Here is a 72,089-nt window from a genome sequence, read left to right as displayed (position 1 = left end):
CTCCATTTGTACTTTTGACCAGAGCCCTATGGACTCTGGTCAAGAGTAGTGGACTATATAGGAAATAGGGTGTCATTTGGGATGCAGACAATTTGATAATGCAGAGAGACTTCTGTTGGAGGCAGTTTATTGTTAAATTGTTACACAGTTAAGGGCTAGCATGCAGCAGCACACTGGTAGAATTCCATGTGGACATTAGCTTCAGGTCTTCCCTCAGAACCTGGGTACATTTCCATAGCTTTTATTTCCCCTGCATTGCTAGCTGGGCTGTGTTTGAGCTAGCAGTGACCTCCCCGTCCTCTGGGAACTTTGATTATTCCAAAGTTACGCCTCTTCCAGGACCTGAATGCGGATTGAGTTTCATTTGATTGAGAGACAGCAGCACAGAACTGAACTGAGGAGGAGGAGGAGAGAGGGGGATGAGAGGGAAAAAGGAGAGGCAAGGCCAGGAGTTTTCAAGGTCTTTTTGGAAGACAATGATGTGCTGCTATAACCCCTCTTCCTCTTGTCCCTCCTTCCCCTTCCCCCAGCTGCCCATCCGTTACATCAGTACCAGATTGAAGTCCTTTTGAAAGCCAGAACTGATAACAGAAAGACAGAAATATCAATCAAGACATTCATATAATGGGGTTGGAATGGGATTTTTCATATTGCAAAGAGAGTAATTCCCTTATACAGAAAACTTTTCAGACTGTGTTATTTATATTGTGTAGGAGGTGTTGTGATGTGCACAGACTGCAGTATTATACATTTATTGTGAACATATCCTCTGAACTTATGACTGTGTTCTCGCAACGCAGTGTTGACATAATTCAGGAACAAGGAGGAGAAGGGACAACACTGAATTGCAGTTGACATATTCAGACAAAACTGTTAATGTTTGCAAAAACAAACAAAGATTTCACAAAGACCTCCTGGCTATTTTGACAAATATAAAAACCGTGTGTAGCCATTTGGATATGGTTGAAGCAACAAAGGTGGGTGGAGAAATATTTAGCATTCTAATTTAGATTGCTGCCCCCTATTAGTACTGAAGAAAAATGTTGTGAGGCAACTTTTTATTTATGCCATTATTTTCTGTGTTACAAAGATACCGTCTCATTAAACACATATTAACACTATTCCTATCTCACTAGCTATAACCTGTCCGTAACCCTAACCATAAGGCCTAGATGAAAAACGTTTTCTGGAAGAGCCGCGCTATAGCGTGATTGAAATGAAGAGGCATTGTTACCGTGTTTGTGAAGATGGTAAACACAGTAAACTCTGCATATCTCGGCTCAATCGGAAATTTGCTGTCATTTTCAATTTTGCTATAACGTGGACATTCCTCGATGCTGACTGAGTCTAGCCCTAAGTGACACATAACTAACATGTCGCCTTCACTGACTGCTAATATTTTGGCTTTTGCTGATATAAACGTTAATTGTTAAATGTCACTATGAAAAAATAGGAAAGGAAGAAAATACAGACAAAAAACACACACAAAAAAGACAAAAACACTAACCAGGCCAGAAAACACATCTTGGCACACTGGGACTGTCTGCAGGTTTTCCTGTCTGTGATTGAAAGTCAGCATCATCCCCAGAGTGATCTGGCATTACACAGCAGACTAATTATAGTGATGTTGGAGTGGGGTTAGCAGGCTTCCAGCGGAGCCATTGAAGAGGACAAGCATCTGGATGGCATCTCACATCCGTCTGATAATGAGCGAATGAAAAGACAACAGCAGTTGAGATGGAGAGGCAAGACATCAGGGTGCTTCTTTTTGGTTTACTGTTTATTATGCTGTGCCGACCTCATGTTATTACAATACAGATACAAAGACACATGTTGGTTAGTGAGGTTTGTGTTCAAGAGGTTTTCCAGAAATCCTGTTGGATGATTTACTGAATCATTAGGGAATAAGCAAGAAATTCGGAATACACTAAACAGGAGTTTTGGAAAACTTGGGAATTTAGGAAAAGTAAACTGTGCAACCATAATGCCATGGTAGCACAGTTAAAAGAAAACTGGGAACTCTGGTAAAGTAACACGGTAGACTAATTATAGTGTTGTTGGAGCATCTGGATGGGACCCCACATCCTTCTGATAATGAGAGACTAGAAAGACAACAGAATTTGAGAAGATGAAGCAGCAAGTCTGCGTGTTTAGTTTACTGTTCAGTTTAGTGCTGGGTCGACTGCCTCCACATGTTGCTCTTAACAGGCACAAAGGTAATGATAATACACTTCACCAAAGAGAAGCAAGCCAACTAACAAAGGCAAATGTTTGTTAGACAGGTTTGTGTTCAGGTGGGGGTAGCAATGGATGGCATAGACCCACATGATGTAAAAGGGTTCATTTACATTATGGCAATAGATAATAATTACACTATAATGAAGGTGAGACAAATTAAATGACAGATCATAAATCTTGCTCTGTTTGCACTGAATCCAAGGTAAGATGAATTCTAAGATCTCTTACTGATGTCTGTCTGTCTTTGATTCTTTGAATTCTGACACAATTTGTCAATACATTTAACTCCTTTGATGCTTTAATGATTTTGATCTGAAAGTAATCAAAAGATGTAAGCCTCCCTGGCTGTATGTCCTTATCGCCACTGCAAATGTAGGATCTTAATTTGAACCAGTTTGCTACAGCTGGAAAATAATCCTACAGCAACAGGAAATGTGAATTATTATGTGGACTATAATTAACTTACATTTTTGTAGGGGTTGATACATATTTCATAATGGAAAATTAAAGTCTGACATTTTTACCTATTTAAACCACAAATACATTACAAGTTTGCATTTCCTGCTGTACAGGAAAATTCTCAGCAACAAAATTAAGATCAAATTAAGATCCTACATCTGTAGGGTGCCATTTGGGACACAGTCACTGACTATTTCTGGTGGTAAAACAACACTACGCTGTGCTTTTTGGAGTGTTGAGTAGAGAGCTCTTCTCTTAATTTGTTAGTTGCGCTTGATTGCAATGGTGTTTGTTAAATAGAGGAATTTTAATTATAAAAAAATGCATAGAGAAAGAGAAAGAGACTAATAATTAGATTCACAATTAACTTTAGTCAGTCCCTGTGTTCTTGTCAAGCGTGTCCTTTAACTAAACCCAGATACATAGCTAAGAAACAACATTCAGCTCAGGGATACAATCTGAACTAATTATTCAACTGGAATTCTTTCAACATTCATAAAATGCTTTGGTATGATTTCCCTTACCTTAAATCACATTTTACAAGGCAACAGGTTCTAAGAGCAGATTTGAATGCTTCATGACTTTAAACAAACAAACAAAATAAGTTTTATAGCTCGTTAACTGCCAGATGAAAATGTTGGAGGCAAATGTGACTCGTTTCAGGAAACTAGGCCTATGTCACGAGTCACTACTTCACAGGAGTGCCATTTGAACTTAAACTTGAAAAAAAATCTATTGGCTGAGATAATGAGTTGCCTGGCCATGCCGAGAGATGAGTAGCATGCTTATGTCTATAATATGAGCTGGTCAGTATGTGTAGGGAATCCTTTCTAGTGCAGCCTTTTTGAAAGATTTCACGTTGTAGAACTGCGTAAGTGTTGCTCTCCACTTTCTGGAGGACCGAGTTTTGAAATAGGTGGAATTAGAGTATGAGAGCTAAGGAGACGGAGAAAATTCTGGCATTTGATTGCAAATATGCAGATGGAGTTGAAAAGAGAACACACAGAAGGCTGTTGTATAAAACACCTGTCTCCGGATTACATCTTCAAACCAAGGTCAACTATGGCATCTGTGACAGAGAGGGAGAAGTGTCCATCCACGTATACGGTTAAGAGAGTCTACCTAACTACGTTTTCAGATAATACACGTTTCAAATGGTCATATCTCGGAGCCATTTGCATTGCTATTTATGTGTGTAGTTAGCTAACATTGAAACTGGTTGGTTAGCTACCTGCAGATTCATGCAGGGTAGTAACGTTATGAGTTGGGATTATGGTTAATTATTTAGCTAGCTAGCTAGCTAGCTACAAAGACTTCACTATGCAAGTAACTATTTCAATAGAATGTTTATGATGCCACTGCGACAACTGACGATAGACGTAGCTGTTAAATTCGCTCTGGCTATCTACTCCAATTTCAGAGCGCTCTCGTCTGAGTTTGCCAGAGTGCAGAATAACCGCAAAAAAGCGTAATTAACATTTTGCCAGCAGCACAGTTACAGTCACCAACGCTCTGGATATCATAAAAACAGTCTAACCATCTCTGCTAGGGCGAGTAAAATGGTCAGAGTGAGCTGTTCTCTCATTTGTGTCTGAAAGTAGCATGCAAGCTAGCCAACGTTAGCCAGTTAGCTTGGTTGCTTGACTGCTGTTGTTAGGTCAGAACGCTCAGATCAACCGTACTCCTTGGCCAGAGCGTCCAGTGTGCACTCCGAACGTGCCAAGAGCAAAACCTCTGAATTTACGAACAGACAATCTGACAACGCTCTTAGTTTACGAATGGCCAAAGTGCACTCTGAGCACTTTAATTTTTACAAACAAACCCATTGTATTGTTTAGTACATGGCCTCAAATGTGAATCCTTAAAGAGATGGGTGGGGCTAAGGCTTCAGAGGGTGTGAACAATGCTGAATGTGTGTAGACAAAGAAGAGTTCTCCAGTAGGTGTACCAAAACATTCAAGGGCCATTTTCTCAAAAGGGAGGATACAAATGTATCAACTTTCAAAGCAGAATAACTTTCCCATTGTTCCTCAACTGTACTGTATGATATATAATTTTGTAGATCTGAGTCTCTACTTTTATCCAATTTAAAATACACTTTCAAATTTTGCTACATAAGACTGAATCGAGCCAGTCTGTCACAAATGTGATACAGTATTTTAAGATTAGTTACAGACACATATAACAATTAAAGGTTAATCATTTTGAAACTAGTGACTGCTATTTATAACATAGTAACATATTCCACCAGGCTATATATCATGCATAAGGTATCCACCTACACCTTCAATCAAGTCACATATTTTCACCTTACAGCTAAAGTGTACATACTTTTTGTAGTAAGTGGTATGTAAGTATACCAGAAATACCAAAGGCTTTTTGTAGTAAGTGGTATGTAAGTATACCAGAAATACCAAAGGCTTTTTGTAGTAAGTGGTATGTAAGTATACCAGAAATACCAAAGGTTTCAAAGGAATGCTCCAACAGTGCAGTAGAATGTCTCGCAAATACAAGACAATACACAAATAATCTAAACAAGAAATCAAGAAATAGCAATCCAAACAGATAGATATATTAGAGTGAGCATGTGTGAGAATCTAGAATATAAATATGTGGTGTGCATTGACAGTATATCATTTGGAAATGAAGATGGCATGTACAGTAGTAGGTATATTAGGATGAGCTATACATGCACAGTTAGTAACAACAGTATATAGACAGAATATGAGGTGAGCAGTGTTCAATGACTCTATATACATGGGGCATTAGTCTCAAGGTGCAGGGCTGAGTACCGGGCAGGTAGCCGGCTACTGATGGCTGTTCAACAGGCATATTTGAGTATCGTCATTGTACATCCTTGGCATTATAAAAAACGAAAGGTGATAACATCTCCCAAAAATAACTGCCACAACAAGGTTTTGTACTCAGTGTTGGTGTCGTTAGTGGTAATAAACTAGTAGGCATAACCTGAACAAAGTGAGGTTTTAGACAGAAACTTCAGAACTAAGGTCATTTTGATGAAGCTGGGAGGGAGGGATGTGGTACTGGACGTTTAATACGGCAATTCAGTGTCACCTAGATGGATGTGGTTAATTTACTATTCAGTCAGACACATTTAAAATGTGCTATATCATGGCGCACACCTTTCCTTTCATATTAGAATTAAAAGACATGGCCTGAGACAGGGTTAACCTTAAGATGACGTGAGTAGAGAACCATAGTATTAAAATACACCCATGCTCTTCAATGTTAATAAAGTGTTAAAATACCAGACAGTGACATATAAGTAATATGTCATCATAAATAACATGCAACTAATATGTCAGTTTAGTTGACATACTATATGAATAACATGGTTCGATGTCACTATTTCAACGTATTCTACAGAGACCAAGTTAAACATAAGTATTAATATACACATTCATACAGAATACTTTGACAAACATTTACTGTAAAAATTACAGCAATGTACTGTATAATCTCTGTCTCATGGTGACCACAGAGTGAGTTATACAGTAATATTGTGAATTAATTTGAACGAGTACAATACTTAAGCATACTGCATATGATTAATTACCGCTTTGGACATACATATTGATGAAATGACCATAACACTATTTTATAGAGCGTGGAAACAATGGTGTCAAATATAGACCAATGACTCAGAAGTAATGCAATCTGCTGGTGTTGCATTATGTGTTCTCATTGACACCCACACAAATGACTTTAACAGAGTTACTTTTGTTTGTTTAATCCCAGAAACAAACTAAAGTGAAGCATGAACTGTTCCTACATTACGCCTTGTCTCGCAGTCTCTGGATGTTTTTATAGAAATCCATGGTTAAGATTTATAGAGGCAAAGGGTTAGGATGTTCTCTCTCTCTCTCTCTCTCTCTCTCTCTCTCTCTCCCTCTCTCTGCTGCCCTGCAATATTAAACAGTATTCATCTTTTGGGTGACAGAAACCATATATGACCTCTCTATGTCTGCACAATCTCAGGAGAAGAAACTATTTACTGAGTAATGACCAATGGCCCCTTGAGGGAGATTGCACTTTATCACAATATACAGTAGTGTAATAGTAAAGAGATGTAGAGCGATCTACATCATCATACATCTGTGAAAGCATGGTAGGCTACAGCATCCATCCATGTGCTGCATTAAAACACTTCATACATTGCAATCGAAAGGATTCAGACCCCTTGACTTTTTCCACATTTTGCTACGTTACAGTTTTATTATAAAATGGATTAAATACATGTTTTTACAAATTCATCTACACACAATACCCCATAATGACAATAATGACAATACCCCATAATCTACAACTTGAATGGAGTCCACCTGTGGAAAATTCAATTGATTGGACATGATTTGGAAAAGCACACACCTGTCTATATAAGGTCCCACAGTTGTCAGTGCATGTCAGAGCAAAAACAAAAGCTATGAGGTCGAAGGAATTGTCCATAGAGCTCCGAGACAGAAATGTGCTAGGCACAGATCTGGGGAAGGGTACCAAAACATTTCTGCAGCATTGAAGGTCCCCAAGAACACAGTGGCCTCCATCATTCTTAAATGGAAGAAATTTGGAACTACCAAGGCTTTTCCTAGAGCTGGCTGCCCTGCCAAACTGAGCAATCGGGGGCAAAGGGCCTTGTTCAGGGAGGGGATCAAGAAGCCAATGGTCACTCTGACAGAGCTCCCGAGTTCCTCTGTGGAGATGGGAGAACCGTCCAGAAGGACATGACCCTAAGCACACAGCCAAGACAATGCAGGAGTGGCTTCGGAACATGTCTCTGAATGTCCTTGAGTGGCCAAGCCAGAGCCCAGATTTGAACCCGAGTGAACATCTCTAGAGAGACCTGAAAATAGCTGTGCAGCGACGCTTCCCATCCTACCTGACAGAGCTTGAGAGGATCTGCAGAGAAGAATAGGAGAAACTCCCCAAGTACAGGTTTGCCAAGCATGTAGCATTATACCCAAGAAGACTCAAGGCTGTAATTACTGCCAAAGGTGCTTCAACAAAGTACTGAGTAAAGGGTCTGAATACTTATGTAAATGTGATATTTCAGCTTTTTATTTGAATACATTTGCAAAAAATTCTAAAAACCCGTGTTTCTTTGTCATTATGGGATATTGTGTGTAGATTGATGAGGGGAAAAAAAACAATTTAATCCATTTTAGAATAAGCCTAACGTAACTATATGTGGAAAAAGTCAAGGGGTCTGATTACTTTCTAAATGCACTGTATATGCATTGGGTATATTCATTAACCTTAAAGGTTATTTAGTCTCAAGCATCTCGCCATACGGCAGTGTTTCCCAACTCCAGTCCTCTACGACCCCCAACAGCAAACATTTTCGTTGTAGCCCCGGACAAAAATACCTGATTCAACTTGTCAAGGGCTTTTTGATTAGTTGACAAGTACAATCAGGTGTGCTTGTCCGAGGCCACAATGAAAATATGTACTGTTGGGGTTACTCGAGGAACAGAGTTGGGAAAACCTGCCATATAGAACAATTAATACAACGAAATACACTGAAAAGATTAAGCGGATATGGCTTGAGCATATTTATCTACTATGTTATGTATGGCATCACAGTGGGTGATCACATGATGCTGTGGGAAGAGAAAGTGGAGACATAGAGAGCTAGAGAGCAAGTATTTGATCTCCCCTATTTTCCTTCTCCTTGTTGTTTTCTATTAGCTCGCCAAGCAGACACCCTATAAAACAAGTTGCCTCTCCTGGCTGCCTGGCTGGCTGCTTCAATAAGTTATGTTGCCCTGTGTGTGTTTGTGTGTATGTGTGTCTGTCTGATTCACTAAGTTATGTTGCCCTGCGCTCTACAAAGATAGCTTTAGGAAGTATTAAAGGAAGATAGATCAGTCAGACTGGAGAGGAGGACTACTTTATGGAAGACTTTGGGTTGGACTATGGTATGGGAGAGAAAAGAGGAAGAATAGAAACAGAGAGTTGTGGAGGGCAGGTGAGAGTCAGAAAGATGAGGAGAGAATATAATCAGAATCAGAAACAGAGATGGGCCTTGCCATGGGGAGACAATAGAATCAGAAACAGAGTTGGGCCTTGACATGGGGAGAGAATAGAATCAGAAACAAAGATAGGGGCTTGACATGGGGAGAGAATAGAATCAGAAACAGAGATGGGCCTTGCCATGGGCAGAGAATAGAATCAGAAACAGAGATAGGGACTTGACATGGGGAGAGAATAGAATCAGAAACAGAGATAGGGGCTTGACATGGGGAGAGAATAGAATCAGAAACAGAGATAGGGACTTGACATGGGGAGAGAATAGAATCAGAAACAGAGATGGGCCTTGACATGGGCAGAGAATAGAATCAGAAACAGAGATAGGGACTTGACATGGGGAGAGAATAGAATCAGAAACAGAGATAGGGGCTTGACATGGGGAGAGAATAGAATCAGAAACAGAGATAGGGACTTGACATGGGGATTGGATAGAATCAAAAACAGAAATAGGGACTTGACATGGGCAGAGAATAGAATCAAAAACAGAGATAGGGACTTGACATGGGGAGAGAATAGAATCAGAAACAGAGATAGGGGCTTGACATGGGGATTGGATAGAATCAAAAACAGAAATAGGGACTTGACATGGGCAGTGAATAGAATCAAAAACAGAGATAGGGACTTGACATGGGCAGAGAATAGAATCAAAAACAGAGATAGGGACTTGACATGGGCAGAGAATAGAATCAGAAACAGAGATGGGTCTTGACATCGGGATTGGATAGAATCAAAAACAGAGATAGGGACTTGACATGGGCAGAGAATAGAATCAAAAACAGAGATAGGGACTTGACATGGGCAGAAAATTAGAGATGGGGCTTGGCACATGAATGTCTCTCTGATGGGCAATAGGTCTGTAATCAATCCACTGACTTCCTGTGTCATCCCCATATGCCAGGGGAAGAGGGAGCCAATACGTGTTGATGTGATGGCAGTAGTAATGGTAGTAGAAGTAGGAGCTAGTATTAGGTGGTGCTAGCATTGTAGTAACATAGTAAAATATAGTACAATTCTAGGCATGCTTTCTTATCACTTTTTTGCTCCCCTTCTTTGTTATTTACCCTGGTACAGACAGAGATAGTGGCTGTGAACTAGGTGATCTTACAGAGGCTGGTTGGGAGCTGAGTTGTGGTGAGAAAGGCATCACTGCTGCTGCTGTTCCCAGACTCCTGCAGGCAGGCTGAGGCGACAGGCTGCCTTCCAGTTGATAAAGTGAGCCATTTTGCACACCGGCAAGATTACTCTCAAGGACAGAGATTAAAGCAGCTTCGCTGTGAGTTGGAATGAGGCTACTTTTGATGAAACACACACACACACACACACACACACACACACAGACACACACACACACACACACGTATATACAAGGTCTGAAAGAATTTTAAATGTGAAAATAAAGGACAGTTTGTTTAGATCAAGGTCTAATTTACTGTGTCTTACATGCACAGAAGTTCCCACTCTCATGATCGTTACACATTTACATTGACATTACCTTGCTTACTTATGTGTCCCTTATGAAATCCATATATCCCTGGCCTGTTCTTGGCACTGGTTATCATTACTCCGTAGACATCGTTTCTTTTCAGCTCTCGAAGGATATTGTTTTGGAGAAATTTTGAGGATATTTAATTATTTTATGTTTGCATGTGCGTGTGTGCGCCTGCATGCATGTGGGTATGTGTGTATGTGTGTGTGTGTGTGTGGGTGTGTGTGTGGGTGTGTGGGTGGGTGTGCGTGCATGTGGTACATGTGGTTTTGTGTGTGTGTGTGTGGGTGTGCGTGCATGTGGTACATGTGGTTTTGTGTGTGTATGTGTGGGTGTGCGTGCGTGCGTGCATGTGGTACATGTGGTTTTGTGTGTGTGTGTGTGTGTGCATGTGCTAATGCAAATCTGTATCACAGCGCCTTCAAGCGATGAATAACCCTGTACATCTTAGAATAGGCACTGGGAAGCTGAATAAAATTACAGATAGGGATGAGAATTATAAACTGTTCATTACTACTGAATAAATTGGGCTAATTAATAATCATCAGGGGCTGAAGGAGTAAATAAATGTATGGAAATTAGAATACCCTGGAAGTGAAGACAACACGTTGAAGACAACACGACGTTGAAGACAACACGTTGAAGACAACACGTTAAAGACAACACATTGAAGACAACACGTTGAAGACAACCCGTTGAAGACAACACGTTGAAGACAACACGACGTTGAAGACAACACGTTGAAGACAACACGTTAAAGACAACACGTTGAAGACAACACGTTGAAGACAACCCGTTGAAGACAACACGTTGAAGACAACACGACGTTGAAGACAACACGTTGAAGACAACACGTTGAAGACAACCCGTTGAAGACAACATGTTGAAGACAACACGACGTTGAAGACAACACGTTGAAGACAACACGTTGAAGACAACACGTTAAAGACAACATGTTGAAGACAACACGACGTTGAAGACAACACGTTGAAGACAACACGTTGAAGACAACACGTTAAAGACAACATGTTGAAGACAACACGACGTTGAAGACAACACGTTGAAGACAACACGTTGAAGACAACCCGTTGAAGACAACACGTTGAAGACAACACGACGTTGAAGACAACACGTTGAAGACAACACGTTGAAGACAACACGTTGAAGACAACACGTTGAAGACAACACGTTGAAGACAACATGTTGAAGACAACACGACGTTGAAGACAACACGTTGAAGACAACATGTTGAAGACAACACGTTAAAGACAACACGTTGAAGACAACACGTTAAAGACAACATGTTGAAGACAACACGTTAAAGACAACACGTTGAAGACAACACGTTGAAGACAACCCGTTAAAGACAACACGTTGAAGACAACACGAACACGTTGAAGACAACACGACGTTGAAGACAACACGACGTTGAAGACAACACGACGTTGAAGACAACACGTTAAAGACAACATGTTGAAGACAACACGACGTTGAAGACAACACGTTGAAGACAACACGACGTTGAAGACAACACGTTGAAGACAACACGTTGAAGACAACACGTTGAACACGCTCTCCCACAGTTGTACAGAGAGCTGCCAACCTAATGTCCTTCTTGGCTACTTTGCATTCTACATACAGCTACATTACAACTTGCTATTGTCTGTTCTTCACGCCTCAACACGTAGCTTCACTACCTGTGAGGTTATGTTTTCACATTACTGATATATAAGTGTACCTCATGCACACAAAAGTAGTATGTTGTTGTGTAGTGTCCACCAGTTGACTGTGCTTGGCTTGCAGTGGTATTCTAAAATAGACGGAGTGAAATTACATACACAAAGCAGACAAAACGTCAACAACATCTGCTCTATCCATGACACAGACTGACCAGGTGAATCCAGGTCAAACCTATGATCCACTTCAATCAGTGTAGTTGAAGGGAGGAGACAGGTTAAGGAAGAATTTCTATGCCTTGACACAGTTGAGACATGGATTGTGTATGTGTGCCATTCAGAGTGGAATGGGCAAGACAAAATATTGAAGTGCCTTTTAGCGGGGTATGGTCGTAGGTGTCGTGGAATTATTGTAATCAAAGGAAAGACTTTCAGATTTCTTCAAAACAATCAAACTTTATTCGTAATTACTGCAGTAATGGCACGTTAACAATCACCCAATGGTGTAGAGTTAAAGCCCAAAAAACAGGATTCGGTTACAACTCTTTATAGTCTTCCTGAGTCCTTGTGACGAAGAACAGAACGAAGAACGTTGAAATTATACAAAAGGTACATTGTGCTCTCATGCAACAGACATCGAGTTTTACATAGTGCCAAATATCTGTCTCTAGTTCATTTACTGCTTGTTTATACAGAAATACTAATGTATCCTAGAATACTACATCCTTTCCTTAAATAAACTGGTGGTTGTTTCTCCCTGTTAACGACAGACAGGCACACAGACACTAATCATGGATTGGAATGCAATGCAGTCTTCAGGTTATCACCAAGCCATCGTAAATCTACTTGTCAGCGTTAAATCTCAGGCTTCTCTCTCTTCACACAGACACAGGAAAGTTCTAACAATCCTATTGTGTTGCCTCTAAGAAAAACAGACAGTGTGAGTACTAAAATAGGATTATGTTCTAATATAAGAGTCATGTGATTAACATAATGTTGTAATTCTATGACATCCCCCCATCTTGAAACTTAGTCTCAGTTTAAAATAGGATTACAACTTAAAAAAACAAACAGTAGTATGAATAAAACAAACAGTAGTATGAATAAAACAAACAGTAGTATGAATAAAACAAACAGTAGTATGAATAAAACAAACAGTAGCATGAATAAAACCAACAACTTCCAACTCAAACGTATAGGAAGAAAACAACTTCCAACTCAAACATATAGGAAGAAAACAACTTCCAACTCAAACGTATAGGAAGAAAACAACTTCCAACTCAAACGTATAGGAAGAAAACAACTAGTATATTATCATTGTAAATAACCACTGGTTGGTTCATTGAGGTTTTACTTCCACATACATTCTTCATAAAACAAGAAACATAAAAACAATAAATTATTGCATTGGTTCCTGCATGTGAGTGTCAGGTGCAACTGTTTGAGTTTGTCAAGAACTGCAACGCTGCTGGGTTTTTCCACACTCAACAATTTCCCGTGTATGTCAAGAAGTTGGCCATCTAGCCAACTTGACACAACTGTGGGAAGCATTCGAGTCAACATGGGCCAGCATCCCTGTAGAACTTTCAACAACTTGTCGAGTCTATTCCCCGATGAATTGAGGCTGTTCTGAGGGCAAAATGGAGGGGGGCACTCAGTGTAGTATTATGTTGGTATGAGTTGACTGTGCTTGCCTTGCAGTATTATTGTGGAGACCACCTCAATGAGTGAAATTCTCTTCAGGAGAAAGTCAACAATTAAACCCCCTGGTAAGACTCGTCACACTAATGTCTCCTCATGGTGGGGACCTATCAGAGCAGAGAACAGTAATTAATTTATAGCTGGCTGACTGCTGTTCTACCACCAAACAGACACACCGAGTCCCTAAAGTGTCTGTGTGTGTGTGTGTGTGTGTCTTTGCTGAATATGCAAACAGCTGCCTAACTGTGTTGTTGTTTCATATGCACACACAGGGAATAAACAAAATCCAACACCCACTGGACGGGCTGGTGGTTGAGAAATGAAACTAAATATGCAACATTTACATACGTTCTTATCCAGAGCGATTAGGGTTAGGGTTGAGTGCCTTGCTCAAGGGCACATCGACATATTGTCCACCTAGTCAGCTCAGGGATTCGAACCAGCAAACTTTTGGTTACTGGTCCAACGCTGTTAACCGCTAGGTTACCTGCCTCCCATTTGAAGTGAAAAGGTTATAACTGAAATGTAAATAGGGTATGGTGTGATATTAACACCGAATTGTGTTGACGTTGTGTTATTATGCACAGGGTCCATGAGAGAGAGAGAGAGAGAGAGAGCGAGAGAGAGATGTGGGAATTGTGAAAGAGATGGGAAGTTAGGGAGAGAAATGGAGGGAGAGAGCGAGAGAGAGATACACAGAGAGTGAGCTAGAAAGAGAGAAAGAAATTTGAGAGAGAGATAAAGAGAGTGGGCTAGAGAGTGCAAAATATATTTGAGAGTCAGACAGAGATAGATAAAGAAACTGAGAGAGAGAGAGAACTTTGTAATGTTTACTGTTTACTGTATTTTTTATTGTTTATTTCACTTTTGCTTATTATCTTGTTCACTTGCTGTGGCAATGTTAACGTGTTTTCCATGCCAATAAAATCCTTGAATTGAAAGCGAGCGAGAGAGAGAGAGAAAGAGAGAGAGAGAGAGAGAGAGAGAGAGCGAGCGAGCGAGCAAGAGAGAGAGATTCTTCTCTCACCAGGGTGGAAGATGGAAAATTCAAGATTAAGAAGTTCCAGCATGTCCTTAGTAACTGGGGTGAATGACCTGCTGCTGAACAAACCTGGTTTCAGATTCTACTCAAAATCTTTCAAATACTTTGAGCGTTTGCTCCAGCCTGCAAGCTTAATCAAGCACAGATAAAGTATTTGAAATACTTTCAAATAGTATTTGAACCCAGGTCTGCTACTGAATGGATGCGATGTTGGCAATGGGTTTCATCACAATCAATAACCACAATTTGGGAGATAGAAGCCGCAGTAACACAATTTATAGTTGGTGGGATGAAAAGAGAGGTATTAGTATATCACTTCAATTTAAAGTTGAATGCAAAGGTATGGATCAGCACCTCACAGAGACAGAACACAGAATACAATCTGCCTGTGAATTGATTTGGATGCAAAAGAAAGAAAGAAATACGCCCAAACATTTTATGTTATGGATCTGAATTTCTCATCGTATCACAACAGCATACAATCTGTCTGCTTGTATGCACATTGATTTGGATAAGAAATAAAATATAGATTTCATGAATCTGAATGAGAATAAAAGCATCATTGTATGTCTGTGCCACTGCATGTACGGTCTGAATTATTGTGCTCCATGCTTGCATTGCCTGCGTGTGTGTTGCCCGGAGCTCGGGCTAACTCATTAGCCTCCTCCGTGCCTTACACTGTTAGGCTAAATTGGGTTAAAGAAAACACACATAACCAGGTTGGAAAACAGTTGAGGGCACCACTTAAATCAGGTCATCTTCTCCAAGGCAGAGCAGATCAGGGTGTTTGTGTGGGTGAGAGAAATATTGAGATTTGTGCTGTGTGTGTGTGTGTGTGTGTGTGTGTGTGTGTGTGTGTGTGTGTGTGTGTGTGTGTGTGTGTGTGTGTGTGTGTGAGAAAGAGAAAGAGAAAGAGAAAGAGAAAGAGAAAGAGAAAGAAAAAGAGAAAAATATTTTATTCAATACTATTATTATCATTTAATGCTCTTATTATTATTCAATACTATTATTATTATTTAGCTGCTAGCTGCTGTGTACTGTTGGTTGGGCTGTACAAGGAAGCAAGGTTAGCTGTTGTTGTCTTACCCGTTGTTGTCTTGGCTAGCTCTCCCAATCAACACCTGTGATTGCTTTACGCCTCGCTTTATGTCTCTCTCAAATGTCAATATGCCTTGAATATTGTTGTTTAGGATACTTTCATTGTTTTAGTTTACTGCGGAGCCCCAAGTCCCATTCAACATGCCTCAGATACCTCCTTTGTCCCTTCTCCCACACATGCGGGGACCTCACCCAGCATAACTAGTACGTCCAGAGATGCAACCTCTCTTATCATCACAAAATGCCTGGGTTTACCTCCACTGTACCCGCACCTCATCATCTGTACATTACGCCCGGAAATATTCTCCTTTTATTCTCTGTCCCCAACGCACTAGATGACCAGTTTTGATAGCCTTTAGCCGTACCCTCATCCTACTCCTCCTCTGTTCCTCGGGTGATGTGGAGGTTAACCCAGGCCCTGCGTTTCCCCGGGCACTTTCATTTGTTGACTTCTGTAACCGAAAAAGCCTTGGTTTCATGTATGTTAACATCAGAAGCCTACTCCCTAAGTTTGCTTTACTCACTGCTTTAGCACACTCCGCCAACCCTGATGTCCTTGCCGTGTCTGAATCCTGGCTTAGGAAGGCCACCAAAAATTCAGAGATTTCCATCCCCAACTACAATATTTTCTGTCAAGATAGAACTGCCAAAGGGGGAGGAGTTGCAATCTACTGCAGAGATAGCTTTCAAAGTTCTGGCATACTTTCCAGGTCTATGCCAAAACAGTTCAAGCTTCCAATTTTAAAAATGAATCTCTCCAGAAATAAGTCTCTCACTGTTGCCGCCTGTTATAGACCCCAATCACCTCCCAGCTGTGCCCTGGACACCATATGTGAATTGATTGCCCCTCATCTATCTTCAGAGTTTGTTCTGTTATGTGACCTAAACTGGGATTTGCTTAACACCCCAGCAGTCCTACAATCTAAGATAGATGCCCTCAATCTCACACAAATTATCAAGGAACTCACCAGGTACGACCCAAAATCTGTAAACATGGGCACCCTCATAGATATTATTCTGACCAACTTGCCCTCCAAATACACCTCCCCTGTTTTCAATCAGGATCTCAGCAATCACTGCCTCATTGCCTGCGTCCGCTACGGGACCGCGGTCAAAAGACCACCCCTAATCACTGTCAAAAGCTCCCTAAGACACTTCTGCGACAAGGCCTTTCTAATCGACCTGGCCCGGGTATCCTGGAAGGATATTGACCTCATCCCGTCAGTCGAGGATGCCCTGTCATTCTTTAAAAGTAATTTCCTCACCATCTTAAATAAGCATGCCCGTTTCAAAAAATGTTGAACTAAGAACAGATATAGCCCTTGATTCACTCCAGACCTGACTGCCCTCGACCAGCACAAAACCATCCTGTGGCGGACTGCAATAGCAACGAATAGTCCCCGCGATATGCAACTGTTCAGGGAAGTCAGGAACCAATACACACAATCAGTCAGGAATGCAAAGGCATAAATGTGCATCCTGTAGCTCTAACTCCAAAAAGTTTTGGGACACTGTAAAGTCCATGGAGAACAAGAGCACCTCCTCCCAGCTGCCCACTGCACTGAGGCTAGGAAACACTGTCACCACTGATAAATCCACGATAATCAAGAATTTCAATAAGCATTTCTCAACGGCTGGCCATGCTTTCCTCCTGGCTAACCCAAACCCGGTCAACAGCTCTGCACCCTCCGCAGCTACTTGCCCAAGCCTCCCCAGCTTCTCCTTCACCCAAATCCAGATAGCAGATGTTCTGAAAGAACTGCAAAACCTGGACCCGTACAAATCAGCTGGGCTAGACAATCTGGACTCTCTCTTTCTAAAATTAACCATTGTTGCAACCCCTATTACCAGTCTGTTCAACCTCTCTTTCTTATCGTATGAGATCCCTAAATATTGGAAAGCTGCCGTGGTCATCCCCCTCTTCAAAGGGGGTGAAACTCTAGACCCAAACTGTTATAGACATAAATCCATCCTGCCCTGCATTTCTAAAGTCTTCGAAAGCCAAGTTACAGTTTTTTCCAATTGCTAACACACTAAAATGACATGCACAGCACAATTATTTAAACTGACACACAGAGAGCAAAACCTCTTCTCAAGTCTCCAAAAGTCTAAACACATTTTCTGCTTTACACACATTTTGCAATTCAAAATGGCACTTTTTAAATGCACTGCACACGGTTCTCTGCATAAGACACAACAATCTGACATAAAGTCACATGTTTGCCATTTCAAAACACTGCCATTCAAAAGGAAGTGTCATCCGGACATTTAGACTGGAGTACAGGTATGTAACCAAAATTTCTTTCACACTATGTAGTACACCCCATGTCATAGTTTATCAGTTGGGTGACACCTGTTTACTTCATGAATGGCTGATGTCATACACTAACTGCACACATTTCCTGTAGAATTTACTCTACTGTGGGGGAAATATCTTTAGGCTGCATTGTCCAGCCCTATATTTTTGTTTTTTTTGTTTTTCTAAAGGACTGAGATACGCGACCATGGTAGAGGAAGGGGCCAAATGTTCACCGGGCTACAGGAAGCTAACATTGTAATACTTGGTTTTGGAAAATAATGAAATCAGATTACGAGAAATTCAAAGCCACATCATCCAAGACAACACCATATTCAACAACATTCAACGAGTCAGTCTGTCCACATTGGCTCGCATTCTCACGCCAAACCAAATCAGAATGAAACAACTTTATAAGGTGCCGTTTGAGAGAAACTCTCAAAGAAACAAAGAGGTCAGACGAGCATATGTGGATGTAAGTACAATATTGACTGCAGTACACTACACGCAACATTGTTTCCCAGTGTACTGGATAACACCATATTGACTGCAGTACACTACACACAACATTGTTTCCCAGTGTACTGGATAACACCATATTGACTGCAGTACACTACACACAACATTGTTTCCCAGTGTACTGGATAACACCATATTGACTGCTTTTGTTCTTTGTTTTCAGGGAGTACTGGAAATGGATGCTCATGCAATCCCACATGAGTTCATCTTTATAGATGAGGCTGGGTTCTACCTAGCAAAGACGGGAAGAAGGCGGAGAAACGTCATTGGCCACAGAGCCGTTATAGATGTTCCTGGCCAACGTGGTGGGAACATCACAATGTGCGCTGCCATCTCCAGTACGCATGGTGTCCTCCACCGTCATGCCAACCTTGGACCATACAACACAGCCCATATTCTCACATTTCTGGACAGACTCCACAACATTCTCATACCACCAGAGCGTATGAATGATGCAGATCATCAAAGAACCCAGTACGTTGTAGTATGGGACAACATGAGCTTTCATCATGCAGCCCCAGTCCAAAACTGGTTTGCTGACCACCCACCATTTCTCGTGCAATACCTCCCACCATACTCACCATTTCTGAACCCTATAGAAGAGTTGTTTTCGGCATGGCGGTGGAAGGTATACGACCGGCAGCCCTTTGTTCTCATTTCTCTTGTGCAGGCTATGGAAGAGGCATGTGATGAGATTGATGTGGGTGAAATTCAGGAATGGATAAGGCACTCAAGGCCCTTCTTCCCTCGATGTCTGGCAAGGGAAGATATTGCCTGTGATGTGGATGAGGCGTTGTGGCCAGACCCAGCTGTGCGGCAAGATGCTGCCTATTTATTTTTCTTGCCTCTTTTTTTCTATATATTTTTTTCTGCACATTTTTTCTGCAATTTTCTTTTTCAGTTTACTGTTTTTTTTGTGAGCATATTTTTGTTCAGTCCAATGTAAATATATATCTGCTGTGCATATGTTGCACTGACTTGTTTATTAAAATAAATAAATTAACCGTTTCAAAAGCATGTGTGTGTATCTGCAAATATTTCTGTGCATCTGAAGATTTTCTACAATTTGAACTATTTTAGTATTATGGCAAAGCATACTAAAGATGAGAGTGCTTTTCAATATGCCCAACAGTGTGTAGTTGGTTAGACAAAAATCTGGTAATATGAATGAAGTGTGTGCCATTTCGTACAAACGTTTGATTTTGATAATGCTATATGTAGTTTTGGTTGCAGTGCTTCATTTTGCAGGATATATGAGGTATTTTTTAGTTTGGGTGTGTGGTTTTGTGAATTGTGTTAAGTATTTTGACAAAACCAGCCTAGTTTGCAAAATTGTGTTTTAGCAAATGGGAAAAACTGTAATAAACAGATCATTGACCATTTCGAATCCCACCGTACTTTCTCCCCTGTGCAATTCGGTTTCCGAGCTGGTCATGGGTGCACCTCAGCCACGCTCAAGGTACTAAACGATATCATAACCGCAATCAATAAAAGATTGTACTGCGCCGCCGTCTTCATTGACCTGGCCAAGGCTTTCAACTCTGTCAATCACCGTATTCTTATCGACAGACTCAACAGCCTTGGTTTCTCAAATGACTGCCTCGCCTGGTTCATCAACTACTTCTCAGACAGAGTTCAGTGTCTCAAATAGGAGGGCCTGTTATCCTGACCACTGGCAGTCTCTATGGGGTTGCCACAGGGCTCAATTCTCGGCCCGACTCTCTTCTCTGTATATATCAACGATGTCGCTCTTGGTGATTCCCTGATCCACCTCTACACAGACAACACCATTCTGTATACATCTGGCCCTTCTTTCGACACTGTGTTATTAACAAACCTCCAAACGAGCTTCGATGCCATACAACACTCCTTCCGTGGCCTCTAACGGCTCTTAAAACGCTAGTAAAACTAAATGCATGCTTTTGAACCGTTCGCTGCCCGCACCCGCCCACCTGACTAACATCACTACTCTGGACGGTTCTGACTTGTGTGGACAACTACAAATAACTAGGTCTGGCTAGACTGTAAACTCTCCTTCCAGACTCATATTAAACATCTCCAATCCAAAATTAAATCTAGAATCAGCTTTCTATTCTTCAACAAAGCCTCCTTCACTTACGCAGCCAAACATGCCCTCGTAAAACTGACTATCCTACCGATCCTCGACTTCGGCGATGTCATTTACAAAATAGCCTCCAACACTCTACTCAGCAAACTGGATGCAGTCTGTCACAGTGCCATCTGTTTTGTCACCAAAGCTCCATTTATTTTTGTTTTATTTCACCTTTATTTAACCAGGTAGGCTAGTTGAGAACAAGTTCTCATTTGCAACTGCGACCTGGCCAAGATAAAGCAAAGCAGTTTGACACAAACAACAACACAGAGTTACACATTGAATAAACAAACATACAATCAATAATACAGTAGAAAAATCTATATACGACATGTGCAAATGAGGTAGGATAAGAGAGGTAAGGCAATAAATAGGCCATGGTGGCAAAGTAATTACAATATAGCAATTAAACACTGGAACGGTAGGATGTGCAGAAGATGAATGTGCAAGTTGAGATATTGGAGTGCAAAGGAGCAAGATGAATAAATAAATAAATTCAATATGGTGATGAGGTAGATTGGATGGGCTATTTACAGATGAGCTGTGTACAGGTGCAGTGATATGTGAGCTGCTCTGACAGCTGGTTCTTAAAGCTAGTGAGGCAGGGAAGAGTATCCAGCTCCAGAGATTTTTGCAGTTCGTACCAGTCATTGGCAGCAGAGAAATGGAAGGAGAGGAAGAATTGGCTTTGAGGGTGACCAGTGACCAGTGACCAGTGAGATATACCTGCTGGAGCGCGTGCTACGGGTGGGTGCTGCTATGGTGACCAGTGAGCTAAGATAAGGCGGGGCTTTACCTAGCAGAGACTTGTAGATGACCTGGAGCCAGTGGGTTTGGCAACGAGTATGAAGCGAGGGCCAGCCAACGAGATCATACAGGTCGCAGTGGTGGGTAGTATATGGGGCTTTGGGGACTAAACGGATGGCACTGTGAAGTCAAATCTGGATTTGAGTGAAGGAGAAGTGGGGGAGGTTTGGGCGAGTTGCTGTGGGGAGCGCAGGGGTAGGGGTAGCCAGGTGGAAGCATGGCCAGCTGTAGGAAAATGCTTATTGAAATTCTCAATTATTGTGGATTTATCGGTAGTGACAGTGTTTCCTAGCCTCAGAGCAGTGGGCAGCTGAGAGGAGGTGCTCTTATTCTCCATGGACTTTACAGTGTCCTAGAGCTGTTTTTAGTTTGTACTACAGGTTGCAAATTTTTTTTTGAAAAAGCTAGCCTTAGCTTTCCTAACTGCCTGTGTATATTGGTTCTTAACTACCCTAAAAAGTTGCATATCACGGGGGCTATTCGATGCTAATGCAGAACGCCACAGGATGTTTTGTGCTGGTCAACTGCAGACAGGTCTGGAGTGAACCAAGGGCTATATCTATTCATAGTTCTACATTTTTTTAATTGAGCATGCTTATTTAAGATGGTGAGGAAGGCACTTTTAAAGAATAACCAGGCATCCTCTACTGACGGGATGAGGTCAATGTCATTCCAGGATACCCCGGCCAGGTCAATTAGAAAGGCCTGTTCGTATAAATGTTTTAGGGAGCGTTTGACAATGATGAGGGGTGGTCGTTTGACCGCAGACCCATTACCGATGCAGGCAATGAGGCAGTGATCGATGAGATCTTGGTTGAAAACAGCAGAGGTTTATTTGGAGGGCGAGTTAGTTAGGGTGATATCTATGAGGGTGGCCGTGTTTACAGATTTGGGGATGTACCTGATAGGTTCATTGATAATTTGTGTGAGATTGAAGTCAAGTTTAAATTGTAGGATGGCCGGTGTGTTAAGCATGTCCCAGTTTAGGTCACCTAGCAGCACGAGCTCAGAAGATAGATGGGGGACAATCAATTCACATATGGTGTCCAGGGCAGAGGGTATACCACCCATCACTGCGACCTGTATGCTCTAATCGGCTGGCCCTCGCTACATATTCGTCGCCAGACCCAGGTTCCAGGTCATCTAGAAGTCTTTGCTAGGTAAAGCTCCGCCTTATCTCAGCTCACTGGTCACGATAACAACACCCACTTATAGCATGCGCTCCAGCAGGTATATCTCACTGGTCCTCCCCAAAGCCAACACCTCCCTTGGCCGCCTTTCCTTCCAGTTCTCTGCTGCCAATGACTGGAACGAATTGCAAAAATCGCTTAAACTGGAGACTTATATTTCCCTCACTAACTTTAAACATCAGCTATCCGAACAGCTAACCGATCGCTGCAGCTGCACATAGCCCCTCTGTAAACAGCCCATCCAATCTGTGTACCTCATCCCCATATTGTTTTTATTTTATTTTATGCTCTTTTGCACACCAGTATTTATACTTGTACATCATCATCTGCACATCTATCAACCCAGTGTTAATTTGCTATATTGTAGTTACTTGCTACAATGGCCTTTTTATTGCCTTACCTCATCAAGCCATTTGCACACACTGTATATAGACTTTCTTTTTTTCTATTGTATTATTGACTGTACATTTGTTTATCCCATGTGTAACTCTGTGTTGTTGTTTTTGTCACACTGCTTTGCTTTATCTTGGCCAGGTCGCAGTTGTAAATGAGAACTTGTTCTCAACTAGCTTACCTGGTTAAATAAAGGTGAAATAAAACATTTATAAAAAAGGTATTTGTGTGTGTGTGTGTGTGTGAGAGAGATATATCTGTGTGTGTGTGTGTGTGTGTGTGTGTGTGTGTGTGTGTGTGTGTGTGTGTGTGTGAGAGAGAGAGATATCTGTGTGTGTGTGTGTGTGTGTGTGTGTGTGTGTGTGTGTGTGTGTGTGTGTGTGTGTGTGTGTGTGTGTGTGTGTGTGTGTGTGTGTGTGTGAGAGAGAGAGAGAGATATCTGTGTGTGTGTGTGTGTGTGTGTGTGTGTGTGTGTGTGTGTGTGTGTGTGTGTGTGTGTGTGTGTGTGTGCACAAGAGAGAATGTGTGTAATATCTACCATGTCTTCGGTTCAGATCTCTTGGCTGGTATCCCTCTACAACACTCTTCCAAAGGTAGCAGTCAGGCGCCCAGCATGACAGCCTCTACGCTCAGCCTTCTTGTCCCGTTTTGAGGTTAAAGCATAGTTTGATCAATGGATAGGGCCTCCCTACGGTCACCCTCTGATCAAGCATCACCACGTATGAAATACGTGTGTGAGATGTGTATATGTGGGGGGAGGGGTGGGTGGCTTGTGTTTTTGTCAGACAGAGGTGTTTGAGTGTGCGTGTGTGTGTCTTCTCTTCTTTGTGTCTGGGACTCCCAAGGGGTTTCTTTTGAAGATTTAGACCCCAATTATGGACCATCTGAGCGGCACAGATAGGAGCAGATAAGACGGCTCTACACATAAGACCCTGGGCTGAGTGTGTGTGTGTGTGTATATGTGTGTGTATGTGTTTCTGTCCGTGTGTGCGTGTGTGTATGTGTGTGTGTATGTGCTCCACAGTGTGGAGGCTCGGTCACCAAATGGCACACAATTTCCTACGCATTGCACTTCCCTATGGGCCCTGGTCAAAAGTAATGCACTATATAGGGACTAGGATGCCATTTGGGACACACTTTAGCCTCGTTTAACCCCTCACAGTGAATCTGAATGGGTCTCAATAATCTCTGTTTAACCCCTCACAGTGAATCTGAATGGGTCTCAATAATCTCTGTTTAACCCCTCACAGTGAATCTGAATGGGTCTCAATAATCTCTGTTTAACCCCTCACAGTGAATCTGAATGGGTCTCAATAATCTCTGTTTAACCCCTCACAGTGAATCTGAATGGGTCTCAATAATCTCTGTTTAACCCCTCACAGTGAATCTGAATGGGTCTCAATAATCTCTGTTTAACCCCTCACAGTGAATCTGAATGGGTCTCAATCATCTCTGTTTAACCCCTCACAGTGAATCTGAATGGGTGTCAATAATCTCTGTTTAACCCCTCACAGTGAATCTGAATCGGTCTCAATAATCTCTGTTTAACCCCTCACAGTGAATCTGAATGGGTCTCAATAATCTCTGTTTAACCCCTCACAGTGAATCTGAATGGGTCTCAATGATCTCCATTTAACCCCTTACAAACGTAAAATGTCAAAGTGTTTAAGGTTAAGTTTAGGCATTACCTCAGAATTTTTAAAGATAGGGTTAAATTTAGGCATGAACTCGGAATGGTTAAGGTAAGGGTTTGGTATAGGCTTAAAACAAAAATCTCAAAAAACATTTTCTATCACTGGATTCGAACATTCAACCTTTGGCACCAGAGGCAGATGCTTACGTGAAAAGTAGCAGCGCTCACTGTAGCCCCTAGTGGCCGGTTTCCATTTTAACTCCCGACGCCCTCAAACATGGATGGATGTCAAATACTAGCTTATATCACAGGTGTCCTGGCTGTATGGATTACATGTCACTGCACATATTAATGCCATGTGCAGTACTGGAGGAATTCTTGTAAGCCACAAATTCATTAATATTCATGGAAGTGAAGAATTTAGTATATATTGCAAAGGATACAGGTCGATCTTCTGCTGCTCCTAACCAGACAATATGACAAAAAAAAAACTGTGAAAGAATGAGGAGTTTTACACAACATTAAAGGCACATATCTGTAATTTGTTTTTCAGCCAAAGGCAGCCCCTTGCAAGGCATTTCTAAGTTATATTCTTCCAAAAATCAATGGGTATATATCATAACATTTTTACAGCATTAAAGATTGTACCTACAATAGCATATCGATAATTAGTTTACATCTTTAGGTACATTTAGGTACATTTACACAACAATAAACAATATTTTACTGTATAATACACCAAAATGTAATAAGCAGCTAATCAAATAAAGCAGCTCAAAATGCCAAGGGAGCCAATCAGGTATTCTCTCAGATGGTGTTTACTTAGTTGTTGTGTATTTGTGTGTTTTTAAAGAAGCCGTGGATGTTCCCCTTCAGGGGGGCAGATGGGTGGAACAACCAGGGGAGCATGGGAGGCCTGAAGAACAGCTGGCTGAAACAAAACAAAGTCACATTCACGAGTCAGACGAAAAACTTTATTTGAAGACATGCAATCTCCCCAATGGTTACCAAGTCTTCTGAGGGTTTGCATTGTTGTTAATGCTTGTTTTGCTAGTGTCTACAGTACGGTACTGCAAATGACCAAATATATCCATTTTGGTGTGAATGAATTCTTCCAGGACCACACTATTGGTTTACCTTGACCACGTATCAAATTAAGTCTCTTGAGGGTGTCCTAAAATGTGCACCATACTCCTGATAACTGGGCCAGCTGATATCCTGGACCAGCTAAAAGATCCTCCCTGTACCAGACAAAATTTCATTTGAAATTGTATTTACATTTACATTTAAGTCATTTAGCAGACGCTCTTATCCAGAGCATTTATTTAGCAAGCAAGAGGAGGAAACTTAAAATTCAACACACTCACCCCTGATGACCGACTGATATGCAACTGCCGCCAACTCCAAGCCAAGGTGACTGTGCTCCTCACCACCACGCAGTCAGAGGGACATGGCATCAGAACCACAGATGGCACCTTTATTTTAGCACAAAAGGGTACACACACATGCACGCACACACACACACTTGAAAACAGAGAAAGGGAAAGGATAACAAAGAGAAGAAAGTGGTAGCAGAAGAAAAAGTAGTATGAGAGAGAGAGACATAGAAATCAATAGACATAACAGGGAGACTATCACAAGTGTTTTCAGTAAAGCCTGGGGCTGTGCAGCCGAGTGGTGAGAGAAAAAGCAGGCATTGCAGACGACCTGGAACACTCGAGGGTCTCAGAGTCACTGTGTGTGTGCTCTATTTCCTTTCTCTTTCACTTCAATTACTTCCTTCTAAGCTGATATGGAATTGATTTAAGAAGGTCATAGCATGGATCATTTAGCTATTTGATTTGCAATTTTAAGACCGCTTTAGGTATCAAACAAATATATTTAAAAAATATTAATCAAATATTGAATTTGGCCTTTACAGCTACAGCCCATAGGAACATGTTGAATAGCACATTCATAAATGGTTAAAAAAAAGACAGGAATAAGGTTTTGAAGTGTTTGTCCTATATCTAGGAGATATAAGAAAGCTCAGGAAATATATATATATATATATATATATATATATATATATATATATATATATATATATATATATCTACAATGTAGAAAACTTTGACTGTTACTGTATATTGGTAGTATATATATATATATATATAATGATATATATATATATATATATATATATGTATATATATATATATACAGTACATTACAGTACAAGTCAAAGGTTTAGACACACCTACTCCTCAAGGGTTTTTCTTTATTTTTACTATTTTCTACATTGAGGAATACTACTAGTGAAGGCATCACAACTCTAACACATATGGAATCATGTAGTAACCAAAAAAGTGTAAAACACATCAAAATTAATTTTAGATTTTGAATTCTTCAAAGAAGCCACCATTTGCCTTGATGACAGCTTTGCACACTCTTGGCATTCTCTCACCAGCTTCATGAGGTAGTCACCTGGAATGTTTCCAATTAATGTGCCTTGTTAAAAGTTAGTTTGTGGAATTTCCTTCCTTCTTAATGCGTTTGAGCCAATCAGTTGTGTTGTGACAAGGTAGGGATGGAATACAGAAGATAGCCCTACTTGGTAAATACCAAGTTCATATTATAGCAAGAACAAATATAACAAATAAGCAAAGAGAAACGACAGTCCATTATTACTTCAAGACATGAAGATCAGTCAATGCGGAAAATTTCAAGAACTTTGAAAATTTCTTCAAGTGCAGTTGCAAAATCCATCAAGCGTTATAATGAAAATGTTTCTCATGAGGACTGCCACAGAAAAGGAGAAACCAGAGTTACCTCTCCTGCAGAGGATATGTTCATTAGAGTTACCAGCCTCAGATTGCAGCCCAAAGTAACAGACACATCTCAACATTAACTGTGAGACTGCGTGAATCAGGCCTTCATGGTCGAATTGCTGCAAAGAAACCACTACTAAAGGACATCATTGTGAAGAAGAGACTTGCTTGGGCCAAGAAACACGAGCAATGGACAATAAAGCAGTGGAAATCTGTCCTTTGGTCTGATGAGTCCAAATGTGAGATTTTTTGTTCCAACCGCTGTGTCTTTGTGAGACAGAGAGTAGGTGAACAGATGATCTCTGCATGTGTGGTTCCCACTATGAAGAATGGAGGAAGAGGTGTGATGGTGTTGGGGTGCTTTGCTGTTGACACGGTCAATGATTTAATTAGAATTCAAGGCATATTTAACCAGCTTGGCTACCACAGCATTCTGCAGCGTTAAGCCATCCCATCTGGTTTGGGCTTAGTGGGGCTATCATTTGTTTTTCAACAGGACAATTACCCCAAACACACCTCCAGGCTGTGTAAAAGCTATTTGACCAGAAGAGTGCTGCATCAGATGACCTGGCCTCCACATTTAGCGACATCAACCCAACTGAGATGGTTTGGGATGATTTTGGCAACAGAGTGAAGGAAAAGCATTCCTCATGAAGCTGGATGAGAGAATGCCAAGAGTGTGCAAAGCTGTCATCAAGGCAAATGGTGGCTACTTTTAAGATTCAAATTATAAATTATTTTGTGATTTGTTTAACACTTTTTTGTTTACTACATAAATCCATATCTGTTATTTCATAGTTTTGATGTCTTCACTATTATTCTACAATGTAGAAAATAGTACAAATAAAGAACAACCCTTGAATGAGTAGGTTTTTCAAACGTTTGACTGGTACTGTATATATAAACTCAGCAATAAAAGACCCTGTCTTTCAAAGATAATTCGTAAAAATCCAAATAACTTCACAGATCTTCATTGTAAAGGGTTTAAACAATGTTTCCCATGCTTGTTCAATGAACCATAAACAATTAATGAACATGCACCTGTGGAATGGTCATTAAAACTTCTTATGGCTGGAGGCAGTATTGAGTAGCTTTGATGAATAAGGTGCCCAGAGTAAACTGCCTGCTACTCAGGCCCAGTTACTAATATATGCATAGCATTCGTAGATTTGGATAGAAAACACTCTGCATTTCTAAAACTGTTTGAATGATGTCTGTGAGTATAGCATAACTCATATGGCAGGCAAAAACCTGAGATAAAATCCAACCAGGAAGTGAGGTTGGTAGTTTTTCAAGTCATTGCCTATTGAATATACAGTGTCTATGGGGTCATATTGCACTTCCTAAGGCTTCCACTAGATGTCACCAGTCTTTAGAGCCTTGTTTGATGCTTCTACTGTGAAGGAGGGGGGAATGAGAGCTGAATGAGTCAGAGGTCTGCCAGAGTGCCATGAGCTGATCACGAGTGCTCACATGATAGTTAGCTCTGTTTCATTGCATTTCTACAGACAAAGGAATTCTCCACTTGAAACATTATTGATTTATGATAAAAACATTCTAAAGATTGATTTTGTACTTTGTTTGACATGTTTCTACGAACTGTAATGGGACTTTTTGTCTGAACTTTCACTTGGACTTGCCCGCGCGTTGTGAGTTTGGAATGTGTACTAAATGCGCGAACAAAAAGGAGGTATTTGGTGATGGACTTTATCGAACAAATAAAACATTTATTGTGGATCCGTGATTCCCGGGAGTGCATTCGGATGAAGATCATCAAAGGAAAGTGAATATTTATAAGGCTATTTCTGACTTATTTTGACTCCACAACGTGGCGGGTATCTGTATGGCTTGTTTTGGTCTCTGAGCGCTGTACTCAGATTATTGCATGGTGTGCTTTTTTGGTTAAGCTTTTTTGAGATCTGACACAGAGGTTGCATTGAGGAGAAGTTTATCTAAAGTTCTATGCATAACACTTGTATTTTCATCAACCTATATGATGAGTATTTCTGTAAATTGATGTGGCTCTCTGCAAAATCACTGGATGTTTTGGAAGCAAAACATTACTGAACATAACGCGCCAATGTAAACTGAGATTTTTGGATATAAATATGAACTTTATCGAACAAAACATACATGTATTGTGCAATTTGTAAGTCGCTCTGGATAAGAGCGTCTGCTAAATGACTTAAATGTAAATGTAAATGTAACATGGTCCTATGAGTGTCATCTGATGAAGATCATCAAATGTTAGTGATTCATTCTCTCTCTATTTCTGCTTTTTGTGACTCCTATCTTTGGCTGGAAAAATGGCTGTGTTTTTCTGTAACTAGGTGCAGACCTAACATAATAGTTTGGTGTGCTTTTGTCGTAAAGCCTTTTAGAAATCGGACACTGTGGTGGGATTAACAACAAGTGTATCTTTAAAATGGTGTGAAAATACTTGTATGTTTGAGGAATTTTAATTAAGAGATTTCTGTTGTTTTGAATTTGGCGCCCTGCACTTTCACTGGCTGTTGTCATATCGATCCCGTTAGCGGGATCTAAACCATAAGAATTAAGACACTAACAGCTTACAGAGGGTAGGCAATTAAGGTCACAGTTATGAAAACTTAGTACACTAAAGAAGCCTTTCTACAGACTCTGAAAAACACCAATAGAAAGATGCCCAGGGTCCCTGCTCATCTACGTGAACGTGCCTTAGAAATGCTGCGAGGAGGCATGAAGACAGCAGATGTGGCCAGGGCAATAAATTGCAATGTCCGTACTGTGAGATGCCTAAGACAGCGCTACAGGTAGACAGGACGGACAGCTGATCGTCCCCGCAGTGGCAGACCACATGTAACATCACCTGCATAGGATCGGTACATCCAAACATCACACCTGTGGGACAGGTACAGGATGGAAATAACAACTGCCCGAGTTACACCAGGAACGCACAATCCCTCCATCAGTGCTCAGACTGTCCACAATAGGCTGAGAGAGGCTGGACTTAGGGTTTGTAGGCCTGTTACATTTACATTACATTTAAGTCATTTAGCAGACGCTCTTATCCAGAGCGACTTACAAATTGGTGCGTTCACCTTAAGACATCCAGTGGAACAGCCACTTTACAATAGTGCATCTAAATCTTTTAAGGGGGGGGAGAAGGATTACTTTATCCTATCCTAGGTATTCCTGAAAGAGGTGGGGTTTCAGGTGTCTCCGGAAGGTGGTGATTGACTCCGCTGTCCTGGCATCGTGAGGGAGTTTGTTCCACCATTGGGGGGCCAGAGCAGCGAACAGTTTTGACTGGGCTGCGCGGGAACTGTACTTCCTCAGTGGTAGGGAGGCGAGCAGGCCAGAGGTGGATGAACGCAGTGCCCTTGTTTGGGTGTAGGGCCTGATCAGAGCCTGGAGGTACTGAGGTGCCGTTCCCCTCACAGCTCCGTAGGCAAGCACCATGGTCTTGTAGCGGATGCGAGCTTCAACTGGAAGCCAGTGGAGAGAGCGGAGGAGCGGGGTGACGTGAGAGAACTTGGGAAGGTTGAACACCAGACGGGCTGCGGCGTTCTGGATGAGTTGTAGGGGTTTAATGGCACAGGCAGGGAGCCCAGCCAACAGCGAGTTGCAGTAATCCAGACGGGAGATGACAAGTGCCTGGATTAGGACCTGCGCTGCTTCCTGTGTGAGGCAGGGTCGTACTCTGCGGATGTTGTAGAGCATGAACCTACAAGAACGGGCCACCGCCTTGATGTTAGTTGAGAATGACAGGGTATTGTCCAGGATCACGCCAAGGTTCTTAGCGCTCTGGGAGGAGGACACAATGGAGTTGTCAACCGTGATGGCGAGATCATGGAATGGGCAGTCCTTCCCCGGGAGGAAGAGCAGCTCCGTCTTGCCGAGGTTCAGCTTGAGGTGGTGATCCGTCATCCACACTGATATGTCTGCCAGACATGCAGAGATGCGTTTCGCCACCTGGTCATCAGAAGGGGGAAAGGAGAAGATTAATTGTGTGTCGTCTGCATAGCAATGATAGGAGAGACCATGTGAGGTTATGACAGAGCCAAGTGACTTGGTGTATAGCGAGAATAGGAGAGGACAGTAGGCAGGTCCTCAACAGACATCACCAGCAACAACGTAGCCTATGGGCACAAACCTACCGTCGCTGGACCAGACAGGACTGGCAAAAAGTGCTCTTCACTGATGAGTCCTGACATGACCCTCCAGCATGACATTGCCACCAGTCATACTGCTCATTCTGTGTGTGATTTCCTGCAACATGGCAGCGATGAGCCCGGATCTCAATCCCATTGAGCACGTCTGGGACCTGTTGGTTCAGAGGGTGAGGGCTAGGGCCATTCCCCCCAGAAATGTCCGGGAACTTGCAGGTGCCTTGGTGGAAGAGTGGGGTAACATCTCACAGAAAGAACTGGCAAATCTGGTGCAGTCCATGAGGAGGAGATGCACTGCAGTACTTAATGCAGCTGGTGGCCACACCATATACTGACTGTTACTTTTGATTTTGACCCTTTGCTCAGGGACACATTATTCAATTTCTATAAGTCACATGTCTGTGGAACTGGTTCAGTTTATGTCTCAGTTGTTGATTCTTTGTTTTGTTCATACAAATATTTACACGTTTAAATTTGCTGAAAACAAACACACACCGGCTTTCCGATGCTATAGAATCTTGACAAATGTCTTACTATATGTCATATGAAAACGTGAAAATGACCATATCTAGGTGCTCGCTTGTCAGAAAAAAGGTGTCATATTCTTCCTGGGGGTGTATATGAACAGATTTGATTAAGATTTCATGTTGCTAAAACACTATCAATTCCACTTGAATAATAAAGTTTTTTGTCCAATGCACAGTTTATAATTGTTCTACCTCCGAATTAACGAAAATAACAAGCATGAATATATATGAATTGTTTCAAGCATGAATTACCACAAGTATGTGATTCAACGACACTGATGTCATTACCGATGAAGCGCCTACATTTTTCGAGAGGATCCACATCATGAGAGACAGCAGAAAGGTGTCAGACATTCTAGCCCTGTTTATACCTGGTGTAAACATGGGTCTTTTTTCCTGATCTTTTCCACATTCTGATTGTGCCCACATTTTCAGAAATGGTATTAAAATGTTTCTCTTATCTGTCCACTGTGTCTGCATTGTGACCAGATTACCTTGTCTCTTCCTTTATGCAAATTAGTTCACAGCTATTCTTCTCTATTATAAGACACACATTGATGTAATCAGTCAATGGTGCCACCTGTTGATGATTTTAGAGGGCATAATAATAACAATTTCAATGGTTTCTCTGTCCAGATCTGTCATCACTTGTAAGATAGCCGGACACAATGCGTCTGACTACACTCCGTAGTTGGGCAGGATGATCTGATCACAATGTGTCTTTTGATTGTCTACACCTTTCAAAAAATGTGGGCACAATCAACATTTGGACAGGATCAGGACAAAAGATGCATGTTAGAACCAGGTATAAACAGGGCTTAAGTGTGAGAGGGTGAGCGAGAAGCGATGCAGATCACCTCCTCCTCCTTCTCCTCCTATATCACCTCCTCCACTGTCTTTTCCACCACCACCTCCTCCTCCACCTCTCCTCATCCCCTCCTCCACCCTACCTACCTCTGCTCATCCTCTCATCCACTTCTACCTCTTCCTTCTCCTCTCTTCCACCCACTTCACATTCTCCTCCTCCTCATCCAACTCTGCGTCCTCCCCTACTCCTCCACATTCCACCACCCCCCAGCACCACCACCTCTTCCTCCCACCTCCCCTCCTCCCTCCTTTTCCTAGAACCGCAGGGGGAAGCGATCATTAGTGGAGCAGGAGAGAAGAGTGTGAGCCTCCTTTCTTCCTTCTTATCCTCACCCTTCTTTTTTCCTCCACCTGCATCTCTTTAAAAAAAATCCATCCTGGTACCTCAGGGGAAGGCTATCATTAGGAGGCAGGATGAGAGTGCGTGAGCCTCCTTTCTTCCTTCTTATCCTCACCCTTCTTTTTTCTTCCACCTGATTCTTTTTAAAAAACAATGTCCCTCCTGGTACCTCAGGGGAAGGCTATCATTAGGAGGCAGGGGGAGAGTGGGTGCTGGACAGGTCGCTGCTTGGCTGGCTGGCTGAGAGATATACAACTCCGTTAGGCATGGCAGACAGGACAGAGCTGCAGTGACGCGCGTGTGTGTGCGTGCGTGCGTGCGTGCGTGTGCGTGTGTGTGTGTGTGTGTGTGTGTGTGTGTGTGTGTGTGTGTGTGTGTGTGTGTGTGTGTGTGTGTGTGTGTGTGTGTGTGTGTGTAACACAGCAGTAAACACATCTGACTTGAGGCACCGTACCTCTTCTCCTCCTTCACCACCTACCACATCCTCCTCCTCCACCTTCCTCCTCCTCCTCTCCTTCTGCACCACTTCCCTCTCCCGCACCCTCCTCCCTCAGCTCCTGCTCCTCCTACCCTCCCAGACATCTCAAACAATGTGGTGCTGCAGGACTCGGTTCACTCCCTGGCTAATCATGATTAATGTACACAGAAGGAAACACACACAGTCACAAAACCTCCCCTCTTCTTAGCCTGTGTTCCAGGATCTGATCTGATGATGAAATAATCTATTTTTGTCATTGGAGCTGGGGTGTCATTTTCACATAGTAAATGGTTTGAAAATGAATTAACCATTTTAATTGAGTTATAACACTTGACAATTGGTCATTTCTGTGATGGCTTATGACAATTATTACAATCTGTATGACTGGCAGGGACAATTACTTGACAATTACTTGAGTGAAATGGTAGAAACAATGCTGTTATTTTGCAGAACACTTTTCTCAGTAGAAACAGTTAAGTGTGTGTTTTTCCAACCATGCATGACTCAGGTTCTGTGATTGCTGACAGTGTATGGACACGAGCAGCTTTGTTGTTTATTGCAGGGAGGAATTTGAATAGCATTGAAGCAAGGTCTGTGTCCCACATTGCACCTTATTCCCTACATGATTCACTACTTTTTACCAGAGCCCTGTGGTCAAAAGTAGTGCACTATATAAATGACTTAAATATAGTGAATATTGTGCTATTTGGGACAGAACCAAGGTTTTCTATGTGTTGCCGACATTGAAGGGGTAAGTGTAGCCTTGCGAGTTCCGCTAGGGGAAAACAGGATGATTCATCTACTGGAATAACATGTTTTTGTAAGCACAGTTTAGCTTAGTATAGAATAAGATTTCTTGTAAACAATTCATATACATCTGTAAGTCGATTAAAATAATTATCTTGCATAAATGCTGTCAAATGCCAATTTTACATTTAGTGAGAGGCTTTTTTAATGTGCTTCATTTTATCTGTAGCCTTTCATTCAGAAGAGTGCTGTAGAGCATTACTACTGTATTTACTGCTATCAGAGTGAAGAATTATACCCTGTACATTAGAGGGTCTCTATTTCCCCCCCGGGAATAAAATAGGGCTTAATGTAGTTTTATACCCTGTACATTAGAGGGTCTCTATTTCCCCCCTGGGAATAAAATAGGGCTTAATGTAGTTTTATAGCCTGTACATTAGAGGGTCTCTATTCCCCCCCGGGAATAAAATAGGGCTTAATGTAGTTTTATACCCTGTACATTAGAGGGTCTCTATTTCCCCCCCAGGAATAAAATAGGGCTTAATGTAGCTTTATACCCTGTACATTAGAGGGTCTCTATTTCCCCCCCGGGAATAAAATGGGGCTTAATGTAGTTTTATACCCTGTACATTAGAGGGTCTCTATTTCCCCCCCGGGAATAAAAATAGGGCTTAATGTAGTTTTATACCCTGTACATTAGAGGGTCTCTATCCCCCCCCCCCCCCGGGAATAAAATAGGGCTTAATGTAGTTTTATACCCTGTACATTAGAGGGTCTCTATTTCCCCCCCGGGAATAAAATAGGGCTTAATGTAGTTTTATACCCTGTACATTAGAGGGTCTCTATTTCCCCCCCGGGAATAGGGCATAATGTAGTTTTAATTTTAACGCTTCGCTACTATTTTCACAAGTGTGTGGTGAATTTTGAACTCTTAGTACAAAACTTCCAACTGGGAACATTTGTGACGCAGATAGTCTTACATTCAAAACCTTTCATTGTGCATTTATTTTTTTGATCCAAAATATATTTGCTGTGAAATTGTAACGGCTTTCTAATGGTGAAGGAGAGTCGGACCAAACTGCAGCGTGTCTATTGTGATTCATCTTTAATAAACCAACGTAACACACAACAAAACACTAACACTACAAAACGAAAACCGAAAACAGCCTATACAAGTGTCTACTAACCTCTAACCAGGACATCAAGACACACAGGACAATCACCCACAATACAACCAAAGAATATGGCTGCCTAAATATGGTTCCCAATCAGAGACAACGGTAAACACCTGCCTCTGATTGAGAACCACTTCAGACAGCCATAGACTCTCCTAGAACACCCCACTAAGCTACAATCCCACTATACACACATTCCAAAATCCCAAGACAAAAACACACCACAATACAAAAACTCTATGCCACACCCTGGCCTGACCCAATACATGAAGAAAACACAAAATACTTAGACCAGGGCGTGACAGAAATATAATGAGTACATTGGTTTAATCACCAAAACACAACATAATGATAAAGTCTTTTCTCGATTTAGTCATTTTAACAACCAGTTAATTCAATAGCAACATTTTTTAAATGATATATGTTTCAAAATTGCACTTTGAATGTAGTATGCTACATCACATAAATAACAGTACATTACACTGTGTTTTACATTAGGCAACACTTGCACTACCTATTAAAATTGACTAAACATCAAATGTCCATAATTTATATCCCATGTGTGATCAAAAGTGTGATCATTGGAAAGATCTTTCATCATGTAATCAAATGAAATAAATCAAAGAAACATAATGTTTAGCAGCAATATTTTGTATCAAGCCTGTCTTGAGCATTTAGCCATAGGTTCTCATCAAAATAGAAGTAAATATGTTAATTGTTCATGCACCTGGGGAAAGACATTTTGGCATGGCGAATCCAAGCCCGACATAGGTCTGATCCATGGCCTGAAGGAGGGTGGTATGCTCATTTTTTAAATTATTTTTAATTGAACCTTTATTTAACTACGCAAGTCATATTTACAATGACGACCTACCCCGGTCAAACCCTAACCTGGACAACGCTGTGCCAATTGTGCGCCTCCCTATGGGACTCCCAATCACGGCCGGTTGTGATAGAGCCTGGAATTGAACCAGGGTCTGTAGAAACTCCTCTAGCAATGAGATGCAGTGCCTTAGACCGCTGCACCACTCAGGAGTTCATGGAGATGGAAATCATACATCTTCCACCTGCATTGTAATGGTGTATTGTATTGTACAGCATTGTACCGATCTATTGTAGAGGTCCTAAACGTGACTCAGTTAGGCATGGCACCAACAAGACCAGAGTTGTGGGTTTGATTCCCACTGGGTTCACATGCCAAAATATGTGGAATGTTGTCGCTTTGGATGAAAGTGTCTGCTACGTACAATACCAGTCAAAAGTTTGGACACACCTACTCATTCAAGGGTTTTTCTTTATTTGTACTATTTTCTACAAGAGTGAGCAAAGCTGTCATCAAGGGTGGTAACTTTGAATAATCTCAAATATAAAATACATTTTGATTTGTTTAACACTTTGTTTTGGTTACTACATGATTCCATATGTGTTATTTCATAGTTTTGATGTGTTCACTGTTATTCTACAATGTAGAAAATAGTAAAACATAAAGAAAAACCCTTGAATGAGTAGGTGTGTCCAAACTGTTGACTACTACTGTATGCCCAGGCTGTGGGCAGAGCAACAGGCCCAACCCCCACTAATACACCCAACCAAGCCCCATCCTGTGACCTAAGAGGTATCAGATGCTTAACATGCTCTGCTCACACTGACTGTAATGGTCCAGGCCTAAACCACACAAAAACAAAACAAGACACTATGGAACACAAAGCTTTTTCATTCGGAAAGTATTCAGACACCTTTACTTTTGTAACTTTACAGCCTTAGTCTAAAATTGATTAAATATGTTTTTTTCTTATCAATCTACACACAGTACCACATAATGACAAAGAGAAAACCGGTTTTTAGAATTTTTTGCAAATGTATAAAAAAATTAAAAAGTAAATACCTCTTACATAAGTATTCAGACCCTTTGATATGAGACTCGAAATTGAGATCAGGTGTATGCTGTTTCCATTTATCATCCTTCAGATGTTTATACAACTTGATTGGAGTCCAACTGTGCTAAATTCAATTGATTGAACATGATTTGGAAAGGCACACACCTGTCTATATAACGTCCCACAGTTGACAGTGCATGACAGAGCAAAAACCAAGCCACGAGGACAAAGGAAATGTCCGCAGAGCTCAGAGACAGGATCGTGTCGAGGCACAGATCTGGGGAAGGGTACCAAAAAATGTGTGTAGCATTGAAGGTCCACAAGAAAACAGTGGCCTCCATCATTCTTAAATGGAAGTACCACTAAGACTCTTCCTAGAGCTGGCTGCCCGGCCAAACTGAATAATCGGGTGAGAAGGGCCTTGGTCAGGGAGGTGACCAACAACCCAATGGTGACTCTGACAGAGCTCCTGAGTTCCTCTGTGGAGAAGGGAGAACCTTCCAGAAGGACTACCGTCTCTGCAGCACTCCGCCAATCAGGCCTTTATGGTAGAGTGGCCAGACGGATGTCATTCCTTAGTAAAAGGAACATGACAGCCTGCTTCGAGTTTGCCAAAAGGACCCAAAGGACTCTCAGATCATGAGAAACAAGATGATTTGATCTGATGAAACCAAGATTGATCTCTTTGGCCTGAATGCCAAGCGTCACATCTGGAGGAAACCTGGCATCATCCCTACGGTGAAGCATGGTCAAATCAAATCAAAATAAAATACAATTTTATTCATCACATACACATGGTTAGCAGACGTTATTGCGAGTGTTGCGAAATGCTTGTAGGTGGTGGCAGCATCAAGCTGTGGGGATGTTTTTCAGTGGAAGGGACTGGGAGACTAGTCAGGATCGAGGGAAAGATGGCGTAAAGTACAGCGAGATCCTTGATGAAAACCTGCTCCAGAGTGCTCAAACCTCAGACTAGGGTGAAGGTTCACCTTCCAACAGGACTATGACCCTAAGCACACAGCCAAGACAACGCAGGAGTGGCTTCGGGACAAGTTTCTGTATGTCCTTGAGTGTCTCAGCAAGAGCCCGGACTTGAACCCAATCAAACATCTCAGGAGAGTCCTGAAAATAGCTTTGCTGCGACACTCCCCATCCAACCTGACAGAGCTTGAGAGGATCTGCAGAAAAAAATGGGAGAAACTCTCCACATACAGGTGTGCCATACCCAAGAAGACTCAGGGCTGGAAATGTAATATTTCAGTTTTTATTTTTAATAAATGTACAATCATTTCTAAAAACATTTTTTTTGCTTTGTTATTACTTGGTATTGCATATAGATTGAAGAGGTGAAAAAACAATGTAATACATTTCAGAATAATGATGTAACATAACGAAATGTAGAAAAAGTCATGGGGTCTGAATATTTTCAGACAGTATATCCCCCCAATAAATTCCCCATACAATGACAGCTTCTCCATCCTAGACGGGGAGATCAACCATTTCAAGGCCCAGGGACATGTACTAGTCTGTGGCGACCTAATTGCTAGAACTTGACAAGAACCTGACAATCTTAGCACACAGTGGAACAAACACCTACCTGGAGGTGACAGCATTCCCTCCCAAATATGCCCCCAGTAGACACAACTAACCAAAACGGTTCACAACTCCTGCAGCTCTGATAATTTGGGCGTTTGATTGCAAATATGCAGAGGGAGTAAAAAAGAGAACACACAGAGGCCTGTTGTATAAAACACCTTCAAATATTATACTTATCATTAATTAGCTAGCTAGCTAACAAGCTAGAAACTAACCAAAACATTTTTTAGGAAGTTTCTTTTAGTTGCCTGGTTTGCTAGATTGACCTATACTAAATTCATTTAAAACGGGTGGGTTTATTGGTGTTAAATACACTAGTTATGCTATTATGGACCACCAGGCTGCTGATGTCATGCAGCCTGTAGTTTTGTGTTCTTACTTTTTCATAAATACAATCACAAGTTTGTTGTCGGACGAGAATACAATGTTCATGATGTCACTGCGACAACTGTCTATAGGAGTAGTATAAACCAGCATTTAGTCTTCAAATCTTTGGTTGTTTAAGTACATGGCCTCATGTGTGAATCCTAAAAGAGATGGGTGGGGCTAAGGCTTAAGAGGGTGTGAACCATGCTGAATGGGTGTAGACAAAGAAGAGCTCTCCAGTAGGTTTACCAAAACATTCAAGGTCTATTTTCTCAAAAGTGGGGTTTCAAGTTTATCAACTTTCAAAGCAGAATTACTTTCCCAACTTTCCCAACTGTTTTGTATGATATACAATTTTCTAGCTCTGAGTCTGTACTTTTATCAAATGTCAAAAACACAAATTTCACATTTTGCTACATAAGACTAAAGTGAGCCGGTCAGTCACAATTTGACCCGAATAACTACTGTATGATATGCATTAACAGCAAACTTTGGAAAATCTCTGCATTATCATTAACAGCAGACTCGTACATTTTTTCAGTGAAAACAATGAACTGAGAAAATGTCAAATTGGCTTTTTACAAAATGACCGTACAACAGACTAAGTATTCACCCTGCACACCCTAATTGACAAACAAACAACCCAAAACAAAGGCAAAGTCTTCATATGCTTTGATGATTTCAAAAAAGCTTTTGACTCAATTTGGCAACCATACGACATTATGCAATCCATGTACACAAACAAGTGCACAGTTAAAATTGGCAAAAAACATATATCTTTCCACATGGGGTGAGACAGGGATGCAGCTTGAGCCAAACCCATCTTCAACATATAAATAAACAAATTGACGAGGGCACTAGAACAGTCTGCAGCACCCGACCTCACCCTTACTAGAATCTAAAGTCAAATGTCTACTGTTTGGTGATGATTTGGTGCTTCTGTCCCCAACCAAGGAGGGCCTACAGCAGCACCTAGATCTTCTGCACAGATTCTGCCAGACCTGGGCCATGACAGTGAATCTCAGTAAGACAAAAATAATGGTGTTCCAAAAAAGGTCCAGTTGCCAGGACCACAAATACAAATTCCATCTAGACACCGTTGCCCTAGAGCACACAAAAAAATATACCTCAGCCTAAACATCAGCACCACAGGTAACTTCCACAAAGCTATGAACGATCTGAGAGACAAGGCAAGAAGGGTCTTCTACACCATCAAAGGGAAGGTCAAATTCGACCAACTAAGATCTGGCTAAAAATACTTGAATCGGTTATAGAACCCATTGACCTTTATTGTTGTGGGACAAACACCAAATTGAGACTCTGCATGCACAATTCCACGAAAATGTTTTCTGTGTAAAAAATAAAACTTGCAAATAATGCAAGCAGAGCAGAATTAGGACGATACGGGCTAATTATCTAAATCCAGAAAAGAGATTCTTCTACAACCAGCAAAAATGAAGCGATTTCCAAACCTTCCATAACAAATCCATCACCTACAGAGAGATGAACCTGTAGAATATTCCCCTGAGCAAGCTGGTCCTGGGGCTCAGTTCACAAACATAAACAGAGCCCCAGGACAGAAACACAATTAGAATCAACCAAATCACGAGAAAACAAAAAGATAGCACATTTTTGCCTAAAATGACATACCCAAATCTAACTGCCTGTAGCTCAGGCATTGAAACAAGGATATGCATATTCTTGATACCATTTGAAAGGAACCTCTTTGAAGTTTGTGGAAATGTGAAATGAATGTAGGAAAATATAACACATTATAGCTGTTTTTTTTTTGTACCGTCATGTTTGAAATGCAAGAGAAAAGCCACACATTCAGCTAGGAAGCTGGATGTAATTTAAATGATGTCCACAAGAGGGCAACAGTGTATGTGCAAAGTTTCAGACCGATAACTTCAAGAATGAGCAAGCTCCATGACATTTAGTATGAAGTCACCCAGGTGTCCTTCACGATTTGCCCAAGTGCCTCCAAGTGGCCGAATTGGTAGATTGATAGATTTTCAAGAACACAACTATAGAAAACGTACAAAAATGCTATTCTAATAAAAAATAAACGTTTACGCACTCCCAGGAATGTCAAACATTATGGATCATTAGCTTCCCTACATAAAAATGTACTAACGGGAGATGCGACAAGAATGCTGATCCAATGTCTCCAAACACAAGTGAAATACTTAAGATAAGGGCCAAGTTAGCAGCCAACACTGATCCAATGTTATCAGCCACCACAAACTACACACAAAGTTAAAAAATATAAAAAATAATAAAACGGCCGGCTGGGATGCAGCCTGGATTCGAACCAGGTACCGCAGTGTGTTAGACCACTGCACCAGTCAGCAGCCCAATGTGTATCGTATGTTGACTTTGACATGTTGTGGCTTTAAAGTGCATTGTTTGCTATTCATAGACATATTTCATTAGCTATTAAATATAATTATATATATAGTTGAAGTCGGAAGTTTACATACACCTTAGCCAAACACATTTAAAGTCAGTTTTTCACAATTACTGACATTTAATCCGAATAAAAATTCAGAATAGTAGTAGAGCGACTGATTTATTTAAGCTTTTATTTATTTCATCACATTGACCCCAGTGGGTCAGAAGTTTACATACACTCAATTAGTGGTTGGTAGCATTGCCTTTAAACTGTTTAACTTGGGTCAAACGTTTTGGGTAGCCTTCCACAAGCTTCCCACAACAAGTTGGATGAGTTTTAGCCCATTCCTCCTGACAGAGCTGGTGTAACTGAGTCAAGATTCTAGGCCTCCTTGCTCGCACACACTTTTTCAGTTCTGCCCACAAACTTTCTAATAGATTGAGGTCAGGGCTTTGTGATGGCCACTCCAATAACTTGACTTTGTTGTCCTTAAGCCATTTTGCCACAACTTTGGAAGTATGCTTGGGGTCATTGTCCATTTGGAAGACCCATTTGCGACAAGATTTAACTTTCTGACTGATGTCAAGAGATGTTGCTTCAATATATCCACATCATTTTCCATCTTCATGATGCCATCTACTTTGTGAAATGCACCAGTCCCTCCTGCAGCAAAGCAGCCCCACAACATGATGCTGCCAACCCCGTGCTTCACGGGTGGGATGGTGTTCTTCGGCTTGCAAGCCTCCCCCTTTTTCCTCCAAACATAACAATGGTCATTATTGCCAAACAGCTCTATTTTTGTTTCGTCAGACCAGAGGACATTTCTCCAAAAAGTACGATCTTTGTCGCCATGTGCAGTTGCAAACCGTAGTCTGGTTTTTTTATGGCGGTTTTGGAGTGGTGGCTTCTTCCTTGCTGAGCGGCCTTTCAGGTTATGTCAATATAGGACTCATTTTACTGTGGATATAGATACTTTGTACCTGTTTCCTGCAGGATCTTCACAGGGTCCTTTGCTGTTGTTCTGGCATTGATTTGCACTTTTCGCACCAAAGTACGTTCATCTCCAGGAGACAGAACGAGTCTCCTTCCTTTGCATGGTCCCATGATGTTTATACTTGCGTACTATTGTTTGTATAGATGAACGTGGTACCTTCAGGTGTTTGGAAATTGCTCCAAAGGATGAACCAGACTTGTGGGGGTCTACAATTCTTTTTCTGAGGTCTTGGCTGATTTCTTTTGATTTTCCCATGATGTCCAGCAAGGAGGCACCAAGTTTGAAAGTAGGTCTTGATATACATCCATAGGTACACTTTCAATTGACTGATATTATGTCAACTAGAAGCTTCTAAAGCCATGACATTATTTTCTGGAATATTCCAAGCTGTTTAAAGGCACAGTCAACTTAGTGTATGTAAATGTCTGACCCACTAGAATTGTGATACAGTGAATGATAAGTGAAATAGTCTGTCTGTAAACAATTGTTGGAAAAATAACTTGTTTCATGCACAAAGTAGATATCCTAACCGACTTCCCAAAACTATAGTTTGTTAACAAGAAATGGAGTGTATGAAAAACGAGTTTTAATGATTCCAACCTAAGTGTATATTAACTTCCGACTTCAACTGTATATAAATATATAGCAACCAAAGAAAATATTTGTGAATGAATACCATCCAACCATTGAAACAACTGGATTTGTTCGGATTTGCAATATAAGATAATATAAATATAAAGACTGGTAATTTCACTATTTACAGTCTAATGTATCGTCCTCTCCTTTAGAGTGAGAGAGAGAGTGAGAGGGAGATAGAGTTGCAGAGAGAGAGAGGCAGATAGAGAGAGAGAGAGGCAGATAGAGAGAGAGAGAGGCAGAGAGAGAGAGAGAGAGTGAGAGGTAGGTAGAATTGCAGAGAGAGAAAGAAATAGAAAGAGAGGTAGATAGAGAGAGTCAGAGAGAGAGCGAGAGAGAGAGAGAGAGGTAGATAGGGTTGCAGAGTGAGAGAGAGAGAGAGAGAGAGAGAGAGAGAGAGAGAGAGGCAGGTAGAGAGAGAGAGAGCGAAAGAGAGAGTGGCAGACAGAGTTGCAGGGAGCGAGAAAGAGGCAGAGAGAGAGAGAGAGAGAGAGAAAGAGGCAGAGAGAGAGAGAGCGAGAGAGAGCGAGAGAGAGAGAGAGAGAGAGAGAGAGAGAGAGAGAGGTAGATAGGGTTGCAGAGTGAGAGAGAGAGAGAGAGAGAGAGAGAGAAAGAGAGAGTGGCAGACAGAGTTGCAGGGAGCGAGAAAGAGGCAGAGAGAGAGAGAGAGAGAGAGAGAGAGAGCGAGAGAGAGAGAGAGAGAGAGAGGTAGATAGGGTTGCAGAGTGAGAGAGAGAGAGAGAGAGAGAGAGAGAGAGAGAGAGAGAGAGAGAGAGAGAGAGAGAGAGAGCGAAAGAGAGAGTGGCAGACAGAGTTGCAGGGAGCGAGAAAGAGGCAGAGAGAGAGAGAGAGAGAGAGAGAGAGAGAGAGAAGAAAGGTAGATAGGGTTGTAGAGAGAGAGAGAGGCAGATATATATATATATATATATATATATTTATTTTTAAATATTTTTTAAAATATATATATACATAGAGAGAGAAAGGTAGATAGGGTTGTAGAGAGAGAGAGGCAGAGAGAGGGAGAGGCAGGTAGAATTGCAGAGAGAGAAAGAAATAGAAAGAGAGAAAGAGAGGTAGATAGAGAGAGGCAGAGAGAGAGAGAGAGGGGTAGATAGGATTGTAGAGAGAGAAGCAGGTCGAATTGTCAAGAGAGAGAGAGAGAGGTAGATAGGGTTGTAGAGAGAGAGAGAGAGGGAGAGGTAGACAGGGTTGTAGTAGAGAGAGAGAGGCAGATATATATATATATATATATATATATATATATATATAGAGAGAGAGAGAGAGAGAGAGAGAGAGAGAGAGAGAGGTAGAGAGGTAGAGAGAGAGGTAGATAGGGTTGCAGAGTGAGAGAGAGAGAGAGAGAGAGAGAGAGAGAGAGAGAGAGAGAGAGAGAGAGAGAGCGAAAGAGAGAGTGGCAGACAGAGTTGCAGGGAGCGAGAAAGAGGCAGAGAGAGAGAGAGAGAGAGAGAGAGAGAGAGAGAGAGAGAGAAAGGTAGATAGGGTTGTAGAGAGAGAGAGGCAGAGAGAGGGAGAGGCAGGTAGAATTGCAGAGAGAGAAAGAAATAGAAAGAGAGAAAGAGAGGTAGATAGAGAGAGGCAGAGAGAGAGAGAGAGGGGGTAGACAGGGTTGTAGTAGAGAGAGAGAGCATATATATATATATATATATATATATATATATATATAGAGAGAGAGAGAGAGAGAGAGAGAGAGAGGTAGAGAGGTAGAGAGAGAGGTAGATAGGGTTGTAGAGCGAGACCGAGAGAGGTTGATAGGGTTGTAGAGAGAGAGAGAGGCAGAGAGAGAGAGGGAGAGGAAGGTGAAATTGCAGAGAGAGAAAGAAATAGAAAGAGAGAGAGAAAGAAAGAAAGAGGGGTAGATAGAGAGAGGCAGAGAGAGAGAGAGAGAGAGGTAGATAGGGTTGTAGAGAGAGAGAGAGAGAGAGAGAGAGAGAGGCAGGTACAATTGTCAAGAGAGAGAGAAAGCAATAGAGAAACAGAAAGAGTGTGAGAAAGAGAGCGAGAGAACCGGGTTTGAAGGAAAGGATAGGAAATAGCACAGCAAAACAGAGAATACATTCTCTCTGCTTCTCCTCCGGCTGCTGAGCAATTGGGAGCATGGCAAGACGAGCAGTGGCACAATGACATCAGTGGGATGGGAGCTGGAGTAAACTGTTTACAGCGCGAGATTGGCTGATTCGCCCTGGCAGAATCTAATCGCCAGCTAAACAGCCTCCGACTGCAGCCCTATGCTTTTACTTAGGTAAACACATTCACAACATCTTCACCACTTTTAGAACATTGAAAGAGAAACAGAGCTCCACAATCACCTGACCTCAACCCAATTGAGAAGGTTTGGGATGAGATGGACCGCAGAATGAAGGAAAAGCATCCAACAAGTGCTCAGCATATGTGGGAACTCCTTCAAGACTGTTGGAAAAACATTCCAGGTGAAGCTGGTTGAGAGAATGCCAAGAGTGTGCAAAGCTGTCATCAAGGCAAAAGGTGGCACTTTGAAGAATCGGAAATATACAATATATTTTTATTAGTTTATCAAATTTGCATGATTTCTTATGTGTTATTTGTGCTCAGCATGTATGGGAACTCCTTCAAGACTGTTTGAAAAGCATTCCAGGTGAAGCTGGTTGAGAGAATCAGGTATAGAGAGCGAGAGCGAGAGAGAGAGAGAGAGAGAGAGAGAGAGAGAGAGAGAGAGAGAGAGAGAGAGAGGGGGGAGAAAACACTGTCCTTTACCCTCCTCTTCGTCCTCTACCTCCTCTTTCTCTACCCTCCACTACACTGATTTTCCTCTAATCTTCCCCCCATCTTCCACTTTCCTCCCTCCTTCCTCCTTGTACCTCCACCGCTAACCTCCTCTATCCTCATCCCCCTCTAACCCCTCTTCCACTACCATCATCTTCCTTTACCTCATCTTCCTCCACCCTCCTCTTCCTCTCCTCTACCCTTTTCTTCCTCTACCCTCCACTACCCTCCTCTTCCAGTATCCTCCTCTTCCTCTACCCTCCTCTTCCTCTACCTTCCTCTTCCTCAAACCACCTCTAACCTCCTCTTCCTCTACCCTCCTCTTCCACAACCTTCCTCTTCCTCTACCCTCCTCTTCCTCTACACTGCTCTTCCTCTACTTCATGTTCCTCTATTCTCCTATACCCCTCTCTTCCTCTACCCTCCTCTTCCTCTACCCTGCTCTTTCTCTACTTCATGTTCCTCTATTCTCCTATAGCCTTCTCTACCTCTACCCTCCTCTACCCTCATCTTCCTCTACCATCCTCTTCCACAACCTTCCTCTTCCTCTACCCTCCTCTCCTGCAGCTCTCCTCTTCCTCTACCATCCTCTACCCTCCTCTTCCTCTACCATCCTCTTCCTTTACTCTTTTTTTCATTGACCCTCACCTTCCTCTACTACTGTACCTCTTCCTCTACCTTTCACTTTCACTGCCCTCCTAATCCTCTGCCCTCCTCTTCCTCTACGCTCCTCTTCATCGAACCTGATCTTTCTCTACCCTCCTCTTCCTCTACACTCCTCTTCTTCTACCCTCCTCTTTCTCTTCCCTGATCTACCTCTACCCTCCTCTTCCTCTACACTAATTTTTACTCCTCTTCCTCTACGCTCCTCTTTCACTACCCTCCACTTACTGTACCTTAATCTTTCTCTACTCTCCTCTACCCTCCTCTTCTTCTACCTTCCTCTTTCACTACCCTCCACTTACTGTACCTTAATCTTTCTCTACCCTGCTCTTCATCTACAATCCTCTTCCTCTACCCTCTCCTTCCTTTACCGTCCTTTTCCACAACATTCCCCTTCCTCTACCCCATCTTCCTCTACCCTCCTCTACCCTCCTCTTCTTCTACCTTCCTCTTTCACTACCCTCCACTTACTGTACCTTAATCTTTCTCTACCCTCTTCTTCCTCTACAATCCTCTTCCTCTACCCTCAACTTCCTTTACCGTCCTTTTCCACAACATTCCCCTTCCTCCTCTACCCCATCTTCCTCCTTTTCCACCATTCTCCTTCCTCTACCTCCTCTTCTTCTACCTTCCTCTTCTACCTTCACTTTCACCCTCCACTTACTGTACCTTAATCTTTCTCTACTCTCCTCTTCCTCTACAATCCTCTTCCTCTACCCTCTCCTTCCTTTACCGTCCTTTTCCACAACATTCCCCTTCCTCTACTCCATCTTCCTCTACACTCCTCTACCCTCCTCTTATTCTACCTTCCTCTTTCACTACCCTCCACTTACTGTACCTTAATCTTTCTCTACCCTGCTCTTCCTCTACACTCCTCTTCCTCTACCCTCTCCGTCCTTTACCGTCCTTTTCCACAACATTCCCCTTCCTCTACCCCATCTTCCTCTACCCTCCTCTACCCTCCTCTTCTTCTACCTTCCTCTTTCACTACCCTCCACTTACTGTACCTTAATCTTTCTCTACCCTCCTCTTCCTCTAGACTCCTCTTCCTCTACCCTCTTCTTCCTTACCGTCCTTTTCCACAACATTCCCCTTCCTCTACCCCATCTTCCTCTACCCTCATTTTCCTCTACCCTCCTCTACCCTCCTCTTCCTCTACACTGCCCTTCCTCTACCATCCTCTTCCTCTAAGCTCCTCTTCCACTCCCCTCCCCTCCTCTACCTTCATCTTCCTCTACCCTCCTCCACCCTCTTCTTATTTTACCCTCATCTTCCTCTATCCTTCTCTATCTACAGTGGCAAAAAAAGTAAAAGTATTTAGTCGGCCACCAATTGTTCAAGTTCTCCCACTTAAAAAGATGAGAGAGGCCTGTAATTTTCATCATAGGTACACTTCAACTATGACAGACAAAATTAGAAAAAAAATCCAGAAAATCACATTGTAATGAATTTATTTGCAAATTATGGTGGAAAATAAGTATTTGGTCAATAACAAAAGTTTATTTCGATACTTTGTTACATTTGTTGGCAATGACAGAGGTCAAACGTTTTCTGTAAGTCTTCACAAGGTTTTCACACACTGTTGCTGGTATTTTGGCACATTTCTCCATGCAGATCCCCTCTAGAGCAGTGATGTTTTGGGGCTGTTGCTGGGAAACACGGACTTTCAACTCCCTCCAAAGATTTTCTATGGGGTTGAGATCTGGAGACTGGCTAGGCCACTCCAGGAGCTTGAAATGCTTCTTACGAAGCCATGCTGAAAGGCCCAGCCATGTTTCATCTTCAATGCCCTTGCTGATGGAAGGAGGTTTTCACTCAAAATCTCACGATACATGGCCCCATTCATTCTTTCCTTTACACGGATCAGTCGTCCTGGTTCCTTTGCAGAAAACCAGCCCCAAAGCATGATGTTTCCACCCCCATGCTTCACAGTAGGTATGGTGTTCTTTGGATGCAACTCCAAACACGACGAGTTGAGTTTTTACCAAAATGTTATATTTTGGTTTCATCTGACCATACGACATTCTCCAAATCTTCTTCTGTATCATCCAAATGCTCTGTAGCAAACTTCAGACGGGTCTGGACATGTACTGGCTTAAGCAGGGGGTGTCCCCCTGGCACTGCAGGATTTGAGTCCCTGGCGGCGTAGTGTGTTACTGATGGTAGGCTTTGTTACTTTGGTCCCAGCTCTCTGCAGGTCATTCACTAGGTCCCCCCGTGTGGTTCTGGGATTTTTGCTCATCGTTCATGTGATCATTTTGTTTCTGGTGTCCTTTGACAGCTCTTTGGTCTTGGCCATAGTGAAGTTTGGAGTGTGACTGTTTGAGGTTGTGGACAGGTGTCTTTTATACTGATAACAAGTTCAAACAGGTGCCATTAATACAGGTAACGAGTGGAGGACAGAGGAGCCTCTTAAAGAAGAAGTTACAGGTCTGTGAGAGCCAGAAATCATGCTTGTTTGTAGGTGACCAAATACTTATTTTCCACCATACTTTGCTAATAAATTCATTAAAAATACTACAATGTGATTTTCTGGATTTTTTTTCTCATTTTGTCTGTCATAGTTGAAGTGTACACCTATGATGAAAATTACAGGCCTCTCATTTTTTTTTCTAATTGTGTCTGTCATAGTTGAAGTGTACTTATGATGAAAATTACAGGCCTCTCTCATATTTTTAAGTGGGAGAACTTGCACAATTGGTGGCTGACTAAATACTTTTTTGCCCCACTGTATATTCTCCTCTTCCTTAACCTTCATCTTCCTCTATCCTCCTTTTCCTCTACCTTCCTCTCTCCTCTTCTTCCACTACCCTCCTCTTCAACTACCCTCCATCTACTCTACCCTCATCTTCCTCTACCCACTTCTTCCTTCAGCCTCCTCTTTCTCTACCCTCATCTTCCTCTACCTTCCTCTTCCTCTATTCTCCTCTTCCTTCACCCTCCTCTACTCTCCTCTTCCTTTATCCTCTTCTACCCTAATCTTCCTCTACATCCCCTTCCTTTACCTTCATCTTCCTCTACCTCCTCTTCCTCTACCCTCATCTTCCTCTAACCTCCTCTACCTAGATTATTTTCCTTTATCTTCATCTTCCACTAACTTCCTCTCCCTCTACCTTCCACTACCCTCTTCTTCCACTACACTCCTCTTCCTTTACCCTCTTCTACCCTCATCGTCCTCTACCAACTCTTCCACTCCACCTCTTCTTCTTATACCCGCCTCTTCCTCCTCTTCCTCTACCCTCCTCTACCCTCTTCTTCCTTTACCCTCTTCTACCCTTTGCCTCCTCTACCCTGATCTTCCTATACCCTCTTCTTCGTTTACTCTGTTCCTCTACCCCTCTTCTACGTCCATCTTCATCTACACTAATTTCCCTTCCTCTATCTCTACCCTCCTCTCCTTCTAACCTCATCTTCCTCTACTCTCCTCTTCCACTACCCTCCCCTCCTCTACCTTCATCTTTCTCTACCCTCTTCTTCTAACGTCCTCTTTTACTACCCTCCTCTTACTCTACCCTCTTCCTCTATCCTCCCCCTCCTCTTCCTCCTCTACCTTTACCCTCTACCCTCATCTTCCTCTACCTCCTCTTCCACTCATTTTCTTCTACCCTCCTCTTCCTCAACCTTCCGCTTCCTCTACCCCCCCTTGACATAACCATGCTCCATGATCCAGGCCACAAAACATCTCTTTCCTCTTCCTTTCACCTACTGTCTGAGGAGAGGCCCACACTGTGCTCTGATAAGACCATCCCCGAGACAGAGGTGCCAGTGGTAATACAGTGTAATGGCTTTGTTAGATGGGATCTGCTCCTTTGTAATGAACTCGTTAAAAGTATGTAACATGGGTAATATGGTATGGCTTTTTCTCCATGTCAGAGTCGTTGGTGTAATTAATATTTTAACAAACCTACAGGATATGTAGATCATTCTCCTAATAGTATGAATGTTCTACATACTGTATATACAGTCTATATATAATTTACTCAAGAAACAGGGAAATGTGTTATATGAATCGGATAGTATTCAAAGGAAGGGCTTTATTAAGAGGGAAGACACATGCAGAGCCCAAGTTCTAGTGGTGATGCTCCCATCCTGTCACATGCTGGTCCCCACTGGTGACTGGGGTTCATTCCCCATGTCCACCCTTCCTAGTGTTCTCCCACTTGCCTGTCTCTTCCTCTGTTTCAAACTGTTTAAATAAAGTTTTAAAAGAAAATACTGAAGTCATAATGACATTATCTGATTAGCTTGTTCTTCAGTATGTGTACAGTTTTTGGGGGTCAATTCAATTTCAATATCAGTCAATCCAGGAAGTACACTGAAATTCCAATGATCTGTGCTTTTCTATGAGGAACGTTTGGAATATGCTGGTCATTTATTAACATTTGAACATCTTGGCCATGTTCTGTTATAATCTCCACCCGTGTTACGCACGCCTCTATGAAGAGGGAACGCAACACCCTGCTACAACTAAACTCTCTGTGAAGTGAAAAAGGTATGGACTGTAGGTGCGAGTAAGAATGACAACAGGCAGAATGTGGTACCGTTTACAAGGACTTTATTCATTTACACGGTAATATGGGGAAAAGGGGCTGGACGGAACCAAAGCAAAGAAAGTAAATCTCAAAGCCCCCTCTCCTATCTTACCTGCCTAACCAATACTTACCTAATTTAGCACCACCTGGTGCCCTAACCAAAATACAGGGGGTGGTCCGCCCAGGTCTTACCTAGTGTGCCTAGACAGCGAATATGCTACGGGTATATGTATGCCCGCGGGCCTCTTGCCTAAGCACTCCCTAGGTGCCTTCCCCTTCTCCCCTGGGAACAAATGAAACAGAATATTAAACAAGTTCACAAACAAACTAAGAAACAAAGGACATCAAATAAGCTCTATCTGAGCAACAAACTCACAAAACATACCAACTTCCCAGCAATGAACTCCCAGCAAAATCAACCTCTATCAAAATCTCTCTGCAATGACTGTCCTTCTTATCCTCATCTAGGTCCCAGCCAGGCTTCAGCACCACCGCAGCCACACTGGAGACGGCGGGCTGGACCGGCTTACTTGAGGAGCTGTCGGGAGAATCACGCACATAATATGTTTTCAGCATGTTAACATGACACACACGGGAAGAACGCCTTCGATCTGGTGTCTTTATCACATAATTGGTGTCATTGAGTTTTTTTTCCACCAGATATGGTCCAGAAAAACATGCTGAGAGAGATGAGCCAGGGATTGGCAACAAAACTAAAACTTGATCCCCTAGTGCAAACGAACGGCCAACTGCCTTTTTCTCATAATGCAACTTCATGCGTTTTTGAGACGAGGAGAGAGACTTTTGGGCTAACGCACATGCGGCGTGCAGTCTCTCCCGCATGTTACTGACATAATCCGACACATTTTTAGGGGCGCTACTGGGTGTAGGAGATAAGATATGCTCCTTCAAAACTTTCAGCGGACCCCGTGGGGTGTGTCCAAACACAAGGTCAGCAGGGCTGAACCTTAAGGACTCTTGTATCGTTTCCCTTATAGCAAATAGGACAAAGGGCACCCCCTCATCCCAATCAGTACTGGTTTCCATACAATACTTGCGTAGCATTGCCTTCAGTGTCTGATGCCAGCGTTCTAGAGCCCCTTGACTCTCTGGATGATACGGACTGGAGACCTGATGGGAAATACACAATGTCTTTAACACATTTGAAAACAGTTTAGACATGAAGTTGGATCCCTGATCAGTTTGGATTACTTTAGGGAGTCCAAACGTAGAGAAGAACTTCACCAGTGCCTTCACCACAGTCTTAGCCGTTATAGTACGGAGAGGAATAGCCTCTGGGTATCGAGTAGCACTGCACATTATTGTTAGTAGGAACTGGTTACCTGACCTGGTTTTCGGCAATGGACCTACACAATCAATTATCACTCTTTCAAACGGTTCCCCCACCACAGGAATCGGGCAGAGCGGCGCTCGAGGAACTGTTTGATTCACTTTCCCAGTGAGTTGACATATGTGACATGTTTTACAAAATTGGACCACATCAGACTTCAAACCTGGCCAGAAGAAATGACGAAGGACCCGGTTATAAGTCTTTGTGATCCCCAAGTGTCCAGACCACGCCTGGTCATGGGCGAGTGACAGCACCTGCTGTCGGAACGGTGTAGGAACAACCACTTGACACACTTCACTCCAGTCATTAATGGTGTCATGAGATGCCCATTTCCGCATCAAAACTCCTGCTTCCATAAAGTAGGCGGTCTCTCTAGTTTTAGCTTCCTCAATGGAAATTACCGAAGCAAAACACTTGCGAAGACTGGTGTCTTCTTTTTGACATTCAATCACCTTCTCGGGGGTGACAGACAAAAGAATGTCTTGTAACTGGGGCACAATTTCGTTTTCCCCTGCCTTAGTTTTTACGGGGGTAAAAACTGTCGGCATTGCAGAAGGCATACTCGGGGCATTGTCTTCTACCTCAACATTCTCAAAAATGGAACTAGCCAAATCCACCACATCTCCTAGCTTGCGAGATTGTGCCCTCGTTAACACACAAGCAGGAAAAACATGTGGAAATGCTTGAACCAATTTCTCATCTGTAGTTCTGATTTCTGGATTGTCTACTACCTCTAACACAGGAGTGACATTACCACCAGCAATATCATTCCCTAGTAGCAATGTGACTCCTTTTACTGGCAGTGTAGACACTACACCAACACGGAAGCGTCCTGATACCAAGTCTGACACTAAGTGGACCCAGTGTAATGGTACAGGAACGGTTTTTGTCTCTATCCCCTGTAATATGACATGCGAGCCACAATAGGTTTCAGGAGACCAGGGTAAAGAATCAGTAATGATTACTGATTGCGCCGCCCCGGTGTCTCGTAGGATTTGGATAGGCTTTTGATCAGCTTGTTCTCCTGTTAAGGAAACACAACCGGCAGAGATAAACGGAGCATGGACAGGATCCGGTTTCTCAAATGCTGAATCAACAACTCGATCCAAGGGACGAGCCAAAGACTTGACTAAACCCAAACTTTTCATTTTTGGGGACGGTGACTGGGACTGTTGCGGTTTATTTTTCAAAACTGGGCAGTCCGCAATCACGTGACCCTTTTGGTGACAGTAAAAACATTCACGGATTTCATGAAAGGCTTAGGGTTGTCAGAGGAAAAGCGTCCTGAACGAGGAACTGATGACATAATCGTCCGGCCTTCAAAACGCGGTGCACCAAAGACAGTCTTGTGTGTCAAAGCGTACTCATCTGCCAACACTGCTGCTTGGGACAATGTCGCCACCTTCTGTTCATTTAAATGAACTACAATTCTATCTGGGAGGTTGCTTTTAAAGTCCTCCAACAGCACCAACTCCCGAATATCAGCAAAGGTGTTAGCTTTGTTGGCTGAACACCAGTGACTAAACAGAGACTCTTTGTCCCTAGCAAATTCAACAAATGTACGGTGAGATGGTTTTTTGTGGCTCCTGAAGCGCTGCCTATAAGCTTCAGGTACCAACTCATAAGCCCGCAACACTGTGATTTTAACTGTATCGTAGTGTAAACTGTCTTCCAGGGAGAGAGCAGCTACTACTTCCTGGGCTTTCCCAGACAATTTACATTGTAACAGGAGCGGCCAAACCTCGAGTGGCCAATGCAGCGCAGCGGCCACACGCTCAAACGCAGAGAAATAAGAATCAACTTCCGACTCTCGGAATGGAGGGACTAAAGCTATGTTTTTACTCACATCGAAGTGGGCTTGATGATGAGCAGCTTGTGGAGTCGCACTGGAGGCAGCGTCTAGCTCCAGTTGTCGGATCCTCACCTCCTTGTCAGCTTCTATTTTCCTAATTTCAAGTTCAAAATTCATCTTTCTCTCTTTATCTTTTTGCTCCATTTCTAACCGAGCCAGCCTCACCTTCAGCCTAGCAGTCCCATCTGAACGACCCAAAGCAGAAGATAAAGGATCGAATCGGGGCAATGTAAAGGGGGTACGAGGAACCCCTTCCTCCGCCCTGTCCTCTGACTTGGCATCAGAATGTCTACCAGTCTCCTCTCCTTGCAATGAGAGAATCCGTTCTCTCACTAAACCCTCCCTGACTAGCACCAAAAGCTCAGCCTTTATGGATTTGTTATCCCTGAGAAAGCCCTAATGGTCAGCTATAGCTATAAGGTCTACTTTACGAAACCTCACCAAACAATCAATAGAGGGCGCGTCAAAAAACTTGGATGGCTGATGCAGCCATCTTATACAATGCAGTCTACTGAACACACTAACTAAACAAGTCATCCAAACTCACAACCTACCATCACACCTCAATCACTAACCACAGAGAGCTCAGAGCAGCAGGGTCCGGTGGGTTTAATGGAAATATCCCGGATGAGCCCCCATTATGTTACGCACGCCTCTATGAAGAGGGAACGCAACACCCTGCTACAACTAAACTCTCCGTGAAGTGAAAAAGGTATGGACTGTAGGTGCGAGTAAGGATGACAACAGGCAGAATGTGGTACCGTTTACAAGGACTTTATTCCTTTACACGGTAATATGGGGAAAAGGGGCTGGACGGAACCAAAGCAAAGAAAGTAAATCTCAAAGCCCCCTCTCCTATCTTACCTGCCTAACTAATACTTACCTAATTTAGCACCACCTGGTGCCCTAACCAAAATACAGGGGGTGGTCCGCCCAGGTCTTACCTAGTGTGCCTAGACAGCGAATATGCTACGGGTATATGTATGCCCGCGGGCCTCTTGCCTAAGCACTCCCTAGGTGCCTTCCCCTTCTCCCCTGGGAACAAATGAAACAGAATATTAAACAATTTCACAAACTAAGAAACAAAGGACATCAAATAAGCTCTATTTGAGCAACAAACTCACAAAACATACCAACTTCCCAGCAATGAACTCCCAGCAAAATCAACCTCTATCAAAATCTCTCTGCAATGACCTCCCAGAAAATCTCTCTCTCCTGAACAGAACACTGGCTTTTATATAGCTTCAGATTGAATGGGTAATTGGAGACAGCTGAGTCTTGACGAGGGGGCGGGGTCAGCTCTCCAATTAGCCATGGAGTCGACCAATCAGCTGCTTGAGGGATTTCAGGAAGCCATTTCCTGAAATAAACACATGCAAATATACAAACTACAATACATAAACTGGGGAACGTAACAACCCGGCACAGCCAGAAGAGGACTGGCCACCCCACATAGCCTGGTTCCTCTCTAGGTCTCTTCCTAGGTATTGGCCTTTCTAGGGAGTTTTTTCTAGCCACCGTGCTTCTACACCTGCTTTGCTTGCTGTTTGAGGTTTTAGGCTGGGTTTCTGTACTTTGAGATATCAGCTGATGTAAGAAGGGCTATATAAATAAATGTGATTTGATTTGAATAGGTATTTGCTTTACTCTCTGAATTGACAGCAATTGAAATGGAATTAACCCCAGCTCTAGTATGTCTCAGCATGTGTATGTATGTAGCAGAGTGTCGACCCATGTGTTTCCATGCTCTTAGTGTGCCTTGACACTGCCAGAGGAACAGAGAACTTGACCTCACACACACACACACACACACACACACACACACACACACACACACACACACACACACACACACACACACACACACACACACACACACACACACACACACACACACACACACACACACACACACAGACCGTGCTTCCTTGTACAGCCCAACCAACAGTACACAGCAGCTAGCAGCTAAATAATAGCATTAAATAATAATGGTATATAATAATAATAATAATAGCATTAAATAATAATGGTATATAATAACAATAATAATAGCATTAAATAATAATGGTATAATAATAATAATAATAATAATAATAGCATTAAATAATAATAGTAGTATTGAATAGGATACCCTCCTGGGGTCTTCTCAGAACACTATGTTATGTAAGATACTAGGTTGGTAATATAACACCAGGGAAGAAAACATCCTCTTCCCAACACTCTGCTCTTGATATTTATGTAGTGTAACCTTGAAGGTAAGTTACATACACGGTAATGAGGCTACTAGCTTATTTCTCTCCCCTCGTTTTTGTCATTTATCTACAGTACTTCTCCATTGTAAATCTTTGAGCGACAGATAAGTTACAATGCACACAAGTTGCCATATAAGTTGAATAAGTTTGGTTATGCTTAAGTCAGTTAGAATGTGCAATAGAAAAGTAAATTATTTTTTAACCTTTACTTAACTAGGCAAGTCAGTTATTTACAGTGACAGCTGGTTAACTGCCTTGTTCAGGGGAGGAATGACAGATTTTCACCTTGTCAGCTCTGGGATTTGACCCAGCAACCTTCTGGGTACTGGCTCTACACTCTTACCAGTAGGCTACCTGCAGCTCCAAACTCATTTGAATTTGAATTCAGTGGTTTGAAAAGACTGAACCAGCCTTAGCCTTCCTGCTGTGTGTGGTTGGTCCCTTTAAATGACATGAAATACTCAGTGTATGGTTTGTGCGTGTGTGTGTGTGGTTGGTCCCTTTAAATGACATGAAATACTCAGTGTGTGTGTGTGTGTGTGTGTGTGTGTGTGTGTGTGTGTGTGTGTGTGTGTGCACTTTCTTGGCAATGACTGCTAGAGAACCTCTGTTAAAATATATGAAAAATCAGGTGAACGAGTTCAGACCAATCAGCAACCTAGACCTAGGACAGTAACATTTTAAGCAGACATTACATTTTAGTCACTTAGCAGACACTCTTATCCAGAGCGATTTACAGGAGCAATTATGGTTAAGTGCCTTGCTCAAGGGCACATCAACAGATTTTTCCCCTAGTCAGCTCGGGGATTCAAACCAGTAACCTTATTGGCCTAACGCTCTTAACATCTAGGCTAACTGCTGCCCATAGCAACAATACAAATATTTTCAGAAATATATTATGAGATGTACAGTATATGAGATACATTGAAATCTGACAATGACTTGAACTTGTGACTCCAACCTTCCATTGATGAAGGTGGTCAGTGGCCATAGAGTTGGGTCTCGGGCTGGGGCAGGGGTCTATAGGAGCAGAGCTCGCCCAGAGGGGAAAGGGCTAAGCTAACGACGGCCCTGCCCTGGGTCTATTCCCCACTGTCCTATCCCATCACAAGGTCACACAGAAAAGGTTTTATAATGCAGGGATTCATTGCTTATCTCAACCTGAGGCCAAGTTCACCTTCCCTCTATTAATCAGCAGACAGTGTTAGGTTACATCCCAAATAGCACCACATTCCCTACAAAGTGCATTACTTTAGACCAGGGCTCTATGCATACTGGTCAAAAGTAGTGCACCATATTGGGAACAGGGGACCATTTGGGACGCAGACCTTAAAGCAGCTAGCAAAGTGGATTGGGTGTAGATTTTATACACGCCTACATCTTTCACTGGCTGGTTGGGTTAGAATTTTCCATGTAAACATATGCACATATATTTTGATCTTTCCTCCTGAAACCCAAGGTCTTTCTCTGTGTTCGAGATGGTGGTGGGCGATTTTTAGCTACGGTTGCTGTGGTTACGATGAGGTGTGCTGAGGCTATAGACAATTCTCTCTCTCTCTCTCTCTCTCTCTCTCTCTCTCTCTCTCTCTCTCTCTCTCTCTCTCTCTCTCTCTCTCTCTCTCTCTCTTAGTGTAATGTACCCCTGTCTCTCTGTCACTGTCTCGAGGTGTAATGTTCTGTAAAATAGAGCATGCTCCACTAAGCGCTTGCTTTATTAGCTTTTATTTTTATAGGCAGCGATTTGCACAAATAATTTACTGGACTTCATATGTTCGATGTGGGCCAGTGACTACACTCTTAGAAAAAAGGGTTCCAAAAGGATTCTTTGGCAGTCCCCATAAGAGAACCCTTTTTGGTTCCAGGTCGAACCATTTTTAGTTCCAGGTAGAACCCTTTTGAGTTCCATGTAGGTTCTACATGGAACCCAAAAGGGTTCGACCTGGAACCAAAAAAATGGTTACTCAAAGGGTTCTCCTATGGGGACTACCAAATAATCCTTTTAGGTTCTAGATAGTACTTTTAATCTCAATCCTGGCTGATTTAGATTTTCCCATGATGACAAGCAAAGAGGCACTGAGTTTGAAGGTAGACCTTGAAATAAATCCACAGGTAGACCACCAATTGACACAAATTATATCAATTAGCCAATCAGAATCTTCTAAAGCCATGATTTTCCAAGTTGTTTAAAGGCACAGTCAACTTAGTGTATGTAAACTTCTGACCAATTGGAATTGTGATACAGTGAATTTTAAGTGAAATAATCTGTCTGTAAACAATTGTTGGAAAAATGACTTGTGTCATGCACAAAGTAGATGTCCTATCCGACTTGCCAAAACTCTAGTTTGTTAACAAGAAATTTGTGGAGTGGCTGACAAACCTGTTTTATCATCATTGCCCTTTGACTCTGGCTAGCAGCTCTGTCCTGAAAGTCTAGGGTTGCATCCCAAATGGCATCCTATTCTCTATTTAGTGCACTACATTGTAACAGAGCCCTGATCAAAGTAGTGCACTAAATAGGGAATAGGGTGCCATTCGGCATCCAGTCCAGGAGACCAGCCAGCTCCTAATAATTATGAGATCCTATTCATTATAAATGAGTAGAGAGTTGGTTGGTATTCTTCAGCAGTAACCAACCAAGGTCTGCCTTTTACTATTTTTCCTGTAATGTCACAGTAAAGGTATCTGTTCCATCCCAAACTCCCTATTCCCTTTATAGTGCACAACTTTAGACCAGGACCCATAGGACTCTGGTAAAAAAAAATGGTGCACTATAAATGGAATAGTGTGCCATTAGGGATGCAGATATGCTGTTTGCGTTGCTGGTACATCTGGACCCGGTGGAGTGTGGAGGAGAGGATCACTTTGATGTTGTTAAACGACAGGCCTGTGTGATCCTACGTTGAACTGACTGTGCAGAGCTAAGAGGGGTGGGTGGCTGTGGAGGAGAAGACGTACGGGAACATGGGAAAGGACTGGGTGGGGTTGCATGGATCAGAGGAGAGTGTGGACCACACTGTAACTGAGGAACATTCAAAAAAGTAGCAGGTGTCTTAACTTCAACATGAAAAGACGGCAAGCACATGCAAATGAAGTAGGTCTATCACTTAGATTAATTATCACCCATCTTGAATGCGAAAGAGAAGATGGTGACACACTATATAGCAAATTAGTACATGTTTTGTGCATGGATGCGACTGGGATTTCAGTTAAATTGGCATCCCCATTGAGCACAAAAACATCTGAAAGTGTTCTAATAGGCTTTTGACATTCAGCTGAAAAAATATATATACATAAAAAGTGTTAGTTCCTCTTCTGAAGGACAAACACAACAAAAACCATCCATGAGCACCACAGAAGAAGATGTGAGATAGGGATAAGTAAGGAGGGAGGATGGATATGGTAAAGAAAGGAGGGTCACTACAAAATGATATGTTTTGTACATGGATGCCATTGGGATTTCAATTAAATTGGCATCCCCATTGAGCACATAGACATGTAAAAGGCTGATAATGGGCTCTTAAGAAAAATGAAAAGTAAGGAGTAAAGAGGAAGGATGGTTAAGAATGAAACTTCAGACAGAGAAGAAGAGGGTGTTGAAGTGCTGGAAAGGAGGAGGAGGAAGAAGAGGGATACATAGCTGACCGAGGACGCTCTTTGGTCCTCAGACATCTTTCAGGGGCAAAAGAGTTGGAGGACTGATATATGTAGACGTTCTTCAGGGCCAGACAGAAATGGTGCATTCCTGTTCTAATGGAGAGGATGCCTCCTTTTAAAAGCCTTCAGTCCTCAGGGGCTGAGGAGATGTTTGTTGGAAATAAACACCTTTAGCAGAACCAACAATAGTACTAACCAGTGAGGCACTCAAAGGATTTAGTGAAAATGTTGTATTTTCTCTGAAATCACAAAATATACCGAACAAAAACATAAACGTAACATGTAAAGTGTTGGTCCCATGTTTCATGAACTGAAATAAAATATCCCCCCCCCCCCCTAAAAAGCTTGTTTTTCTCAAATATTTTGCAAAAATGTGTTTACATCCCTGTTAGTGAGCATGTCTCATTTGCCAAGATAAACCATCTAAATCCTTTGACAGGTGTGTCATATCAAGAAGCTGATTAAACAGCATGATCATTACACAGGGCACCTTGTGCTGGGGACAATAAAAGGCCACTCTAAAATGTGAAATTTCGTCACAAAACACAAATGTGTCAAGTTTTGAGGGAGCATGCTATTGGCGTGCTGACTGCAGGAATGTCCACCAGAGCCAGAAAATTCTATGTTAATTGCTCTACCATAAGCCACCTCTTTTTAGAGAATTTGGCAGTACGTCCAACCGGCCTCATAACCGCAGACCACGTGTAACCACGCCAGCCCAGGATCTCCACTGTACATCTGGCTTCTGTGGGGAAAAACATATTCTGATTAGCTGGGCCTGGCTCCCAAGTGGGTGGCCCTATTTATTTATTATTATTATTATTTTATTAATATATATATTTTTTTAAAACTAGGCAAGTCAGTTAAGAACAAGTTCTTATTTTCAATGACAGTCTAGGAACAGTGGGTTAACTGCCTGTTCAGGGGCAGAACAACTGCTTTGTACCTTGTCAGCTCGGGGATTTGAACTTGCAACCTTTCAGTTACTAGTCCAACGCTCTAACCACTAGGCTACCCTGCCACCCCATGCCTGCCCAGGCCCACCCATGGCTGCACCCCTGCCCAGTCATGTGAAATCCATAGAGTAGGGCCTAATGAATTTATTTGAATTGACTGATTTCCTTATATGAACTGTAACTCAGTAAAATTGCTGAAATTGTTGCATGATGCATTTACATTTTGTTCAGTATATTTTGGGAAACCTTGTAGAATTTTGACAGTGATGGTTCTAGCACTTCCATTGCTGTCTATGGAAACACTTTGTAGCGCAGCTTTAACAGTTCATGTGAAATGTTTCCATGCACAGCGATGTAAATCTCTGCTAAACTATGCACAGTGAACATTTGCTAGGTCTAATATTGTGTTTTAAAACGTCATCATCATCCCGTATTTCAGTTGATTGAAGCTAGGCTCGTTAGTGACATCCTATAGGTGACCTACTGTTTCAAGAAGACACATGCTGAAACTGTCACCCTATTCCCTATGCATGGCACCCTATTCCCTATGCAGTGTCCATAGGCCTCTTGCCAAAAGTAGTGCACTATATAGGGTATAAATGCCATTTGAGACATAGCTTCAGTTATAAGCATGATTATGTTTTAGCTCATGTGAAAGCAGGGTGATGGCAGTGTTGACAGCTGGTTTATATAACCTTGTAATACACATGTAGATATCAGTTCTAGTTAACCCTTGGCCTACAACTTTTGCTCCACTGTGGAAATTGCATGAACATAATAAAAACATCTGTCTGTTTAATCTAGAGCTATCTGTTGCACGGGCTGCATCTCAATCATCGCGTCCGCACTTCCGCAAATGCGGTGAAAGGTGGCAGAGCAAGATCATTGTTTGTCAGACCATGAGACATCATGGAAATCGGTCTTCTCACGAAAACGGCTTTCCGAACGGTTTGGGCTACACACTAATATGACCCCTCTGCTGCACATACCGCACAAGCCTCACTTGTCTGAAGGTCCCAGATACCAGTTAAAAAAATGTATGGAAGTATGTATGGAGATAGTTTAGGGCCTAAAATAAGGGGATAAATACATGTAAAAAATATATATAAATAGTGTCCTGATCTTTCTTAAATCTCTCAGATATAGGACATACACTTCAGAACAAACTTCCCTTTGATTGTTTTTGGGACTATCTATTGTTCAATGAAGTTAATCTGTTATTCAATGCATTGCTATTGGCTAATAGCAGTATTGCCAAATTCAATGTTTCATACAATCATTTTGTATATATTTTTATATATATATAATAAAAAATAAAAAAGATACATAATCCTTGGTATGACCATCTTAAAACAATTCCACATTTAACCAGGCAAATCAGTTAAGAACAAATCCTTATTTACAATGACCTACCCTGGCCAAACCCTAACGATGCTAGGTCAATTGTGCCCTGCACTATCGGACTCCCAATCATGTCTGGCTGTGATACAGCCTGGAATCGAACCAGGGTCTGTAGTGATGCCTCTAGCACTGCAGTGGCTTAGACTGCTGCCCCACTCAGAAGCCCTCAAAAGTATGCATGTTAGCTTAGAACCAAACTCGTACAATTTCTGTGGGTAAGAAATTGAAACAAGACTGAACATCAGCAATCGTCACTCACTATTTAGTTAAATGACTCAACTGTTAGACATACACTACTGGTCAAAAGTTTTAGAACACCTACTCATTCAAGGGTTTTTCTTTATTTTTACTATTATCTACAATGTAGAATAATGGTGAAGACATTAAAACTATGAAATAACACATGTTTAATCATGTAGTAACAAAAAAACTGTTACAAAAATAAAAATAAATTTATTATTTGAGATTCTTCAAGTAGCTACCCTTTGTCTTGATAACAGCTTTGTACACTCTTGGAATCAACTAGCTTCATGAGGTCAGTCATGACCTCATATACAGAAGATAGACCCATTTGGTAAAAGACCAAGTCCATATTATGGCAAGAACAGCTCAAAAAAGCAAAGATAAATGACAGTCCATTATTACTTTAAGGCATGAAGGTCAGTCAATATGGAACATTTCAAGAACTTTGAAAGTTTCTTTAAGTGCAGTCGCAACAATCATCAAGCACCATGAGGAAACTGGCTCTCATGAGGACTGCCACAGGAAAGGAAGACTCTGAATTACCTCTGTTGCAGAGGATATGTTCATTAGAGTTACTGTGTCTTTGTGAAACGCGGTATGGGTGAATGGATGATCTCCGCATGTGTATTTCCCAACGTAAAGCATGGAGGAGGAGGTGTTATGGTGTTGGGGTGCTTTGCTGGTGACACTGTCTGTGAATTATTTAGAATTCAACGCACACTTAACCAGCATGACTACCACAGCATACTGCAGTGATACGCCATCCAATCTGGTTTGGGCTTTGTGGGACTATCATTTATTTTTCAACTGGACAATGACCCAACACACCTCCAAGCTGTGTAAGGGCTATTTGACCAAGAAAGAGAGTGATGGAGTGCTGCATCAGATGACCTGGCCTCCATAATCCCCTGATGTCAACCAAATTGAGATGGTTTGGGATGAGTTGGACAACAGAGTGAAGGAAAAGCAGCCAACCAGTGCTCAGCATATGCGGGAAGTCATTCAAGACTGCTGGAAAAGCATTCCAGGTGAAGTTGGTTGAGAGAATGCCAAGAGTGTGCATAGCTGTCATCAAGGCAAAGGGTGGCTATTTGAAGAATCTCAAATCTCAAATATACTTTGATTTGTTTAACAATCTACAATGTAGAAAATAGAAAAAATAAAGAAAAATCCTTGAATGAGTAGCTGTTCTAAAACTGTTGACCGGTAGTGTATGTGCCATAGTTAGCTTGCTAGCGAATGCTGCAATGGCACAGAAAAGGATTTGGTTGAACTTAATCAAACTTCTGCATAAAAAAACACAAATATAAAATGTCCAATGGGATTGCTAACCTTGACAGAGAAATAGGTGCAACTATCGCTCAACTAAATTAGCTGATGTTTCATTTTCTTATTGCTAACTTTGCCCATATTGACTCAGAGAACGAGTGATTTTCGAACAGGGACATCCCGACTCAAAATCCAGTAGGCTATCTGAGTAGAGTGAAACAGCCTTGAACCATGGCTATAATCATTTCTTTTTTAATGTGCTACCTGTATTTTCAGGACTCACGAGTGACTATTAGTTTAACTATTAGCATTCAACACATATTTAATCAAAAGGTTTGCTGAGGACAAGATTGCTGGCAAGGGTTATGTACATATTGATTTATAACTTAATAAGGTATTGCCTAGCAACTGTAGTTGGTCTTGGCTTTGATGGCATATGGAATTTAAAGGAGGCGATTGTAACAAATCCTGTCTAATATGGTTCCTTGTCAGCAGACTTATAACAACAACAATGGTCACATAAAAGCTCAGATTTAACAGCAGCATGTGGCAGTAAAAGTATTAGCTTGCAGTATCTTACTTTATGAATCAGGTTTTGAAAAATTTAAGCTTATCGAGAGTTAATTGGTTTTAAGGATCGTAGGGACACAATTAAAATGTGTAATGACACACTGTCCACATCAGGGTGATGAAACAGTGGCTGAGCTTGTCTATCACTGTAGTGTAGACGGTTATTTGTGGCGGTGAAATGGAGGAGGGACTCACACTACAATTGTCCAAACAGCAATCACATTTTGAAACTCAGTTCTTTGTAGAGAACTTATTTTGTGACGAAAGCATGAAAAGTTCTACTTGAATTGTTTTCATTTTGTTTGACAAGTTTCACCACAGTGCATCATCAATGACAAAGTTACCTCATTCTAGTTATAATTCCTTTTGTTTTGTGCCCATCATGTCCAAAAGATGTTGTTAATGGCAGACCGGCTCAGGCCTCAGCTCTGTTCTGACGACAAAAACAGCAAACCCTGTATCTGAGTCTACATCCCAAAGGGAACACTATTCCCTATGTAGTGCGTTACTTTTGACTAGGGCCCTAGTAAAATATAGTGCATTATATGTTTACCTTTATTTAACTAGGCAAGTCAGTTAAGAACAAATTCTTATTTTCAATGACGGCCTAGGAACAGAGAGTTAACTGCCTGTTCAGGGGCAGAACGACAGATTTGTACTTTGTCAGCTCAGGGGTTTGAACTTGCAACCTTCTGGATCGTAGTCCAACGCTGTAACCACTAGGCTACCCATACTGAGTCACTTCCGAGCAGAAAGACGAGCGGAGGGCTAATCTAATATATATATATATTTTTTTATGTCCTCTCATTGTTTACAAGTCCCATCCACCAACTGGCCAGAGGGGAAAGAGAAGGATGTTGGAGGGGGGGGGGGGGGGGGGGGGGGTATATTCAGTGGTGATAAATAATGATATATTCAGAGTAGTGATAAATAATGATATATTCAGAGTTGTGATAAATAATGATATATTCAGTGGTGATAATTAATGATATATTCAGATTGGTGATAAATAATGATATATTCAGTGGTAATAAATAATAATGTATTCAGAGTTGTAATAAATAATGATATATTCAGAGTTGTGATAAATAATGATATATTCAGAGTTGTGATAAATAATGATATATTCAGAGTGGTAATAAATAATGATATATTCAGAGTTGTGATAAATAATGACATATTCAGAGTTGTGATAAATAATGATATATTCAGAGTTGTAATAAATAATGATATATTCAGAGTTGTGATAAATAATGATATATTCAGTGGTGATAAATAATGATATATTCAGAGTTGTGATAAATAATGATATATTCAGTGGTGATAAATAATGATATATTCAGAGTTGTGATAAATAATGATGTATTCAGAGTTGTAATAAATAATGATATATTCAGAGTTGTAATAAATAATGATATATTCAGAGTTGTGATAAATAATGATATATTCAGTGGTGATAAATAATGATATATTCAGTGGTGATAAATAATGATATATTCAGTGGTGATAAATAATGATATATTCAGTGGTAATAAATAATGATATATTCAGAGTTGTAATAAATAATGATATACTCAGAGTTGTAATAAATAATGATATATTTATAGTTGTGATAAATAATGATGTATTCAGAGTGGTGATAAATAATGATATATTCAGAGTTGTGATAAATAATGATATATTCAGAGTTGTAATAAATAATGATATACTCAGAGTTGTAATAAATAATGATATATTCAGTGGTGATAAATAATGATATATTCAGAGTTGTAATAAATAATGATATATTCAGAGTTGTGATAAATAATGATATATTTATAGTTGTAATAAATAATGACATATTCAGAGTTGTGATAAATAATGACATATTCAGAGTGGTGATAAATAATGATATATTCAGAGTGGTGATAAATAATGATATATTCAGAGTTGTGATAAATAATGATATATTCAGAGTTGTAATAAATAATGATGTATTCAGAGTTGTAATAAATAATGATATATTCAGAGTTGTGATAAATAATGATATATTCAGAGTTGTGATAAATAATGATATATTCAGAGTTGTAATAAATAATGATATATTCAGAGTTGTGATAAATAATGATATATTCAGAGTAGTGATAAATAATGATATATTCAGAGTTGTGATAAATAATGATGTATTCAGAGTTGTAATAAATAATGATATATTCAGAGTTGTAATAAATAATGATATATTCAGAGTTGTGATAAATAATGATATATTCAGTGGTGATAAATAATGATATATTCAGTGGTGATAAATAATGATATATTCAGTGGTAATAAATAATGATATATTCAGAGTTGTAATAAATAATGATATACTCAGAGTTGTAATAAATAATGATATATTCAGATATATTTATAGTTGTGATAAATAATGATATATTCAGAGTGGTGATAAATAATGATATATTCAGAGTTGTGATAAATAATGATATATTCAGAGTTGTAATAAATAATGATATACTCAGAGTTGTAATAAATAATGATATATTTATAGTTGTAATAAATAATGATATATTCAGAGTTGTAATAAATAATGACATATTCAGAGTTGTAATAAATAATGATATATTCAGAGTTGTAATAAATAATGATATATTCAGAGTTGTGATAAATAATGATATATTCAGAGTTGTAATAAATAATGATATATTCAGAGTTGTAATAAATAATGATATATTCAGAGTTGTGATAAATAATGATATATTCAGAGTTGTAATAAATAATGATATATTCAGAGTTGTAATAAATAATGATATATTCAGAGTTGTAATAAATAATGATATATTCAGAGTTGTAATAAATAATGATATATTCAGAGTTGTAATAAATAATGATGTATTCAGAGTTGTGATAAATAATGATATATTCAGATTGGTGATAAATAATGATATATTCAGTGGTGATAAATAATGATATATTCAGTGGTAATAAATAATGATATATTCAGAGTTGTAATAAATAATGATATACTCAGAGTTGTAATAAATAATGATATATTTATAGTTGTGATAAATAATGATGTATTCAGAGTGGTGATAAATAATGATATATTCAGAGTTGTAATAAATAATGATATATTCAGAGTTGTAATAAATAATGACATATTCAGAGTTGTAATAAATAATGATATATTCAGTGGTGATAAATAATGACATATTCAGAGTGGTGATAAATAATGATATATTCAGAGTTGTAATAAATAATGATATATTTACAGTTGTGATAAATAATGATTTTTCAAAGTGATGATAAATAATAATGTATTCAGAGTGATGATAAATAATGATATATTCAGAGTTGTGATAAATAATGATATATTCAGAGTTGTGATAAATAATGATATATTCAGAGTGGTGATAAATAATGATATATTCAGAGTTGTAATAAATAATGATATATTCAGAGTTGTAATAAATAATGATATATTCAGAGTAGTGATAAATAATGATATATTTATATTTGTGATAAATAATGATGTATTCAGAGCGGTGATAAATAATGATATATTTATAGTTGTAATAAATAATTATATATTTATAGTTGTGATAAATAATGATATATTTTAACAAGGCTAATCTGAAAACAAGACTCCCTAAATTTTATCAGCATATCGATTGCGCAACCAGGGCTGGAAAAACCTCCGCGACGCATATAAGGCCCTGCCCCGCCCTCCTTTCGGAAAAGCTGACCACGACTCCATTTTGTTGATCCCTGCCTACAGACAGAAACTAAAACAAGAAGCTCCCGCGCTGAGGTCTGTTCAACGCTGGTCCGACCAATCTGATTCCACAATCCAAGACTGCTTCCATCACGTGGACTGGGATATGTTCCGTATTGCGTCAGACGACAACATTGACGAATACGCTGATTCGGTGTGCGAGTTCATTAGAACGTGCGTTGAAGATGTCGTTCCCATAACAACGATTAAAACATTCCCAAACCAGAAACCGTGGATTGATGGCAGCATTCGCGTGAAACTGAAAGTGCGAACCACTGCTTTTAATCAGGGCAAGGTGACTGGAAACATGACCGAATACAAACAGTGTAACTATTCCCTCCACAAGGCAATCAAACAAGCTAAGCGTCAGTATAGAGACAAAGTAGAATCTCAATTCAACGGCTCAGACACAAGAGGTATGTGGCAGGGTCTACAGTCAATCACGGATTACAAAAAGAAAACCAGCACCGTCACGGACCAGGATGTCTTGCTCCCAGGCAGACTACAGTAAATAACTTTTTTGCCCGCTTTGAGGACAATACAGTGCCACTGACACTGCCCGCAACTAAAACATGCGGACTCTCCTTCACTGCAGCCGACGTGAGGAAAACATTTAAACGTGTCAACCCTCGCAAGGCTGCAGGCCCAGACGGCATCCCCAGCCGCACCCACAGAGCATGCGCAGACCAGCTGGCTGGTGTGTTTACGGACATATTCAATCAATCCCTATCCCAGTCTGTTGTTCCCACATGCTTCAAGAGGGCCACCATTGTTCCTGTTCCCAAGAAAGCTAAGGTAACTGAGCTAAATGACTACCGCCCCGTAGCACTCACTTCCGTCATCATGAAGTGCTTTGAGAGACTAGTCAAGGACCATATCACCTCCACCCTACCTGACACCCTAGACCCACTCCAATTTGCTTACCGCCCAAATAGGTCCACAGACGATGCAATCTCAACCACACTGCACACTGCCCTAACCCATCTGGACAAGAGGAATATCTATGTGAGAATGCTGTTCATCGACTACAGCTCGGCATTTAACACCATAGTGCCCTCCAAGCTCGTCATCAAGCTCGAGACCCTGGGTCTCGACCCCGCCCTGTGCAACTGGGTACTGGACTTCCTGACGGGCCGCCCCCAGGTGGTGAGGGTAGGCAACAACATCTCCACCCCGCTGATCCTCAACACTGGGGCCCCACAAGGGTGCGTTCTGAGCCCTCTCCTGTACTCCCTGTTCACCCACGACTGCGTGGCCACGCACGCCTCCAACTCAATCATTGGGTTTGCGGACGACACCACAGTGGTAGGCTTGATTACCAACAACGACGAGACGGCCTACAGGGAGGAGGTGAGGGCCCTCGGAGTGTGGTGTCAGGAAAATAACCTCACACTCAACGTCAACAAAACTAAGGAGAGGATTGTGGACTTCAGGAAACAGCAGAGGGAACACCCCCCTATCCACATCGATGGAACAGTAGTGGAGAGGGTAGTAAGTTTTAAGTTCCTCGGCGTACACATCACAGACAAACTGAATTGGTCCACCCACACAGACAGCATCGTGAAGAAGGCGCAGCAGCGCCTCTTCAACCTCAGGAGGCTGAAGAAATTCGGCTTGTCACCAAAAGCACTCACAAACTTCTACAGATGCACAATCAAGAGCATCCTGTCGGGCTGTATCACCGCCTGGTACGGCAACTGCTCCACCCACAACCGTAAGGCTCTCCAGAGGGTAGTGAGGTCTGCACAACGCATCACCGGGGGCAAACTACCTGCCCTCCAGGACACCTACACCACCCGATGTCACAGGAAGGCCATAAAGATCATCAAGGACATCAACCACCCGAGCCACTGCCTGTTCACCCCGCTATCATCCAAAAGGCGAGGTCAGTACAGGTGCATCAAAGCTGGGACCGAGAGACTGAAAAACAGCTTCTATCTCAAGGCCATCAGACTGTTAAACAGCCACCACTAACATTGAGTGGCTGCTGCCAACACACTGACTCAACTCCAGCCACTTTAATAATTGGAATTGATGGGAAATTATGTAAAATATATCACTAGCCACTTTAAACAATGCTACCTAATATAATGTTTACATACCCTACATTATTCATCTCATATGTATATGTATATACTGTACTCTATATCATCTACTGCATCCTTATGTAATACATGTATCACTAGCCACTTTAACTATGCCACTTTGTTTGCATACTCATCTCATATGTATATACTGCACTCAATACCATCTACTGTATCTTGCCTATGCCGCTCTGTACCATCAGTCATTCATATATCTTTATGTACGTATTCTTCATCCCCTTACACTTGTGTCTATAAGGTAGTAGTTTTGGAATTGTTAGCTAGATTACTTGTTGGTTATTACTGCATTGTCGGAACTAGAAGCACAAGCATTTCGCTACACTCGCACTAACATCTGCTTACCATGTGTATTTGACAAATAACATTTGATTTGATTTGATTTGATTTGATTACTTCCACTCCCAGTCTCCCACATGCATCTGTGTTTGAGCACACACACACACACACACACACACACACACACACACACACACACACACACACACACACACACACACACACACACACACACACACACACACACACACACCTTCTTGGCTTCCATGGCGACCCCCACGGGAACCTTTCCCCAATATAATATATAATGTTTCCCCCACGGGAACCACACCTGTTGGCATTCTTACAAACAATCGCAATATTGTTTCAATAATATATATACATTTTCTCACAGCTCTGGTATATAAATCCTTTTTGAGGCCTTGCTCACAATTCATTCTGTGGCAGCACAATGACCAAACAATATACTGTATGTGAGGCTCTTGATCATATCTTTGATCATGACACTGGTGAGGAGGAGAGAGGACAGGAAACTGACAGTGAAGATGCATTAGGGGAGGAAGTGTCAGAAGTTGAAGACAGCACAGAATATGATCCAGACCAAGAGACAACCGATGTGGAACAAGCCAGTGATGAGGAAGAGGGCCCTGCTGAGGTTGTTGTTACATTCCAGTCAAAGAATGGGGCTGATTACATCCCGGGTTGATTACATAAAATCTTGCTGTGAACTGTTCCTAACAGAGTCAATCGAAACTATAATGATAAACATGACCAATCTGGAGGGGAGATGCGTTTA

The sequence above is a fragment of the Oncorhynchus nerka genome, linkage group LG16 (assembly GCF_034236695.1).
Source record: "Oncorhynchus nerka isolate Pitt River linkage group LG16, Oner_Uvic_2.0, whole genome shotgun sequence".
In the NCBI taxonomy this organism is placed as follows: domain Eukaryota; kingdom Metazoa; phylum Chordata; class Actinopteri; order Salmoniformes; family Salmonidae; genus Oncorhynchus; species Oncorhynchus nerka.
Note: the sequence above shows the minus strand (reverse complement) of the source record.